Source organism: Podarcis raffonei, chromosome 14 (assembly GCF_027172205.1).
Source record: "Podarcis raffonei isolate rPodRaf1 chromosome 14, rPodRaf1.pri, whole genome shotgun sequence".
Taxonomy (NCBI): domain Eukaryota; kingdom Metazoa; phylum Chordata; class Lepidosauria; order Squamata; family Lacertidae; genus Podarcis; species Podarcis raffonei.
In genome coordinates this window covers 13,160,788-13,221,735 of record NC_070615.1, presented here as the reverse complement: position 1 = coordinate 13,221,735, position 60,948 = coordinate 13,160,788, and the positions used below count along the sequence as shown (strand labels likewise).

The 60,948-nt window shown below is 43.2% G+C and overlaps 2 protein-coding genes across 2 annotated transcripts; one reads left to right on the top strand and one right to left on the bottom strand.

Annotated features, from left to right (window-relative positions):
* Positions 1–594: 594 nt before the first annotated feature.
* On the top strand, positions 595–22,734 carry MYEF2 (myelin expression factor 2). The gene is made up of 18 exons (XM_053364110.1): positions 595–1,021; positions 6,093–6,322; positions 7,504–7,556; positions 8,779–8,786; positions 8,902–8,995; positions 9,921–10,112; positions 10,844–10,997; positions 12,270–12,319; positions 12,398–12,461; positions 12,598–12,702; positions 13,362–13,412; positions 13,490–13,561; positions 13,648–13,743; positions 15,668–15,766; positions 16,431–16,506; positions 19,121–19,331; positions 19,415–19,466; positions 21,901–22,734. The coding sequence occupies exons 1-18, from the start codon at positions 603–605 to the stop codon at positions 22,062–22,064; spliced, it is 2,190 nt and encodes a 729-aa protein (XP_053220085.1). The 5' UTR covers positions 595–602; the 3' UTR covers positions 22,065–22,734.
* An 18-nt stretch (positions 22,735–22,752) lies between these two features.
* Positions 22,753–34,160, bottom strand: SLC24A5 (solute carrier family 24 member 5). Its single transcript, XM_053364109.1, has 9 exons — positions 33,796–34,160; positions 31,035–31,214; positions 29,954–30,037; positions 29,756–29,859; positions 28,444–28,544; positions 26,519–26,799; positions 25,378–25,584; positions 23,496–23,597; positions 22,753–23,122 (listed from the first exon to the last, which is right to left on the bottom strand). Exons 1-9 carry the CDS (start codon positions 33,932–33,934, stop codon positions 22,800–22,802), a joined length of 1,521 nt encoding a protein of 506 aa, XP_053220084.1. The 5' UTR covers positions 33,935–34,160; the 3' UTR covers positions 22,753–22,799.
* Positions 34,161–60,948: the final 26,788 nt, after the last annotated feature.

Below are 60,948 nucleotides of genomic sequence, written 5' to 3'. Positions count from 1 at the left end.
ACGTCCCAGGGCAGGTTACAACAATTTAAACACAATGCGAAATACGGTTTTAAACAGGAGACAACCACAAAAATTAGGGGAGCCTTGAAAGTACACATCTCAGGCGTCAAAATCCAGGGCGAAGAGGTTTTGTTTTGCTGTATTTACAAAAAGTTTCACCGTTCGGGCTTCTTCACCCCACTGCTCATATTATGACTTCGTTTCGTTAATTCAGCTAACGAAATGAGTCGTCGCTTTCGCCAGTCCTTCATACCCCCAGTGCTTTTTTCTGTGGGGTGGGGACGCATACCCCTAAACATTTTGTGAATAATAATAATAATAAATTTTTATTTATACCCCGCCCTCCCCAGTCAAGACCGGGCTCAGGGCGGCTAACAACCAATAATAAAAACAAGTTGATTAAAATACAATTAAAAAAATTAAGATACAACATTAAAACATTAGGATGCAGCCTCATATAAGTTGGGCCTCAATGAGGGGCAGTATTTCAATATGAGCAGGAAAAGGAGCGTACCCCTAAACATTTTTTAAAGAAAAAAAAAACCACTGCCCACCCCGCCCCCACCTTCCAATATCGGCGATTAGCCGAAAAAAATGTAGGCATGCAGGCCGCCGGCAAAGGCCTAGGCCGCCGCCGCTGTCGCTATGGCAACCGGGAAGTTGCCGGTCGGCAGGCAGAAAGGCACGGCCGCGCTCTCGGAGTTCTCGCGAGAGCCTGGGGGAAGCCGGTTCGGAGACTGAGGAGAGAGAGAGAGAAAGAGAGCGGGATCCAGCAAGTGGAGGCCGAGGCGCGCGCTCGCCCGCTCGCTCGCTCGCTCGCTCGCGAGGAGGAGGAGGAGGCGGAGGCGGAGGGCCTTTTCAAACCCGGCGGGGAAATGGCGGAGAACGACAAGTTCGAGGGGTCGGCGCCGTTGGGAGAAGCCGAAGAGGCGGCCGCCAACGACCACGAGCGGCAGCAGGATGGAGAGGCGGGCGGAGCCGCCAGGCCGGAGAGCGGCGACGGCGCCAATGGCGTCAAAATGTGTGTGTCTGTGAGGGAGAAACGGGGCGGGGCGGCGGGCCAGGCCGGGAGGGGGGCGTGGGCAGCCCGCCTGGACCCGTTACCTGAGCGCGGGGATTCGGGGGGCCGCGCAGGCCTCGCGCCAGGCGGGTTTTTTTTTGGGGGGGGGGAGTGGTCCCTGCGCCATGGCGGGGTTGAGGCTTCGGGTTCCCCTCCTTAGTAAACATACCCGGCATTGTTTGGAGAGGGGCCGCTTGATGGGTGTGTTATGTGTGTGAGTGGGAGGGACAGAGGCTGGCTGGGCTGCCTGCGACTCTGGGATGGAAGAAAGGCAAGGGTAGGCCGTCGTTGTGTTTCTTAAGCAGGAACAGGGATGAAGATGATGATTATGATGGAGCAGTTATTATTAGATTGGCTCAGGGTATAAGCTGCCACATGATGCGATGGTGGCTGCACAAATGAAAGACCGTAAAAGGAAAACAAAAACAACACGGTTGTAGTGATAAAGAATAACTACGAGAAAGGTGAAGAAATGGATTGAGAAGATTCATGAAGGGCAGAACCTTGTGGGAATGGGGTGTAACCCTGTGCACACTTTACCTTGGACGAAGCCCAGTTTTCGCTTTATGGGGTTTAGTTGTGAGTCAATAGGTACAATGTGTCCTTTGCACTCTAGAGTTGGCTTACAGCAAGGAGTCCCTTTGCACCTTTGAGATGGGCAGCTTGTTTTGTGGCAGAGGCCTTTTGTGGACCAGGACCCACGTTTGTTATTCCAGGTTGTCAAGATACGCAACAAACAAGGCCAGTGTCCACCAAATGCAAGAGGATACAGTCTGTGACATTGCTATGCAAAGCCGCAACATGTATGCACAAGATAAGCACAGTAACCATTCACAACAAGAGCAATTGGTGATAACACCAGTCTATCAGTGTGTGTTCTTGTTACTAGTTGGTGAGTGTTAAAGGTCCTGCTTGAGAACTGCTAGGTCTGTCTGTTCCAAAGCAGGAGAAGTTTTGTTTTAAAAGAAACTTTAATCTCACATTTCCCAGTTTATAAAGTTTGAAACCTTTCTCTTCCAAGGTCCTAATATCCCTAGGGTTAAATTAAGAAACCTCTAGTTTGATGGATTATTATAAATAAATAGAATTTGTGGTTTTTGTGTGCATACTTTGTGACCTTTCCATTCTCCTCCTTTGGTGATTATGAAGAGCACGGAGAATGCGGCCCCACACTCACTGTAGTTGCTTATTGTAATAGATAGGCAATAAATTCCACACAGACAGAAGAGCCTTTTCACATACAGTCATACCTCATGTTACATTTGCTTCAGGTTGAGCGTTTTCAGGTTGTGTCCTGCGGCGACCCAGAAGTACCAGAAAGGGTTACTTTTGGGTTTCACCGCTTGCACATGCGCAGACGCACAAAATGATGTCACACACAGGCACAGAAGCGGCGACCCGCAAATGCGGGTTGAGTTCTGTTCATGTTGCGAACGGGCCTCCGGAACGGATCCCATTCGCAACCAGAGGTACCACTATATATAGTTACTGTATGGAATTCACTAAAACAAGATGCATTGGTGGTCCCTAGCTGCATTCATTGAGGATAAGGTCTACTTAAAGCTGTTGATCATGATAGCTGAATAGAACTTCCCAGTATGGCAAATACTAGATCAGGCATAGGCAAACTCGGCCCTCCAGATGTTTTGGGACTACAACTCCCATCACCCGTACCTAAAAGGACCAGTGGTCAGGGATGATGGGAATTGTAGTCCCAGAACATCAGGAGGGCCGAGTTTGCCTATGCCTGTACTAGATGGTGGGGAAAATTGCAATGAAGAGCCTTCATGTGCTGGCCATTTTTGGAAACACAATTCTAGACTAGATGCACCATTAGTGAGAAGCAGCAGGGGTCTTACTACATTTCTTCTTAGCCAGTCTGTAACTGGTTGCTGTAAAGGAATGCTTGGACTTCAGTCAAGTCACCTGTTCGGTTTCTCTGTTGAAAAATGAATCAAGTTAAGTTATTTCTTCAATGTTTATAGGTGTCATATTTGCTTTCTTAATAGCAGCAAACTTTGTCAACTTTTAACTTCTCCTGGAATGATGGCTTCACAGAATACAGTATACCTTTCCAGGTTTTAAAGAGCTGCTCATCTGGTCATATAATCTGGCAAGTAAGGGTACTGCAAGGCAGGGAACATTCAGGTCAAATATTTTTAGTTTTCATCAAATTGGGTTTTGTATATGTCTTTTTCATTTATAGTGTATGGAGTATGGTATTTGAAGATCACATAAGTGAATAGTAAAACTGTTTAAAATAGAAACTTTATGGCCAGTCTTTCAGTAGCTATGGTATATCTTCTTATTGTCTGAACTTGGCGTTTGACAACATTAAAAGTGGCAATATTGGGGGAAGCCTTTTTTAAAGAAAGATACGCATGTCTTTGTATCATTGCATTATCTCAATTCTTTGTTAATTTTATAATTGATTGATGTTTTTATGGAAGTAATGAGTATTAGGATCCCAGTGAAATATTTTTTCTATTCCCAGTTCATATTTATTGTTTGAGCTGTTCAGTTTTTTAATCCACCATGTTCAGCATTAGCCAACATTGCAGAAGTTTAATATAATGAGACCTTTTAGGTTAATATTTCTATTCCGTTAAGTAATAATGTGAAATCATTAAAAAAAACCCTAATTTTTGACAAGCCCTGGGCTCAATTAATTTGATGGCTGGTGCCATTCTTTTTTCATCTATCAATGATGGCGGTGGAGTTCTTATTGAAAAGAAGACTATCTTGAGGAATGGCTATATCTCCAGTTTCTGTGGGGAACCCCCTGTGTTTTATTCAGTTATTCAAATAATATCACATGTAATCCTCTGAATTCCCTGTGAAATCTGTGAATTGGTCCCTTTCTTGATAATTGATTGATTTGTGATTGATTGATTTGTGAAGCTTTTCCAATTGCACTTTGCTTAGGAATTGATTTTGGTAGGGAAGTTTGTTTAGTGTTTGTTTAGTTTGTTTGTTTAGTGTTCAGCTATCCCACAGTTCACCTTTGTTGGATCACCTAAGAACTTTCAAAGTTGGTCCTAATTGACCATTAGATAACAATTGGAGTTCTTTTAGTCCTAGTGCTTAAATTCCTCTGGATATTTCCTAGCTTGGTCAGGAACAGACCTGTCCAAATTGTGTGGTTCCCTTATCAATCCTTTGTTGTTATTTAGAAATATTCTCCTGTGAGCCATTGGCCTTTGCGTGGGTTAGAGTGTACAGACTTGTGATTGTGCACATTCAGGTAGAAAAAGTGTACAAATTGACAGCGTGGATATGGGGCTATGTGATCCCCCTGTCAATATGGATCATTTTCAAAAGATGTTGGAGAAAGTGATTTCCAGATGTCTTGTACACTGCTCAGGCTGTGTGTGCAATTCGGCCTTGTACATTAGCACCAGAAGTTACAAGCTCACAAACATTTTCACAAGCCTGGCTTTTCCTCCTTAGAGGGACTGGCAGATGGAGCACTCTGTCCCTCCTTTGCCAGTCCCCTCTACAACTGAAAAGCAGGCTATATATAAATGTGGTGGGTTGGCACAGGGAGCATAGAGCAGTCCCTGCCTCCACCCCTAAACTGCTTGGTTTCTTTGTTAGGCACACAGGAGGCACATATTCTGTACACCTAGCTTGGAAACTGAGCAGCATGGTGATGGAAAGAAGGAGCATTCCTTCACTCCATGCTCATGTCCTGCTTGTGGACTATGAACAGGATGCCACACTAAATGGTCCTTTGGTCTAATGATGTATCAGACATGGATGTATTATTTTGGTTTCTGTACTTGACAACATGAGGGTTTTTGCCCTCCTCCACAGCTAGCATGGAAACACAGGAAGCTGCCCAAGGTCTGATATCTTTCTCCATGGAGCCTGCTTCCTTTCTGTGGTGGGTGTCAAGGGCAGTGGGCTGCTGGAGGCAGCTTGAAGTTTTTGTCTCTTCTGGCAGTCTGCTCACTTTTCTAGATGAAATTCATTGCCACCCATGGCAGCCAGTTTAGTGGTCAGAAACATGACCAGCATAAGTCTTCATTACATTGCCTGGGCACATGCGTAGTCCCTAAGCAGAGAATTATCAAACTGGCAAATAAGTGTTGATGCTGACTGATGTTAATAGAAGACCATATATGTTGACAGGGCAATGTAAAAAATATGTTCTTCATGCATGTCAGTTTGGGCACCCACAACCTGTACACCAGCAGAGATTTCTGTTGCTGCATTGTATGCTAAAGAAAGTTCCTGCTTTGTAAACAAGTGTTGCTGTCTTCAGGCATTCTGATCCTCTTAAGCGTGGCAAAACTGAAATAGTTCCCTTCATAAGAAACCTGAGTAACTTTTGACTGAGTGTCGTGGTCTTATATTGTCTCAGTTGTGCATTCTAGCTTGTAGAAGGAACTGCTGGTTTACTCCTACTGGAAATGAAAGTAAAGATATGGTTGAGTGACCTGTGTGCAGTTCTAACATTGTCTCTTAGTGAGGGGAAAGTGTAACACTCTGAATGCATTAGGACCTAGATGAAAATTATTGCTTTCATTTAATCAGTCTCTCTAGTCATGGAAACTGGACAGAGATGCAAGCCAAAAAGGAGAGGATCATGGGCTTCATGTGATGCTACATGCATCTTTGCATTTGCACATGCAGGTTTATTTGGTTTTTAAATAGCAGCTGCAAGGATCCCCAGTCCAGATTGGGACCATAGCACAGCTGGATGAGGAGTCAACCCTTTCTTTCCTGTGCAGGATCTTGCCAAAATCATTCCTGGGAAGCTGTTTTTGGCATAAATATAATATTTTTTCATGGGGGCACTTAGTCCCTCCCCCTTCCCACTCATACTGCAGTTCCAATTCTGGATCCACTCCCATGCCTGCTGTTTTAAAACATATGCACACAGGTGTGAAAGTATTACCCTGAATATGTGTCATTTGTCCCTGTGATAGGTGCTACTTTGGGCTTTACATTTTGTCATAATGTCTTGATAGAATTATATACTTAAAAGCAAACTAATTTTCTTATTTTTTTCCTTCCTCACATGCAGGGAAAATGATGAAACGGGAAAGGATGAGAGACCACCTGTGAAATCAAAGTATATTTCAAAGCCTAAGGCAATCCCGTCTCTTGGACACAGGAATAGATTCCATCCTTACACAAAGGAGAAGGGTGCAGGCACTGGAGAAAAGAAGACCCTTAACCGTAACAGAGTATTCATTAGCAACATCCCATATGATATGAAATGGCAGTCTATTAAAGATCTTATGAGAGAGAAAGGTAACTTGCTCCTTGCAGCCGGCTTCTCACAGGAATGAGACAAACTCAGATATCTGGAATACTGTGAAACACACAGTTTTGGTTTGTCCTTTTCAACTTCTGCTTGTTATGTCTACTTTCCCCCTCTCTTTCGCTGGAGACATTTGCATTGCAGGATAGTATCAGTAAACAAATGAAGTATCCACAGTCTCCTTCCATTCTTGTATGATAGTAGGTAGCCTAGAGAATATGCATGCCCTCATGAACCTTTAAAGGGACTGCGTTATGTCTAGGTGTAGTTCTGAATATAAGCAAAATTTAGTGTGCTTTTAAAGTATGAATGAAAAGATGTCCTTCAAAAGATGTTTCTGTATTTTTCTTGGTGGAATCTGGCTGTAGAATTCTCTGTCTGCATTGTCACTTCTGCCATGACTTGTCTGTCTGGAGCTCTATATCACGTTTGTTACTACAGTTGTAGTTTTTTTGAATGCCCCAAACTTCTTGCCATGGGCATGTCTGGGGTGGAAGAAATCCCAATTCATGAACTGTCAAAAGTTGGTTTTGAATTAACTGGAAAAAATGATTGCTTCAAAATCATGCAAAGAACATTTGGTTTCTAGGCCTTAAAAATAAATAAATAAAACAAACCTTTAACTGTGCTAGGTGTATCTGTTGTAAGGTGACGTGACTTATATGATTTGGTTTATGCAATGAAACCTTAGAAAGTGTGTGGCTTGCTGTGAAATTTTTTGACTTTTGTAAATTGGTTATTCTATTGAAGGCAACCTCTTTACTATTTGAAGCTATTCAGGTAGAAAGTCACCTTAAAACAGCTGTTGTTAGCAGGATGACAAATGTCACTGAAAGTGTTATTGTTGATGTCCTTAATTGAGAGGTGAAGGGACTATTTGTATATCTGAACTTGTTCACCAACTATATCATACTGGCCAAAATATGATCTGTAGTATGAATTAGGTTAAATATAGTTGTTTTTCTTTAGCTTTTGAGAATGTGGCTGTTGCATATTCCTGAAAATTAGCTAAATTATATAGACCTTGACAGGAGGTATGTTGGTCTGGTTTTGATTGTTGGTGAATAATAGGTGCTTCTTCGTAGAGTTGTGCACAGGGACACAGCAAAGCAAGACATTGGTGTTTAAATGCATTGTCTCTTGGTATTTTCCCTTTGTATGTCTTATGTAGTTGGTGAGGTTACATACGTGGAGCTGTTTAAGGATGCAGAAGGAAAATCAAGGGTAAGTGCCGTGGGCAATCATCTGCTAGAGGTTTAATGTTCCTCAGCAGTTTTACTTTTGTTTAATACTTGTACCAGTAATTGGAAAGTAAGTTTCATTTTTTTTCATTGATGTTATTACAGACTGAGGTTTCTGTATCAGATACAGCTTTGTCAACTTTCATATAAACTGGTGTAGTTGGATGCAAGGGGAAAGCTCTTTTAATATGTGTCTAAATAAATGGCATTTACCTAATTCATTTAAAACAGCAGCTCTCGTTAGGATTTCTGGTGTGTTCAGATGTGTTTTAAGTTGAGCATTGGAAAAATATCACTGAAATGATAAATTAAGTGTAGCATTCTAATCTGAGGCTTGAGTATAAACATATGTTTTGATGAGCCTAAAAGATTGCAGGACTTCTTCTGGATTATTGAACTTGTCTAGGGCTTTTTAAAAATGGAATGGAAGGAGTTGGTTGTTAGGCAGTGGATTGCCAGCAATGAGGGAGGCAGTTCAGTGCAAAGAATGTTAAAAGCTGCTTTGTGTCTGTCTTCTTAAAAAGGTCAAACGTTCAAACTATAGTAAGTCTGAGCCTGCTGTGTGAACAAGAGAATGCAGGTTTGACTCGAATGTAAGCAATTAAACCTGTTGGGTGTCTGGTTTTTTCCCTTTGAAATTTTTATTTAAATGCTTTTTTTGTTCGGCCTGTGGGAATGTTTCAAAAAATAAAACAAAAATAGACCTAAACTGGTTGCTTTATTTTTATTGAATAGTAGCACTGAAAAAAAAAGCAATCAAACTGCTTCTCCTTAAAACTGAAATATGGAGAAGAGTTGTTAAGTAATTTTCTGGAAAACCTGAGTATTGCACTTTAAGATAATCATCCACTTTTGGTTATCCTGCTCAGTTTTTTTCCTTTAGTTGGTCATGGGAATTTGTATATCATTTTCACATTCTATTTCTGGTTTGGCTTAAAAAAAAAAAGTCAGAGTTTTAAAAAACTGACTATCTGTGTCTATATAACCAATGTTAAATAAATAAACTTTTTAATGTATATGCAAGGTGGTAGGAGAAATAACTAGCTTAATGTTGCTCTTCCCACTCCAAAAGTACATTCTTCATTCAGCTTGTCTATTTTTGTTAAGTTTGTCTGAAATGTTAAAATACTTCATTGCAACTGCATTTACTAAATCAACTTTATTTTTTCCTTCTTCCATGTTGGCAAATCTTCACATGGCTATAGGGTTGTGGGTAAGTGTTCCTTTGTGTTTTTTCCTTTGTTTTCCCCTAGTTTATTAATGTATTTTAATAACAATTTTAAAAGTTCATCACACAAACCAAAATATCATTATTTTGTTTCATCCAGTGTTGTTGAATTCAAAGATGAAGAATTTGTAAAGAAGGCACTGGAAACTATGAATAAATATGACCTAAATGGAAGACCATTGAACATAAAAGAGGTATGCTTGTAGTTTTTGCAGCTTTGATGCAGAGTATTGAAAGAGTTTTGGAATTCTTTTAAAATAGCAGAACAAACTGTATAGAGTTATTAAATGCCCTCACAGATACTTCCACACAGTAACAACAATCATACTTCATTTCCAAGCAGCCAATGATATCAAAAGTGCCAATTTTCTCTCAGAATGACAAATACATTCAATTCCTACTCCTTGTTTCCATTACCTGTAGCTTTTAAATGGATTAGATATGCTGCAGCCTCAGACTGCTTGTCTAGGGAACTGTTGAGGCACTTGTATAATTAAAACTTCAGATAAGACTGCTATACTGACATGAGTTGCTTAGGTTGGGGATCTACATCCTACTGATATTCTTGAGTCTTAAAATATGCCTTTCCCCCTACAAGATTAGATCTGTAGTTGGATGAACAATCACCTTTAAGTCTGGGGAATTTGCTGTGTGGCTCTGATGTGTATCATGTTCAGATTGCCTTGCTGTGGGAGCAATAAGGGAGGAATAAAATGTGTCAGCATTTTCATTTGCCTGTATGAGTGTTCCAGTCTGAACCATGATGTCAGAGAGTTATGTTTTCTACGTTTGATATTAACAGAGAGCACCAAGATAATTGAATTTGGTTTTTGAAAGAACATGTTAGGCTGACAGATTTCTACTTGTCCATAGGCTAGGTAACAGCATATGAAGTGGCAGTGCACACTTGTCTCAACCCTCATCTGAAAGGACCACCTCTAGAGGTGAGGGAGCCAGGTCTCCATGCACATGAAGTACTTATTCCTTCTGCCGCCGCTGATAAGGATGCTAACTGCTCTGTTGTGATACTGTGAAATTTCAGAAAGAAAGTACTGTTACCATTTTTCCCCTGTGATTTGGGATTAACAGATGTATATTCTATTACTAAATTTGTTGTAGGATCCGGATGGTGAGCACGCTCGCAGGGCGTTGCAGCGTGGGAGTGGACCCTACACGGGAGGACATGGCCCAGAAATATCACCTGGCTTGATGAATTTGCCACCTTCTATTATTAATAATCCAAACATTCCTCCCGAGATTATTAGCAATCTGCAGGCTGGCAGGCTTGGGTCCACCATCTTTGTTGCCAATGTAAGTATAAATACATACTGGCTGCGCATTGCTTCATTTTGAAGCAAAACATCAAGTTTACTTAGCACAGCACAAGTGATTTTTCTTAGCCGATAGTATTCATGCCTATTTTAACAGGGCTTTAAACACTGTTGCATCTCATCTGAGGGTGGTTTCGTGTATCTAAACTGCAGTATAAACATTTTCCCTGACTTGGTGCCCTCCAGGTATTTTGGATTACAGCTTCATCAAGTTGTTGGAGAAAGCTATTTTAGGACCTCCAACTTAAAATTTTATGCTGCTCTACAATTCTTGAAACCCTTTTTAATAAACCTGTTCTGTGAGCTGAGTATGCATATGAATAGTTTTCTCTCAAAGTAGCCAGTTTTAAAATCAGTACATGGTTTTTTGTTTACTCTTCCCCAACTAGATACTGTTGGATTATGTTCTCAGTGTACTACATTCCTTTTGATAGCTTTTAGCTGAGTTGTTACTTTTCATCAGAACTAAGTTGTTCATCAACATGTTGAAAAAATGAAAGGAAAGAACATGGATGTGACCAACGATTTATTTGCATCTCTGATAACTAATGCTTCAGTGTTAGCAATATTCCATGTATCTGTCACCACTACAGAATATATATTTTTGCTATACTTAAGCTATGTGTAGAGTTTGCCCCTGTGCTAAAACAAAAATCCTGTTTTGTAAGACAAAATTGTGTTGGTTTGTTTCATGGAAACTTTCTTTTTAAGCTTGACTTCAAAGTTGGCTGGAAGAAATTAAAGGAAGTGTTCAGCATTGCTGGGACTGTAAAACGTGCAGATATTAAAGAAGACAAAGATGGAAAGAGTCGAGGAATGGGAACAGTGACTTTTGAGCAGCCAATCGAAGCTGTTCAGGCTATATGTATCCTGACAAGAGTTGGGGAGTGACTGGGCCTGATTAAAGGAGTATGTTGTCAAGTGTGGGTTAAATAGGATTTATATTTGACTTGTATGTTTGTGTGAATATAGGTGAGCTCTTCAACAAAGCAATTGATAACTTTTCTGTTTGTAGTATATTTTATCATGTACATTTTCTCTTTATATACTATTACTGCTAGTATATTCAGGAGATTGACTGTAACACCATGGTTACATTGGAGTAGGGATAACATAGAATGGGGGAATGATAATGTTAAGGGGTGAACTTGAAGCCCAAAGTCATCTTCCTCTATTGGAACAAAGTGGCTCATGGCATTAGAGATTCTGAGAATGATGCTTATCACCAATAAAATACAAAATATACCCTATTTTATGGTGGCAGCTGATGCATCCTAGAACTTAAAACCTAACTGAAGAATTTGGCAAGCACAGTTAGACTATATGGAAAATCAGTGCGACTGACTTGTTCAGTCCCTAGACCATTGTTTATATGCAGAATTATTTCACACTTGTTGTTTTATTGAAAAATACTGGTCTGGCAATAGAGAACTACTTAAACCATTGTTAATTGTGACTTACAAGCAATGATGTGCTTTAAGGACAATATTTTCCCATTTTGCCATTACTTTCAGGTAACAAATTCCTTAGTAAGTGTTTGTTGTTTGAGTGCAACAGTGCTCATATTATTGGGGGAGAGATTGGAGGGCCATTAATGAAATTCACAAGTGCCCCCACCTCTTGATTCTCTATGATTTTAGCTATATAATCTCCCCTCCACCCCAAAACCTGATAGTCTTGGGAAAAAAGGGAGCTAAGAATTCTGCTCGCATCTCACTGCCCCCACTGTATTTGAATAGTGGGGTGCAAGTTGAATACTTTAGTACAATAGGAGGTAAGACAACTATTCAGAAGAGTACATGAATAGTATATAGTAGGATTGTACTGTTTAGTTGATTTTACAGATTTAAAAAGTGGTCCGGTCTAACTCATATAGCAGATTTTAAAGAAATTATCTATCAAAGCCACAGTCAGTAGTTATAATCTTGGAGGCATTCCAAAGCAGAATTCTTCGAAAATGGTGCTTGCTGTAATGAATTCAGACCACTATTTTACATGCATGCATATAAATTTAATTGACAAGACCCCTAAGATGAAGCTATTGGATGACAGTCTAGAGTGCAAGTATGTTTGTAAGATCACCTGTGTATCTTAACATATTATTGGCAGATGTAAGCTTCCTTGACTTTATGTTCAGCTATGTTCAATGGACAATTTCTGTTTGATAGACCCATGCATGTAAAAATGGTGAGTTGTTCATTTGTTTTGCCCATGGTAGCGGAGACAAACCGCTACAATGTTCTAAAAGTCTTTGTCTGTTGTTAGGATGACAAATCAATTCCTCACGATGATTTCCGTGTAGCAGACAGCAAAACACCACAGCTACCTCGTGAGTATTCACTCTTTTTTTTAATGCTGCCTGTTAATATAGACATAGGTACTATTTTGAAGCCTAGTAGAATTGCCCCTGCCTTCAACTGTTTAGAAATACTGAGAACCTTATGGAGTGATCTTTGCTTTCAAAGGTGGTCTTGGAGGAATTGGAATGGGACTTGGACCTGGCGGGCAGCCCATAAGTGCAACCCAACTGAGTATGGGTGGTGGTGGAATGGGGAGTGTGGCTCCTGGAGGTCAGTATTCTTTCCTCTTCTCAATGTTTTCTTGCCTTGGAGTGAGGGAGACATTTCCTGGAGTACCATAGAAGTCTTTAAATATATTGTGACTCATACTTAAATTTTAATCGTTTTTTCATAATATGTACCTTTAAAAGTGCCTGTTCAGCACCAAGCTTTTCTTGTTTGGTTCTTCCAGTGTGAGAGCCAGTGTGGTGTAGTGGTTAAGAGCAGTAGTCTTGTAATCTGGGGAACCGGGTTCGCGTCTCCGCTCCTCCACATGCAGCTGCTGGGTGACCTTGGGCCAGTCACACTTCTCTGAAGTCTCTCAGCCCCACTCACCTCACAGAGAGTGTGTTTTGGGGGAGGAAGGGAAAGGAGAATGTTAGCCGCTTTGAGACTCCTTAAAGGGAGTGAAAGGCGGGATATCAAATCCAAACTACTCCTACTCCTCCTCCTCTTCTTCTTCTTCTTCTTCTTCTTCTTCTTCCATTTTTTTTTTAAAGTTCTTACATCTTATCCTATTTTTAACTGCTGCTTTGATTCCTCACTAGGTTATGATATATTTTGTTGCCATATTGCATTGATTTTATTGTGAACCATGCTGGGAGCTGTTCAGCTGAAGGATAGAGTGGCATAAAGATATACTTCATAGCTGTAAATCTGTTTATTTGAAGGTATGGGAGTGGATGGTCCAGGCTTTGGAGGAATGAACAGAATGGGCGGAGGTAGGCACATTCTCCAGTTACTTTGTTGCTATACAAAATTTATGAATTTAGTAAAATGCTCTTTGCTTACGGTTCAGGTGTTGGCGGATTTGGTGGCATGAAAGGGATGGCAAATATGGGAGGATTTGGCGGAGTCAACCGAATGGGAGGTAGGTGACTATTTGCTCTTAAAATGTACAGCTGTTCCAGTGTATCTAGAAGTATTGTAAAACTAAAAAATAAAATCTGTTTCTAGGAATGGGCAGTGTGGATGATTTCCGAGGAAATATTGGCAGTGGAATGACTGGTGGCATCGGAACAGGCATGGGGGGCATGGCAACAGGTATGGGAGGTAAATTAAGCAGTTTTTAAAATTACTCTGTGTTTGCAGTTGTAGCCCAATCATTTTACAGCTACAATCTTTGATTTAAGAGCTTAAGATCAATGATGTGGAAACGGACATTTAGTTTTAAAAAGGCTTCTGTAAAACATAAACTTCAACTATCAGCTGTGAAGCACAGTGTGCTTTCCCACCCCCATTTGGAAACTAGAGTGTGGGAATATTCTCCTGGATGTGTTTATCAAATTTATTTTCATTGGCGTTAATGTATTACAAGCAAACCGGCAAGCAAACTTTCAGCAGGGATGCCTAATTGTTGAGTTTAACCAAAGGCTTCATTTTGCTTGCTTGCTTGCAGCATACCACCTTTCTAAAAGGTGATTTAAATCCTCTGAGCTTAATACAAATTAAACAAAAATTAAGAATTTGTTAACTTGATAAAATACCATATTTCATGTTCTAGACCAGAGCTTCTATCAAAAGCTCTAGTTAACTGTTGCATAAAAGCCGAAGGTTTTAATTGCTGGGGAGTGTGCAAGCCCAGGTGTATTTATGGTGGTAATGCCCCTTGATATCCTCATTCTGGGACAAAGTTATTAAGAAAATGATCATAATTAGTTACACAATATTGTCAACCCCCAAAGTTTCGTCACCTATTTTTGATGACATTATTTACGTTAATCTAAGGAATTGGTAACACTTTGGCTGGCTGCAGCCCAAAGGACCCTTTCTTAACAGTGGCATACAGTTGACCTAAACTCCAGCCTAAATAATAAAGGTTTATAGAGAAAAACCTAATTTAATCTACAAAGTTCATTTATGCAAGGGACAATCAAATCAAACTCACTTTTCTCAGTGTTGTGTAAATTGCTTTTTTACACAAATGAAGACTATTAAAAGAGTCCTCCGTCCCATATTTGACCATTCACACACATTTGGAATAATGAGTAATAAACAATGAATTTGACAAGAACTTATAATTGGAAATGGACTGAGGTATTCGTATCCAGTGATCTCTCATAATGTTGATGTAAATATTCTCTCTCTATTTTCTGTTACTCTTATTAGCTTTATGCTAGTATCCCCAGTTTTTCCATAAGGGACCCTGGTGGCCATGCACAAATTAGATTTATTTTGTTTTGTATTTGTTTGTTTTTGTTGAGTACTGTATTTTTTTAAAAAAACCCTGAAGGGCTTATCTGCTACATTTGTGTGCCTGTGCACAGAGACAGTCAAAGTAGATGCGATGTTAAAAACAGGACTTTGCATTTCACATGCAGTTTTTTAAAATTGGAGGAGGCTGCTTCTTAACGGGATTCAAGCAGGCAATTTAGCTTCTCCATAGCTTTGATATTGAGGAAGATCTCTCTTTTGAAGCTGAAATTTGGAGGTGGTGGGAAGTCTGTCATTGTTTCCAGTGCTTGATGCCATGCTCTTGCCTTCAAAACTACCTCAGCTCCTGGGATCCTTGAGGAGAACATTTGAGGCTGTATTATATTGGCATCCTCCACTGATCCTGTGAGAGGGATCTGCTACAAAAAAAATATAGCGACTCTTCTAGAGTTCTGAACCCCACATTTGTAGTAATAGGGGAATGGAAATGAGTCTTGCTTCGACTGTATACCCAACATGTACAGTCAAGCTATAATGGATGTTGCCTGGGAAAGACTGCCTGAACTATGGAGAACCTCTTCCATTCAGGGTTGACAATGCTAAGTTAGATGGATCAATGGTCCATGAAACACAGCTTCCCATGTTCCTATATATATATTTTTAAATGAATTTGTTTGAAATCAGTATCTTGAATAAGCATCTTTCCACTTAGCCGTTTATGGTACCATTCAAAGTGAATCCTTTGTACCCAAAGGTCTGTTTGTAAGCAAACATATGGTATCTGGAATCTAAAAGAAAATACTGTCTACTGTGTTTCCTGCAGAAATGTTCCGTGGAGGAATGGGAGGAAATATTGATAGAGACTTTGGTCGAACTGATATGGCAATGAACCGTGGCTTTGGAGACTCGTTTGGAAGGATGGGTATGGCCCTTGGCAAACTTGCATTTTTCATGGAATTGGGTATCAAGCATGTAGCAAGCAAATCATTTTCACAAGTGAACACTATGTTGCTTCTTACTCATAATCTCCCTTTTCCCTTCTGCCTGAGATAGAGGTCTATGAAAGGTACTGTTGTCTTCTTTCTGGAGATTGACAGGGTGAAGTGCTTTTCACATACTACTTTTTGAGATTGAATAGAAGTAGCTTAAAGCAGGAATCCAAATTAATAGCTTGCAGCTGTTAGATCTCAAATAACCATTCAATTTTAAGAGATACTTGCAGACTTCTTGCTGCATTGTAGCTCTACTGGCCTTACAAATTTACATTCTCTGAAAAAATTCAATGAGAACATTGTAGTGAAGATATTTTTCTCATAGTCTAGTAGCTACCCTTGTTCAGCTTTTGTATGTCCACTGAGCATTACTGCCATCAATAAATTATTTTGTTATGAAAAGGTAGTTTGGTAGAATGATAAATTATTTTGTTATGAAAAGGTAGTTTGGTAGAATGATAAATTATTTTGTTATGAAAAGGTAGTTTGGTAGAATGATAAATTATTTTGTTATGAAAAGGTAGTTTGGTAGAATTCCCTAGCTTTTAAGTAAAACGGAGATGTATAATGTGACTTTTTTCTGTCCTTGTTTAGGTGGTGCAATGGTTGGTGGTTTTGCAGGAGGAATGGGAGCTTCTAATATGGGCCCAGTAGGATCTGGAATGAGTAGGTTGATCTGCTTCAACCAAATATAAATTCTAACGTATAAAATAGAAAGGGTCTTTTGTTAGTGCTATGCCTAGACGGATCCAGAAAAATCTTATTGTCGGTAGTAAGAAAATTGCTCCATTGATTTAAAACTTCCAGTTTTATGTGACTGCAGTTATAACTGAAGTTCATTAAGATGTCTAGTGTTTTCTTAAGATTAAGTTTCTTGAGTGGGTCATTTGTATAAACCCTAGCAGCCTTGTGGGACGCGGGTGGCGCTGTGGGTAAAACCTCAGTGCCTAGGGCTTGCCGATCACATGGTTGGCGGTTCGAATCCCTGCAGCGGGGTGAGCTCCCATCGTTCGGTCCCAGATCCTGCCCACCTAGCAGTTCGAAAGCACCCCTAAGTGCAAGTAGATAAATAGGCACTGCTTTCCAGCGGGAAGGTAAACGGCGTTTCCGTGTGCTGCACTGGTGCTGGCTCGCCAGAGCAGCTTCGTCACACTAGCCACGTGACCCGGAAGTGTCTGCAGACAGCGCTGGCCCCCGGCCTCTTAAGTGAGATGGGCGCACAACCCTAGAGTCGGACACGACTGGCCCGTACGGGCAGGGGTACCTTTACCTTTACCTTAGCAGCCTTGTACCTGGTGTTGCCCAGGAATTCTACGAAATAAAAAAATCAGTGCAGTTTTGAAAGGTTCATTCTTCTGTTCTGACTCAAAATGGTGTCCAGCTGTATACAAACACAGACAAAAACTTGCTCCTTGATCTCAGAAACCATGCAGAATTTGGTTATGACATATTAAGAGGTGTCCAAATGCATAGCAGACAAGCAAATTTCCAAAAAAACAGCAGATAATAGCAAGTATTGGAATCTGATATTAAGTAAAACCTGTAGCAACAGCTACCAGTCGCAGAATTTCAGATAGCTGTTTTGACTTACAAGGTGGTTTAACATCTGTCTGTAAAAGGGAGATTCATAGAGTTGTCATGCATGGCTACAAAATAACTGAAAGGTGCATGTTAAGAATACTAACACCTCTGCATTCTAATTGTGAACATATATCCAGTATATGTGATGGAATATAAGTCTAACTCTCTTATCTGGTCACATTTAATAAGGGAATAATACACTGACATTTCCATGCTTGTGAGAGCCATTATGCTTATTTTGTGAAAAATCACAATTTGGATTAATAAATTTCTATAACAGGAGCATAGGAAACTGCTCTTAAACCAAGTCACATGTTAGGGATTGAAGCTGGGACTTTTTGCATGGAAATACGTAAGCTGCCATTGAGCTATGTTCCTTCTCTGTAGTCAGTGTCTATCAAACACACACAATAATTTTTAATATTATCCAAAACTTGGCATTTTAAAATTCACCTGGATCCTACTTGCTTATGTAAAAAGCATCTGATCTTAATGGGACTGGTAATCGTAAAGTGCCTGTTTAAACAATAAGTAAGTGACAGCCATGACCTGATAAGCCCACAGTCACTTTCGCAAACTAGCATGCACTGATCTACTTTAGGCATATCAGTGCAAACCACCCTTCAGGGTAGCCGTGGCATCCTAAAAGCTGGGAAGGGTAGAATTCAACTTTGTGACAGTGGCATCCATGATAAAATATCAAACATTAAAAACTTCCCTAAACAGGGCTGCCTTCAGATGTCTTCTAAAAGTCAGATAGTTGTTTATTTCCTTGACATTTGATGGGAGGGTGTTCCACAGGGCAGGTGCCACTACTGAGAAGGCCCTGTGCCTGGTTCCCTGCAACTTCACTTCTTGCAGTGAGGGAACTGCCAGAAGGCTGTTGGAGCTGGACCTCAGTGTCCGGGCTGAACAATGGGGGTGGAGACACTCCAGGTATACTGGGCCGAGGTTGTTTAGGGTTTTAAAGGTCAGCACCAAAACTTTGAATTGTGCTCGGAAACATACTGGGAGCCAATGTAGGTCTTTCAGGACCGGTGTTATATGGCCTCAACGGCCACTCCCAATCACCAATCTAGCTGCTGCATTCTGGATTAATTATAGTTTCTGGGTCACCTTCAAAGGTAGCTCCACGTAGAGCGCATTCCAGTGAATGCCCATGGGCTGATACTGCCATAAATCAGTAATGGCTAACTGAAACATGTAGCTGCCACATCATCATTCCTTTAAACAGACAAACATTAGTAGGGGTTTACATCTACTTTCATAACCCAAATACTGTATGCACCATTTAAAATCTGCAATTATTAAATTCAGTTAGGAAAATGTAGGTCAATGGCACAAAAACAAAAATAAATGTTCAGTCTCTTTATAGTTGGCTAGCTATTACCAGCATAATAAATCATTGTCCATTTGCTTCCTCAGATGCAGATCAAACAAATTTGGTTAAAACAGCCCTCGGCCCTTTAATTGCTATTTCCTCTGAATATTTTCATGGGATTCCATTGCATGTCAAAGTTAAGTTTAGTGGTTGCACCAGAAACCTAGTTGGCTTTCTTTATAGAAACTCATCTGCATTTTCCCTTGCATCAAACCAGCTTATTTATATATGAATTTGAAACTTATCAAGCTATTGTTTACTGTTGTGCTATAAACATTACTATTGGATTCCTAAATCTCTCTCTCTCTGTGTTTGCAGGTAGTGGAATCAGTGGTATGAACAGTATGACCGGAGGAATGGGCATGGGCATGGGAATGGATCGGATGAACTCCACTTTTGATCGAATGGGGCCAACCATGGGAACTGGCCTGGAGAGAAATATCGATATGGATCGAGGATTTGTGCCTGGCCCAATGGGCAGTGGTGTGAGAGACAGAGTAGGCTCCAAGGGCAACCAGATATTTGTCAGAAATGTAAGCACATAAATTGAACCAATTAGCAGCGTTATTCTCTGGCTTTTTCTCCTTGCGTTACTATATGCTTATCTTCATTTCAGCTTCCTTTTGACTTGACCTGGCAGAAGCTTAAGGAAAAGTTCAGCCAGTGCGGTAAGTATTAGGCACAAATGTTGCTGCCTCTAAGGCAAAGATGATTAGCCGCAACAAAGATGGTAGGGCGAGGTTACCACCTGTGCCAGAGTTGTTGGATATCACCTGCTTCTCAGCGTGAATGGAGTGGGTACCTTAAAACAGTGTATATTTCAGGGGAAAAGTTGCCCTTTCATGGAAGCTTGAGCTTCATTACCAATCTTCATTGAGGAACCCCAAGGGTCCCCAGAATGTGGCAACTTGGACGGCTTGCTGTGTGCCATCTAATGAGACTCTAAGCCATGACTTGTGTTTCAGATGCAGAGGCAGTGTCCGAAAATCCCATTGTTCTAGGCGTGTTTTGCGACAGGGAATTTCATTAATGCAAGCAGTTTCTGAGCTCTGGAAGCAATACTGCGCCCAAGATTTCAAATTAAAACTGCCACTGTTGGAACAAAAGGAGGACCTTTTGCTGCCTCCCCACATTGAGCCACTCTCTGAGGAGTGGAGAAGGGACACTCATAAGAATATTAGGGGGGTGGGCAGGGGGAGTATGGCTTTGTTTTTTGCAGTATTCAGATGAGGAAAAATGAACATAAGATTTTAGCTGCAGTTCATTTTCAGCTTGTATTGTTATAAAGAAGTGTGCCTAGACATTCCGCTGCGGCACCCATAACCTAGATTTAAGGTGCCATTTAGCTCCTAGCTTTCATATCTCAGTTTCTTGCACTGTGCAGAGACAAACAATTATTGGTTTGTTTCTTCTCTCTTCCTGGGAATCCCTAGATGTTGTCCCAACCAGTAGCCTCGATGCAATGCCCCAAACCATGGCTGTTTCAAATCTGATGAGAAATCAGTTTGCCTAAAGTAGTTCGCAAACCTCAAGCTGTAGTAACAGATTCTACTTGGTTGATACTCACAATTTGGGATTTGTTTAGTTCCTTTATTTAAATCGCAACAAACCATGGTTTGGGTTTACATATGAATTTGCCTTAGTTTGAAACTGCTGGAATATATTAAGACTAAGGCTGCAAGAAGGTTGCAGTAATGTTAGTTCTCGGCATTGCTATATAGATCTGGGTGGTAAGGCTGTTTTTATTTATTTATTTGGTTTTTTTGTGTTTGCAGCAAATAATGATTTTTAATTGAGGTCCAAGTCATCTAAGTCTCATTGAATTCTGAAGGGAATGTAATCTCCATCTTTATTACCTTTCTGTGAAAACTCATCCTTGCTTTGCTCATGACATGGACAATCTGTACAAAGAGAAGGGAGCTTTTGTGGCTCCTGGTAGAACTCTCAAGCTATAATTACCTTCTTTGACCGCACACTTCTGCAATGTTACATATTTGTCATAATCCACAAATCGTGCTTTTGAATTTTCAAAAATGTATAGTTTTTAAAATGTGCACTTAATCTTATTCTCAGCATTACATGTTAGCTTAATGCACCAGCAAAAGTATTTTTCTTGCCCTCCTTTTGATACACGGGTGGAGAACCTGCAGATATGAAGTTCTCTGTCAACCATCTCGGTCATTTATGGTGGCTGGAGCTGATGAGAGCTGAAACCCCTCAGTATCTGGAGGGCCAGAGTGTTCCCTTCCATGCCTTAAAACATCAAAAAGCAAGATTTCCCCCTTCTGCTCTCTGTTGTATTTGTGGCTTAAGAAATTGAGGCTTTTCTATACTTTTTTTTAATTAAAAAATGGAACCACAGACTAGTTCTGTCCCATAACAAGTAGTGACTGCTAGACCACCTGAAAATGCTGCAAGAAGTGTTGAAATTACTAAATTTTATTTAAGGGATTCATCATCATCACCATAATAATAATTTTATTATTTATACCCCACCCATCTGGCTGGGTTTCCTTAGCCACTATAAACTATATAAACAGAGTCTGAATGTAGAATTGCACAGTTTAGGGTCAATTTAAAAACCTGTCCAGTGTTTTAGATCAGCTGCCTGTTGCCCCCAATTGCCTGGGTTCATCTAGATGTTTAAAATGTTAAAATACTGAAAATCAACAATCAACCTTTCGTTACCGATAAAGTTCTTAGAAATGTGCCCTCTTCCTTACCAATTCAGTTTTCATTGAGGGGGCGGGTGGCGGGGGGAAGAGAAGTATGGAATACAGGAAATTTGGGAGGAGAACTGATGTTGCCAAACCTGTTGGAAGAAAATATAACTAATGTAGAGGAGGAAGGATAGGTTGGCAGATAATTGGAATGCAGTGGCATTTGAGGGGGTGTCGAGTTTATAAGCTCAGTGTGGCAAAACGGAGGCTGCTAGATGGCTTCTTTTATTTGCATGGGTAGCATTACGAAAGGAGACCTGTGACATAAGCTGGCTTTTATTACATTGCAATTCAGAATTTTTTAAGTTGCCTGTGGCGACTGATTTCTAACACCAGCAGTGCATCATAGACTAAATTGAACTTTTTAACTTTGTTTATCCAGGTCATGTAATGTTTGCAGAAATAAAAATGGAGAATGGGAAATCAAAAGGCTGTGGAACTGTCAGATTTGATTCACCAGAATCGGCGGAAAAGGCCTGTAGGATAATGAACGGCATAAAAATCAGTGGCAGAGAAATTGACGTACGTTTGGATCGCGTTGCATAATTTATAATTAAATGTTGGGGAACATTCCTTTTTGTCAGTTTAGCTTTTCTCTCCTTGTCTCCTCCTAGTGAGTCGTTTTTAGTAACATTGTATGCTTTACTTAAGTTGGAAAAACAAAACTTTTAAAACCCACCAGCCTTTAACAGTATAGTGTTTAATATACTGTGAGTTCATTAACTGACTCTTACTACATTTTGGTTTTTGAAAGAGAACTTTCCTGACTTGTTCAGTGGTATGAACACCCACACCTTCTCTTGAAGTCTGGGAGCTGTGGCTGTTTTAATACCTCTCCAAAATCATGCTAAGTGTCTCTAGTCATTCAGTTTAAATGAATGGTTCTACTGTTTTTAATAAAACAAGCCATTTCCTCTGTTTAACAAAGACTGTATAGTGGAACTTGTTTTGTGTCATATTTCCCTATGTTACAATTGTAATGTAAAGAATGTGTCTTCCCCTTTTTTTACTCCCCCTTTTCCCTGTTTGTTTTACATGCATTTATAGTCACTGCTACTCCTTTCTCTGAAATGACATGCTCTCATTAATTCTTGATAGCCTTGAGCTTTTAAGTGGTTCTTATGTCATGATGTGGAATTTCTGTAAATAAGTTTTAGAGCTCAAAGGGAATGCTGGAGTTTTTTATTTGACTAAATGAAGAAACTAGTGCTTTCAATATTTTATGTATGTTTATTTCTTATCCTCGATTACATTGTAAAAAAACCCCCAACCCTAGCCAAACTAGTCTCCACAGGTACTGATAGGATTGTTTCCTATGGCTCCAAGTTCATACAGGATTGATAATATTACAAATGCTAAGTACATCACTAGACAGACTGCCCCCAATTTTTTGTCTAGCTTCCAGCCATTCAAGTGAACAGCCAGAAAAATAAAAGCAATGGAACAAACAAGAGAAATGGCAGTGTAAGTCAAACCACTGCTGTTCACTTCTGCAGGAGCTGACGTGTCTACAAAGGCTGTTCTTATAAACCACGGCAATCCCAAACACAACAAATCAAATACATTGGATCCTACAATGTTCGACATCGCCATATCGCCTCTTCCTGCAAGATAAAACACATTTCTGTGTATCAATCTTAGGGAAGCTCTTTGCTGCATTATACCATATTTTATACTGTACCATGATTGCAGAAATTGCTAGCTTTAATATGCCTGAACTATTTCAGGTTGGCTGCTAAGAATTTGTTTTGCTGGAGCCATCCAAGCTCCCCGTAATTCTCCTTTGACCCTAGACACCCTGGTACTACTTATAAAAGTAACAATTCATTCCCATTTTGTGTGCTAAAAGTTTGCCAGTTCTTCATGCCAGTATAGTGTTAGTGCATTCTGTCGGCATATTATAAACAAAGGGAACTGCCCCCCTTTCCACTTGCTGCAAATTGCTTCATAATGCTATGGGTATGAAAAACCACTCACCTTTCCTAGCCACCAGTACACTTGCAACTGTATCTGGTATGCTTGTTCCTGCTGCTAGTAATGTAAGACCCATTACAGTATCTGGAATGTGCAAAGTTTCGCCTGTAGCAAGAAAATTCAAAAGGAAGGAACACTTTAGTTTTCTGTTAATGGACAAAGAATGGACTTGTGTGTGGGGGTCTTACTAGTGTTTCAGCTACCACGCTTCTCAATCAGTATGAACAGATTTAACATACTACAGTTTGGTGGTATACACTGAAAGAAGCTATGCTATTCTGTCATTTAAAAGTCACCATTAAGAGATTTCTAGTTCTGAAAATATTGCTACTAATCAACATGCCTGCGTCAAGTTTCCCTTCAAATATGGAACAGCTTACTATTCTAATTGCAGGTCTCTTGGAGTTGTTGCAACTGGTATAATCCCTTCTTTTCCTTTGGCATCTTTATCACATGAGCTCTTGAAGTCATATGAACCACTAACCCTTCTTAATCATCTGCTCTTGAAAGAAACACATGAATTCCAGGCTGGGGGCGGGGGAGGAAATTAAGTCTGCTGATAATCTTGACTCAAAAACTTCCAAATGGCATTGCTGTGAAAGTTCAGCTGGGAAAGTAACTTCAAGCCTTTAGTTCCTGAAATGGATGAAAGGGCACTGTAATAGTTTGGAATCCAAATTTCTAAGCTGCTATTGTTGGCTCTAGTTTAACGTCATTGCCAATGCCTGAAAATAAATTGCAACTTTGTAATTTTGCTGTACAGTTAAGAGGATGAATCTAGGTGTATTGCCCAACACATGACTCCCATGTGTCCCCCCCCCCCCATTTATATCAATGGAACAGTGGCAGACAGAATATAGGAAACGTTTAGCATAATGCTGCTGGTGGAGTTTTTTTTAGCTCATTCCTGGGAAGACTCCATTTCGGTATATTAAAGCAGGTTAATCTAAAGCAGGGACGCGGGTGGCGCTGTGGGTAAAAGCCTCAGCGCCTAGGGCTTGCCGATCGAAAGGTCGGCGGTTCGAATCCCCGCGGCGGGGTGTGCTCCCGTTGCTCGGTCCCAGCGCCTGCCAACCTAGCAGTTCGAAAGCACCCCCAGGTGCAAGTAGATAAATAGGGACCGCTTACTGGCGGGAAGGTAAACGACGTTTCCGTGTGCTGCGCTGGCTCGCCAGATGCAGCTTTGTCACGCTGGCCACGTGAGCCGGAAGTGTCTGCGGACAGCGCTGGCCCCTGGCCTCCTAAGTGAGATGGGCGCACAACCCCAGAGTCTGGCAAGACTGGCCCGTACGGGCAGGGGTACCTTTACCTTTACCTTTTTTAATCTGATCATCTGGGAGGCTGACTATAGTTTCAGTGGAAGACCCAGATGCTTTCTATCCAGCAGTTCTCAGATTCAATCCCTGGCATATCTTCAGTTTAAGGGACTGGGTAGCAGGTGATGTGGAAGCTCCTTAAGAGCTGCTGCCAGAGGAGACAGTACTGGGCTAGAAGGATGGATAGTGTCCTAAGGTTAACTGCCAGAAATATTCTATTTTTTGTGCAGCTTAGCTACATTAGTTGGCTGTGCACTCTTGATTTTTTTTTAGGTAGTTGGACTTATAATCTATGTTTTTAATAATAAAAAGAATGCTAGGCTTAGCTTTTGTTTTCTAAAACACTGCTGATTCAAGCTGGCTAAGCCTGTGGGTTAACTCTAGTAAATTCATACTTGTACATCAACCTAATGTAGGCATTAACTGTTAAAGAGGTCCAGTCTGAAATCCTATGCATAGCAACTTTTATCTTAAGCACCACCAAAATCGGGATTCTTGTTTTAAGACACTGCTGCCAAATTGACTTATTATGCAAGGGGAGGGCTTGTACTGCTGGATTCAATACATACCCACTATTGTTACCATCCATACAAGAACGTATGTAAATGCCGAAATCCACACTGCTGACATGAAGAATGTAAGCATGAACCAGTTCTTCCAAAACTGTCTTCTGCAGTCAGGTGTCGTCAAATAGAGCAGAGCAATAACTGGAAGGGACAGCACCCACAGAACTCTTTTCAGATCTGCTTCAGGCATGGTGAACACACTTGGAGAATCTGTCAAGGTGGCATACCATTTAAGAAATGAGATCTTGGTCTTTATAAACTTAAGCTTTTGAGAGCTCCATAATTTTCCTGATAGGAACTTCTGTCTTATTTAGCCATTTGGATAGACTTACATTACATATTACTCGCTGTCTTCCAAAAAACTTTCTCCCGTAATCATTACATGGTAAAGTACCATGAATAACTACACAAATCCCCAGTCATTTTCTGACAATGTACAGAATCACAGAATTGTAGAGTTGGAAGGGACCTTAAGGGTCATCTAGTCCAACCCCTGCAATGTAGGACTCTCAACTAGGTTTATGCTGTACAGTCATACCTTGGGTTAAATGTGCTTCAGGTTGAGTGTTTTCAGGTTATGCTCTGTGGCAACACGGAAGTAACGGAGTGCGATCCTTCCGGGTTTCGCCGCTCGCGCATGCGCAGATGCTCAAAATGACGCCACACGCATGCACGGAAGCGGCGAATCGTGACACACGCAGACGCGCAGTCGTGGGTTGCATTCGCTTCAGGATGCGAATGGGGCTCCGGAACGGATCCCGTTCGCATCCAGAGGTACCACTGTACAGGTTTCGGCCTCTTAAAGTTTAATTAAAACTAACAAGACTGAGTATAACAGGAAGCAAAATTTAGATAGCAGGCAACCAAGGATCATTGATTGCTGTGTACGTGTGTTGCCAGAGGAATATAACCCTGTTCAGGATAGTCTTGTTTAAGCAGCTGAGCCATTATATAATTTAAAGCATTTCAGCTGCCAGACTTGTAAGTTACATTCACATGGCAAAGCCTTACTTTCGGTATTTTCAGGAAAACTTGAGAGTGACCAGAGTGGCTAATAATTTATTTTCTCACTAGAATTTCTGAAGCCATTTGTACTAGCAGCAGCCCTTTCTAAAATAGCTGTTGGCAAAGATTGCAGGAATACCTTCAGAAATAGTATCAGGCCCATGTAAACTTGATGAAAGTTGAGCGTAATCTGACTCATCATGGAAAATTCCGCTGTCTGCTCTTGACTGCCGACGAAGAAGAGGCCCTGACTCTTCCTTCCAGCCCATCAGTGGTTGCTGTTCAGTCTCTTCTGCAGTCACTGTGAAACAGGTACAGCAACGACTAAACTTCTTCATGATGTACTGATTGATTTTAATGTCAAAGCAGAGCACCAAAATGTAGACTCCGTATATTAAGAGGAGCGAAGCAGATTCATACCTAGAACGAAGTAAGTATTAATAAATAAAATTGCAAGTTTCATAGTGTGTTTTTGTATTTGATATGCTTCATGTTTGGTTACAGAACAACCTTAATTAAAAATAATTCATGTTTGAGTATGCATGGTTATTTCAAAGTGATGAATTAACAGTTTCGGTGTTGTTTTCCCCCAAGAGGGGAAGATTGGATTTGCAAAGCAAGAGAGTACATAAGAATCTGCTCTTTAATGTGTCAGATGGTTGGTCCATCTAGTTCAGCATTGTCTACTTTGACTGGCAGCAGCTCTCCAGGGGACTTCAGACAGGGGACTTCCTCAGCTTTTCCTGCAGATGCCAGTTGTCAAACCTAGAACCACTTTTGTGCAAAAGTATGTGCCACTCAAATGTTTGTGCCACTCAACTGTGGCTCCTCTATAGATCTTCCTAGGGGCCCTCAGCATTTCCCCAGAACTATTATTTCTCTTTAAGGGTCAATTTACTAGAACCTAAGAACTAGCTACATTTCACATTGAGAAATATAATCAGGTTTCTGTATAGTGTAAGGTAAAGGTAAAGGGACTCCTGACCATTAGGTTCACTCGTGGCCGACTAGGGTTGCGGCACTCATCTTGCTTTATTGGCCGAGGGAGCCGGCGTGCAGCTTCTGGGTCACGTGGCCAGCATAACTAAGCCGCTTCTGGAGAACCAGAGCAGCGCACGGAAACGCCGTTTACCTTCCCGCCAGAGCGGTACCTATTTATCTACTTGCACTTTGACATGCTTTCAAACTGCTAGGTTGGCAGGAGCAGGGACTGAGCGACGGGAGCTCACCCCGTCGCGGGGATTCGAACCGCCGACCTTCTGATCGGCAAGTCCTAGGCTCTGTGGTTTAACCCACAGCATCACCCGCTTCCCTCTGTATAGTGCATCTGAGGCTTATTCAAATTGTCACTGTAATAAGCAGCCTAAAGCTTCATGAATTAACCAGCTCTTACAGCTTGAGATGCATGCAACCATTGTCACATGAACAAGTCCCCATATCTCATGGAACGAGGCCTGTCTTTCTACCAATACTTTAACACTGGTTCTTATCATTTCCTGCTGGTAGGAAAATTGAAGTACTTGAGGCCATTTACAGTGTTATTTCTTGTACTTGTTAAACTAAAGGCGGTGCTGATTAAACACGGTTACCATGCCAAGAATGGAATCCCAAACCTTGTGCATACAGATAAAATATCCGTGTGTGAACTAGGACTGCCCACCCCACATGGCTTATGAGAACAAAACCTTAATAAAACATTTTTATATTACTGTACCAGAGCCGTCTCTCTAAAAGGTGCATCCTTGACTCTTGCTCCAACTGATTGATCAACAGATCAACCCCAAATAGCAGCGCTGTTGCTAACACCCTCCAGAAGCAAAAGTACACTGTCTAAATGGCTTGCAAGGCATTTAATAGCCAGTTTTTGGCACCTGTGCCTGCTGTCCAACTAACTACAATTTCACATAGGCTAACTACATGTAATTTTTTGAGGCAACAGAGAATTACAAGTTTCAAAGGGAACTCAAAAGGTCCCATCCTCCTGCTGATGCAGGGATTCTACTAAAAAAAGAGAACTGAAACTCTGTTTGTGTAGCTGATTACTGTCCGTTCGTGGGCACTTACCAGTAAACTTTGTTGTCTATTATCATTGCAAGAACTGCTGCTGCGCTAACTGTATAGGCCACACAGTCTCTGAACAAGGGCCAGCAAGACAGCCTTGAAACCTGTAGATAGAATTGAGACATATTTTTACGATGTTTGTGTTCTGCAAGCATAAGATGTACCTGGTTGCAACTGTTTCAGCCCAAGTGCATGAAGATGCAATTGAAGGCTCAGCCTTAACGTTCTATCCCACACATAGGAGCCAACTCCTGCGGGCCGAGGTCACTTCACCATCCCACCCCCCAAGTTGGCTGGTTGACAGGCATTACCACTCAAATGGTGCGTTTGTGTGCCACACCTTGTGGTCCATTTTGCAGGGCAGGGCTAATGTGCCCCCTCCAATATTTTATTGGCACCCTCGATGCTGCTTGCTTGCCTTCAAAATGCTGGCCTCTATTATGAGTTAAGTATCTCAGGAAAAATCTGGGGCATGAGATTCAGAAATATTCTAGTAATCAGTGCAGCAAACTGCATGTTTCAGGTTTCTGAGTGACCTGGATGAACTGCTTAACCTTTCGGGGGAGCATACCAAGACCTCTGCTCTGAGAGAGAAGTGGACCATTTTCAGATGCCTGTACCAGTTTTGGAAGCTGTAGCTCATCTGGAAATGCCCTAAAAATTCAATACCCCATAAGTAAATCAGTGATGCCCAAACATCTTTATTTGTTCCATTTTATCCCCATTTTGTGCACAACTTTCTCATTTGGTAAAAAGGTAAAGGTACCCCTGACCATTAGGTCCAGTCGTGGATGACTCTGGGGTTGCGGCGCTCATCTCGCTTTATTGGCCGAGGAAGCCAGCGTACAGCTTCCGGGTCACGTGGCCAGCATGACTAAGCCGCTTCTGGTGAACCAGAGCAGCGCACGGAAACACCGTTTACCTTCCCGCCAGAGCGGTACCTATTTATCTACTTGCACTTTGACGTGCTTTGGAACTGCTAGGTTGGCAGGAGCAGGGACTGAACAATGGGAGCTCACACCGTCGCGGGGATTCGAACCACCGGCCTTCTGATTGGCAAGTCCTAGGCTCTGTGGTTTAACCCACAGCACCACCCGCGTCCCTTCTCATTTGGACCTATACATTAAAACTTTCAGCATTCTGAAAGTTGCTGAAGAATAGTAAGTAGGGTTGCGTACCAAAGGTTTTTACTCTCTTCCAATTGATTACATGCTGCTTTGCAAGCCTGTTAAATTTAAGTAACCTCAAATTAAGCCAGCTTTGGCATTGGACCATGCGGAAACATCTTCAGAGTGTCATAAAAGCTAGGACATACCATGCCAGATAACAGTCCGCAAGCTGCACAGATACCAAGGAGGTTGTAGATTGCCGAACCAAGAATAGTGCTGACTCCAATGTCCCCCTTTGTGACAAATACCCCTAGAAGCAAAGCATCATTTTGACAGAATTAATTTCTGCTTCCACAAGTGGGGTGGAGGGAATTGTGTGCTGTTTAAAGCTGGCTTCACTTTACCAAGAAAGGCTGTGACCAATTCAGGTGCAGAGCTACCCGCTGCCATGAAAGTTGCTCCTGCAACATCCTGAGAGAGGCCAAGGGCTACAGAGACAAGGGACAGAGAGGAGAGAAACAAATATATCTATGAATGGGGGCTGTGCATAATTCAGAACATTACAGTAGCAGATTCATGTTGCAGAACATAGGCTATGCTGAAATACTGAAGGCGGAATGCATTTGGAACAGGCATTGCAGACAGGCCTCTTAGTATAATGATTGGCCACAGTAGTAGTAGTAAGATTAATAATAATAATAATAATAACCCCACCCATCTGGCTGGGTTTCCCCAGCCACTCTGGGCGGCTCCCAACATATTAAAAACAATAAATCATCAAACATTAAAAACTTCCCTAAACAGGGCTGTCATCAGATGTCTTCTAAAAGTCAGATAGTTGTTTATTTCCTTGACATCTGATGGGAGGGTGTTCCACAGGGCGGGTGCCACTACTGAGAAGGCCCTATCTGCTGGACTAGATTTGCCTTTGGCCTGATCCAGCAGGCTTTTCCTACGTTCTTAATGGTAGCTTGTCTTCTGTGTGTGATCTGGGTTCGATTCCCACCTGGGGTGGGGAATTCATATTCTGTCGAGAAGTGAACTTAGCTCAGTGATAAAGCACACACTTTTTCACTGCAGATGTCAGGGACTGAACCTGGGACCTTCTGCATGAAAAACATCAGCTGCTGCAAAGGATCTCCACCTATGAACCCAGAGAGGTGCTGCCAGTCAGAGCTGGTAATATTGCACTAGACAGACAAATAGCTTGACTTGCTAAGTAGCATTCTATATTCCTAAATTCCTATACTAATAGGATGCTGAACCCTTCCTCTTTTCTTTTTCCATAAGCCTTTTGTCCACCCAGGCTCCGACTCCTTTAAAAAAACAAAATGGCAGGGGAAAAAGCCTAGCAATTTTCCAGCTCACTTCTTACCTACAAAAGAGACGGTAACCTCCAGTTTGATTTAGTGCCTTTTATTTTTGTAGAAAATATATATGTCCTTTTTAAGATGACAACACCACGAGAAAAGGGGAAAAACTTACCGTCGCTGATGATCTCTAGAGAAGGGAGGAAGTAATAATCACACACAATGGACACAGCCAGGAACATATAAAGAATGATTAAGAAATAGATAATGATGCCTCCATCTTCTCGCTCCTGCTGCGTAAAGAATCCTTCTGGGAATTCCGATGACGGGGAGACAATACACTGCGTTTTATTTTCTGAAAACAATGGTTATGTGGTTTTAATTTGACACACAGCACACTTTTGCTGTCTTGCTGCTGAAAACCAGCTGCTAAGAAAGCAAGGCAGTCATTTCAGTTTCTTACAAAAGCTACTAAAAACCAAGAAATAGTGCAAGCTTGGTTTCTGGTTTTAGACACATAAGCCAATGCTTTTTTTAAACAACAACAACACAACAACAACAACAACAGGTAGCCTTCTGGGGATGCCCCTTCTGCTCAGATTCTGTACTGTGAGGTTTTGCTTGCACACTCATAGTCTTGCTCCTCCTGTGATTTTCCCCAAGTGGTTCACCCCGAATGCCTATCATTTGATGAATGCAACCTCAAACGATAACTTGCATGCGTGAATAGCCCATGGCAGAGCTCACAGCACCAACCATATATTCACTTCCCCTTCCTTAAAGGACTCGTTTCACACGTTCAGTAATCCAAATAGCTGTTCCCACCCAAAGCAGGCTGAAATGAAGAAAGCTAACTAGGTGTGGTCTTAAAGGACAGTGAGCTCAGCTTAGAACAGAAAACTGTTCCTCAGGCTCAGAACATGCTCAGAGGTTACACTCTTCTACAATTCTAACTGTGGCCTCATCTGCACCATTCCTTCAGAGCCATGGTGTATCACTTTAAATAGCCAAGGTTTTCCCCAAAGAATCCCAGGAACTGTACTTAAAGGGTGCAGAGAGTTAGAAGACTCCTATCCCCCATCAGGGGACACGGGTGGCGCTGTGGGTTAAACCACAGAGTCTAGGGCTTGCCGATCAGAAGGTTGGCGGTTCGAATTCCCGCGACGGGGTGAGCTCCTGTTGCTCGGTCCCTGCTCCTGCCAACCTAGCAGTTCGGAAGCACGTCAAAGTGCAAGTAGGTACCGCTCCGGCGGGAAGGTAAACGACGTTTCCGTGCGTTGCTCTGGTTCGCCAGAAGCAGCTTAGTCATGCTGGCCACATGACCTGGAAGCTGTACGCCGGCTCCCTCAGCCAATAAAGCGAGATGAGCGCCGCAACCCCAGAGTCGTCCGCGACTGGACCTAATGGTCAGGGGTCCCTTTACCTATTTATCCCCCATCACAGAGCTAAAATTCCCAGGAGATGTTTGATGAAGTTACAATGGGGAGGAAAACCTGAAAACAACTGAGAATACAAGGCAGCATCTTATTTTATTTTATTCTATTTCTGCCTGCATTTGAATTGGTCACATCACTTTTACTGCATTTTGTATGTATTTATATTTATCTATCTAATCAAAATCTATACACAAGTAGTTTGACAATCACAGGTAACTGGGAATTGCAGTTCAGCGTGGGCAATACAGGTTTCGTAACAAGTCTTAGAACCCTGAACGAACCACAGTTCTCAGGAGACTTTGGGGGGAAGCTGTAACTTAATTTAAGTTGTACAATGCTCCTTTAACTGATACTGCGTGTGTCTTTTTGCAACTGGTTCTGGCTGGCAGCTGTTGGGCTGCTGTTTTTTTTACTTCAGAGTAAATCCAACCGGCTTGGATTTGCAGCACACAGCTTCTTAAGCAGAATCAGTAATACGTAGTAGTCTCTATTTGGCAGCAAGCCGGCCTCATATTTGATGAACTGAACAGCTTTAAATATGGACAGAATCAACAGTGAGGATGAAACGGGCTCTTTAAAAAGTGCTCGTTTCATGAGTCAAGCTTACAAGGGAAGGCTGAAGAAATCAGTACAGCTGGAAAGAGACTCTGCTCACCAAAAAATTAATGGACATGGCCCCCCCCCCGCCCCAATCCTGGGAACTAGTTTGTTTAAAAGAGTGCTGGGAATTGTAGCTGTTTGTGAGGGGCAAACTACACTTCCCAATATTATTTAGGAAGATCCATGCGCTTTAGAAGTCTTAAATGTGATTGCTGTTTCTCTGCTAGCAGCGGCTGCTTTTTGCATCCAGCACAGCGCGGAGAAAGTTTCCTTTTGCAACCGCTCCGCCTCCCAAACCCCATCGCTTTTGCACCAGCAATTTCGTTTGGGAGCCTCCAAGCTAGGAACGCCACCCCACTTCCTGCAAATCGCTGTTAGTCCTGGCAGATCGCCTCAATGCACTTTCTTTCCCTTAGCTGCGATAATAGCATAGATTATAGCATAGCAAAAATCCTGCATCGCAACTCCGAGCTCAGCTGAACCCTGCAGTCCCAAAGCGCCCTGATCCTTTGCTTTTCTGCCAATTTCAAGGCTTTCCTCCGCTAGGTGTCGGGGGTAGCAGCAGGATCGCAGCTTGCTCAGAACTTTTTTCAAGTCCCAAGCTGAGCTCTAGAGGAGACCTGTTGCATAATAGCATAGATCATGATGCATGCAAAAATCCTACATCGAAACTCCAAGTTCAGCTGAACCCTACAGCCCCAAAGCGCCCTGAACCTTTAATTTTCTGCCGATTTCAAGGTGTTGGGGGGTAGCAACTTGCTCAGAACATTTTTTTAAAGTCCTAAGCTGAGCTCTAGAGGAGACCTGTTGCTGATCCCTAGGAAAACGTGCGTGGGAATCGGGACTTTAAAGGAGAGTCAAGAAAACAGCCAGCTTTGCAAACAGCACCTGATCCCTTACCTGAATCCCCGGGGATCTGCTGAGCCGACGCAACAGGTAGCTTTCCCAGAGGAACCACCGTTGCGAAAAACAGCAGAAGCGCTGCCACCACCACGCGGATCTCTCGGCTCCTCCTCCGCTGGCTCCCGCCTCTGTGCATCCTGCTCCGAGTCGCGCACTAGGCGCGGAGCGAGACAGGATTAGGGGATCGAGTGGGATCATGTGAGTCGACCGGGAGGGCCTCCCCAGACCCCGGGGCTGGCAGGCGGGGAGAGAGGCAGACACGGGACGGAACTGCGGAGAACAGCAGCAGCAGCACAAAAAAACTAAAAATAAATAAATTCAGATCATCATATTTCGTAGTGGAATTGAAAGAAAGGGAGAGATTTCGGGAGGGTTTCGGTCGCGTGCCAGAAAATCCGGGTGGGGGAAATAGAAGTTGATGGGAAGATCTTGCGCAACAAACTGGCTCTCACGTGCCCCCACCGTACTTTTTTGGGGAGAAGGGAAATGACAGGGAAATATTGAATGTCACTAGCATTGAACTCCACCCCACATACTAAAGTCATTAACATGGAAGAAAATAAAAAGGAAATAAAATGTGGATCCTCTGGAATTCACTTCACTTTGAATTCACTTCGGGGGATGGCTACCAAACTACAGGTAAGACTGAAGCACCGTAAGAAAGGTGGATCTGGTGCTTAATGGCATTGGCCTGACCCAAAAGTATTGGTAAGGTTGACTGTGTTTGTTACCCACTCTTTGCCAGAAAGTCACAGGACTGGTTACAGTATAAAAAAACCCAGAATCAGTACAGTAAAAACCACCCCACCCACAACCCCAAAATAAATAATTTGCATAGCACATTACAGGAAGGACACCAAAGCCCGTTATTCAGTTTTCAAAGGCTAGAGTTCAAGAAGTGCATCTTCCACAACCCGTGGAAATGTCAGGCTCACCTCTGTGTGAAGGGAGTTCCGCATACTTGGGGCCAAAATGGAGAAGGCCCTGTCATGAGCCTCTGTCCCATGAATCTTTGAGAGCTTCAGAACCACTGGGAGTTTCTCTTCTGCTGATCTGCATCTTGGGCCTGGTCTTGGAGGCACTTTTTTCAGATATTCCATACAATTCAAATTACGATGCAATAAAATACAACATAAGAAATAAAAGAAGCAATTGAAATACAATTAGATATCAGGATTTAGTGTGAAGGTCACTTGAATGAAGCTCGTGGACCACAGTTTGCAAACCCCCGCCATAGAGAGCTTGTGCCCGTCATGGTGATAGGTTTGCTTATCTGGAAACATGAAGCTGATCTTAGCTTTATTGATTTGACAGGGCTCCCACCCGATGTTCTGCTTTTGCTAACCTTGGCTTTTTGGGCAGAGGGGCTTCTTAATCTGTTCTTGGGGGTCATGGCGAGGATTTGGCAAGAGCAGTATTGAACTAAACATAAGCCTCAGGCTACTTTCTGTGTGGCTTGCTCAGCTCAACTCGCTTTAAATGAAGAAGTACACATGTAATTGATAATTAAATGCTAATGTTCTTGGCTGTTTCAGAACACAAGCTTTATTTGTCTATGGGAAAAAAGGACTGGCTATCTGGGGAGCAGCAGCGGAATGCAGAGTTGTTGTTCCATCAAATCAGTAATAGTGGTAGTTTTCATAAATATTTGCAAGCCAATTATGCACAATCCTATGCTAGTGTTGTAACTAATGATTTATAAACATGTTCGTTTTTTGGTATGCCTCTGTGTCTCCCATCTCTATAAGCAGAGCTTATTGTATTTAGTCGTAGCTCTGTAAAAGCTTTTCGAAGTTGTGCAAAGGTCAATTCATTAAAATAAGATATGTCTTCATTGGCCTCTCTAAGTTTAAAATACAATGGGGTGCATGTAGATGTGCACATAGAGTTTAGATTATTTTTAGTTGCTACTGCCCTCATGGTTCGTTTAAAAATATTTTTCTGGGAATATAAGGGAAGTTCTTTAATCTCAGTCACTGAGAGGTCATCTTTGCCCATCAGTTGGGGAGCATGATGTACCCAGTTTTTAAGGGGTAATCCATTCGAGAGCTCAATCAGGCATTTTCTTGGTAGCCTAGTGTTGTCCATCTGTTGAACTCTAAACCAGTAACAGAGAATTCTTTTATCTATTTGGCTCTCTATGCTCAACATGCGAGTTTCCAACCTGACCATGGCAGATTGCACGTCTTTGGGTAAACCTAAAAGAACTCTTAAAAAATAATTCTGTGGGGGTTCCAAACCCGAGACCTTTGAGGTACTAATGATTTATAAGCCATTGACCCATTGCTCACTTGGAAGTACAGAGGTACCTTGAGTTACAGACACTTCAGGTTACATACGCTTCAGGTTACAGACTCCGCTAACCCAGAAATAGTACTTCGGGTTAAGAACTTTGCTTCAGGATGAGAACAGAAATTATGCAGCAGTGGCACAGCGGCAGTGGGAAGCCCCATTAGCTAAAGTGGTACCTCAGGTTAAGAACAGTTTCAGGTTAAGAACGGACCTCCAGAATGAATTAAGTTCTTAACTCGAGATACCACTGTATATGGGCATATTATAGTCACATACTAAATAGGAAGGGGGAAAAAAGAGAGGTGAAGTTGTTTTGCTTCAATTCATTGTAGTTCACCTATTGGTGTGTTTATAAAACAAATTCTCTGGATTTTTCGGATTCATGGTTAACATAATGTAGATTTAGGGTCCAAATGGCGAGTAGCTCAGGGGTTGTGTTTGCAAAAAGTATATCCATTTGAAGGTTTCTGAGTGTTTTATTTCTTTTAAAGGAACTGAAATGTAGTCCCAAAAGTATTTGGACTACATCAAGGTATTCTGTGACATCCTTAATGATACCAGGACTGCTTTATGCAAGAAGGTACCACTCTGGTTTCACTAAGCAGTCGGGATGGTTGAGGAACCTGTTATTAGCGAGTTCGGGTATGAAAGAGGCACATCACACCTAAGGAGCACAGTTATCCTTCAGATTTCATGCTTCTCGGAATTTTGCAACGTAGATCTCTGCTGAGAAGACCTATGGATGTGTGCTTATTAAGGAAGGGGTTTGCTTGCATGGAATACTGCCAAACTGAGCAGGATTTAACCCCACCGCTCATCAGCATCCTTCTGCTTTGGCTGTGCATCTCTGTTCCCTCCTGGGAACAGGCATACATAGCCAACACAAGATTTGACCCTGCTCTTCTGCCCATCATACGATTTCATGAGTGACACCAGCTGATGGGCATGTGCGTCTGGCTTGGGGAAAAGGGCCTGAAGCCAAGATTGGCCTGTGGGCTTCAGGTTGCCCCATAGAATCGCGTACAAACCCACAGGCATGGAGGGGGCCCAGAGCTACAGTTCCCAGAGTGGTGTAACAGACAATCCCTCTTCCCAGAGATCTTTGGGAACTGTAGCTCTGTGAGGAGACTAGGGGTCTCCTAATGAAGTGGTACGATGCTGTGTTAAATGTATACTGCAGGTGGGACCTGTGAGTTCTTTTTGCACCTCCCTATCATTGCAATGGGATACGGGTGGCACTGTGGGTTAAACCACAGAGCCTAGGACTTGCCGATCAGAAGGTTGGTGGTTCGAATCCCTGCGACGGGGTGAGCTCCCATTGCTCGGTCCCTGCTCCTGCCAACCTAGCAGTTTGAAAGCACGTCAAAGTGAAAGTAGATAAATAGGTACCGCTCTGGTGGGAAGGTAAACGGCGTTTCCGTGTGCTGCTCTGGTTTGCCAGAAGCGGCTTAGTCATGCTGGCCACCAGTGGCGTAGTGTGGGGGGTGCAGGGGGGGCCGGCCACACCGGGCGCAACATCTGGGGGTTAGGGTTAGGGGGCGCAAATCCACGGGTTAGGGGGCGCAAATCCACGGGTTAGGGGGCGCAAATTACTTGCCTTGTCCCGGGTGCTGACAACCCACGCTACGCCACTGCTGGCCGCATGACCCGGAAGCTGTACGCCGGCTCCCTCAGCCAATAAAGCGACATGAGCGCCACAACCCCAGAGTCGGTCATGACTGGACCTAATGGTCAGGGGTCCCTTTACCTTTACCTTTATCATTGTAATAATAATAATAATAATAATAATAATAATAATAATAAAAAACAAAGTGGGTACGGCAAGCCTGAAGTCTGCCAACTCCTGATGTACAGCTCAGAGCTGCTCAGATTCTTTCCTGAGTCTCTATATGAGTTTTAGGAGGAACATCTGAATGCAGCCGCTCTCTATTTCTTCTTCATTGCATTCTAAGTGTAACTGGAAAAGTTTCGGACGCTTGCAGCTGGAAAAGTTTCAGTCAATAGCAATGAAAAAGAGATTTCTGCCAGTTGGGAGAGTGAAAAAGATGGGGGGTTGTTTGATTTTAGAGGGCATTGAGGGATAACAAGAGGCAGAAAGCATTTCCACTGTAAGAAAAATGAATGACACATGAAAGAAGAATTACAAGGTATTTTTTCCTTTCCAGCCCTTAAGAGTGATGTAAAGCACCAAAGTCTCCGATGGCAGCAATATTTTTGCTTCTGGTTCACTGCTCAAACTATCGGGTTAGCTACTTTCTAGTGGCAATTACATGTTAGTTCAGTTTAGTTATACTTGAAAGTTGGCCGGTTCCCGGGGAGCCCAGCGCTCAAGAAACAGTCTGATTGCTCTGTGGCTTGCGAGTTTTGTCTGATTTATCTAGGACGTTTGTCGACCAGCCAGTCAACAAGGTCCTTTGGGTGGTTCACACAGAGTTCAATCAATGAAAGATACCATAGCAAAAATAAATAAAACATTAAAATCAATACGGTGTCTCGCATAAAGATAACCACAGCGGCATAGATTATGTTAAAACATTTTTAACCTAGCAGAACGATCAGTTGCAAGGGCAAAAGGTATAGTCACAAAAAAAGACCCAGGAGATTAAAAGGACACTGAAAAGATATTAATGTGGGTGCAAGATGAGCCTTGTTGGGGATGGCCTTTTCTAATTGGGGTGCCACCACCAAGAAGGTCATCTCACCTCTGATGAGGATATCGATGTCACAGCTGTCTCCAAAGGACCCTCAGGTGGGACAAGGGCCAGGATTGAAGCTGACGGGGAGACATACCAAAAGGAATGAGGACTTTATTTATGTATGCCACTACAGCAGCAAGAATGTTAATTGCACAAAACTGGAAGACTAGAGAAATACCAACTAAAGAACAATGGCAAGAGAAGTTGATGAACTATGCAGAACTGGCAAAAATGACAGAAAGACTAAGAGAAAAAGACAACAGAGACTTTGAAAAAGATTGGGAACCATTCATATTATATTTGCAGAAACAAAGAAAGGCAATAGACTTGATGGCAGGATTTAAATAAGCATCTACATTATTAGCATCAGAAAATGTTTGGAAGATAGTGAAATAAGATGATGTATTTAATTTAATTTTAATGTTTTTAAGGTTTGATGTTATGTTATTAATAACTTTTTCTGTTGAGAGATAGCAAAGCGGTTGAAAATAGAAACAAACCAGAAATGCAAGTTGGAGGAAGTCTTGAAGGGGAGGGAGGAATATATAGTAAACGATAAGAATTTGAGATGTATGTAATGAACGAAAATGAAAAATGAATAATTTTTTTTAAAAGAAGCTGATGGGAAGAAGAAGAAGAGTTTGGATTTGATATCCCGCTTTATCACTACCTGAAGGAGTCTCAAAGTGGCTAACATTCTCCTTTCCCTTCCTCCCCCACAACAAACACTCTGTGAGGTGAGTGGGGCTGAGAGACTTCAGAGAAGTGTGACTGGCCCAAGGTCACCCAGCAGCTGCATGTGGAGGAGTGGGGAATCGAACCTGGTTCACCAGATTACGAGTCTACCGCTCTTAACCACTACACCACACTGGCTCTTGAGGGAACATATCAATGATGCTTTTGGAAGCTGGGCAAACACATCCAACGAAGAAAGGCATTGCATGGCTTTTACCAGGAGCTTCTTTGAACGATAGGCAAAAATATACCCCTAATTCCTCTCCAGGGGTGTCAATAAATAAACAATGCCCTTTGGCTGAACAGAACACCTTTATAGTGGATAGGGCAAATGGGGCACCACCACACCAAACTCAATCTGTCCTCATGCCTTTTTCCCTACAACTGGAGTAGGGTTGTCTATCAGCTTCCTCATCCTTAGTCTCAGTTGTGTGCTTCTAGAACTCAGCAGGGTCATAGTGCTAGTGTTTTCCTAGGAAAAGAGGTGCAAGAACTCGCCATGAACACCTCCCTCATTCTCTTAGAATGCCTGAGAGGTGCCGGAACTGATTCCTGGCATATTCCAGCTGGAAAAAAAATCCCTGGTTGCTGATGTGGTTGGCATCTGTCTGTCTCTAAAGAGGCAGTGGAGTGTGCTTCTGGGGGCAAAGTCAAACTGCTGCATTAGCAGCACTGAGGTGACCTCTTGGGGTACAAGCCTGGGCAGTGTGTATGGAGGTCCTGGGCTGTCCAGGATGAATGGGGTCTTTAGGTTACCATATTTTTTTTCAAAGAATCCGGGGACACTTATTATTTTTTTTTGAAAAGAGAAAAAAAAGTTTTTAAAAAAGTTAAAGAAGTAATATCTTCTCTGGAAGACTGAAGAAACCCCAACTAAAGAATCATGGCAAGAAAAATTGATGGACTATGCAGAACTGGCAAAACTGACATACAAGCTACAGGACAAGGATAACTGTGACTTTAAAGATGAAAGGGAACCTTTCACAAAGTATCTGAAGATGCAACAAAGCGAACTGGACTCCTTGGCAGGTTTTGAATAAACATTCACAATTTTTTTACTGATAATAATCAGCTAAACAGTTTGAGGATCTATACAACTTTGTAACATGCAGAAAATAGCAATATTAGAGAAACCAAAGACTGGAACTGAGGGAAGTCGGGGGGTGGGGTGGGGGTGGGTTCTGGGGGAGAGGGGGGGAGGGAGGAAAAATGGGGGGGAATAAGGATATGTTTTTAGATAATATGTTTTGTTATACCTTTGAATAAAAAAGAAGAAGAAGAAGTAATATATTCTCTTCTGTGGTCTCCTTCTGTCCTCCTGCCTGCTCTCTTGGAACACTAGCTGTCATGGAGTAGGCTTGGGTCGGGCCTGGGCTCGGCCATGTGTTTTTGCCCTCCCAGTGCTTTCCTACCTCTCTTCCTCAGTGGTGGCAGCGGTGCGGTAAAGTCGGAGCTCCCCTCTTTTTTCTCCTTCCTCTTTCTCTCTCTTCCTTCTCCTTCTCCTCTCCTCCCTGAGTCGGCTCCGGGGTTTTCCTGGTCTTGGAGCATGGCTGGGCAGTTGGCCGGCTGGCTGGGTGCTCTCGCTCCCGGCTTGATTTGGGTCGGGGGGGGGGGTTTCACTGGTTCCTCCAGTTGACGCACTGGGCATCCCTGGTTCCGCCTCAGCAGTCGTGGCAGCAGTGGCAGTCTCAGCAGCCCGGGGACAGCCTGGTAGCGCAGTTGGCTCTGTCTGGCTTCAGGAGCTGCTCACTGCCATGGTGCCTGCCATTTTGCCTTGCCAGAAGTCCCCATATGACGTGTCTTGTGCCGTTGAACCAATCATGCAACATTCATTCCCTACTAATAAATCTGCAACACTTAAAATATAAATCCGGGGACATTAAATGAAATCCAGGGACTTTCCGGGGACAGACTTTGTCCAGAGACAGATTTCTAAATACGGGGACTGTCTCCAGGAAACAGGGACGTTTGGTAACCATACCTTAGGGGAGGAGGAGTACTTCTGGTGGGGGACATGTTGTGCTCCTTATGGGGTAGTTTATCCACCTTTGGCCCCCACCCTGCACTCAGCTCTCACATGTGTCTCCTAGAAGCTGCCAGCATGTGACACTGGACCTGGGAATGGCTTTGACTGGGTGGCTAAACCAGGTGAGGGTAGCCGATGGGTCTCAAAACCTCAGTCAGTTAGGGACTTCTCCTGCATGAGAAGATAGGCTCTGGTGCATTGAGCAGATGAGACCAATAGTGGGTTCAACTCAGCAGGAGGAGGATGGATAAAGCTACAATTAGTCAGCTCCTCCTATCACTGGCTCTGACTCCACCTATTGCTGGACTCCCTACCTTACACCCCACCGGTCCCAATGGGCACCAGTTCCCTCCATACCTTTATGTCCTCCTCAGGGCTTTTTTTGGTTGGAACTCGCCTGAACTCAGTTCTGGCACCTTTCAGGTTGGTGGCGATGTGGTCTAAACCATGGAACTTCTTGGGCTTGCCTATTGGAAGGTCAGCGGTTTGAATACGCATGACAGGGTGAGCTCCCGTAGCTCTGTCCCATATTCTGCCAACCTAGCAGTTCGAAAGCACGCCAAAAAGTGCAAGTAGATAAATAGGTACCACTGTGGAGGGAAGGTAAACAGTGTTTCTGTGCGCTGTGGTTTCCGAAACGGTGTCTCGTTGCTCCAGAACCAGTTTAGTCATGCTGGCCACAGGACCTGGAAACCTGTCTGAGAACAAACGCTGGCTCCCTTGGCCTAAAAAGCGAGATGAGTGCCACACTCCATAGTTGCCTTGGCTGGACTCAACTGTCCAGGAGTCCTTTACCTTTATGTTTTACCTTATAAGAGAACAAGGGAGACACTGATGGTGAGTTCCAGCACCTTTCCCCCCTAGAAAAATAGAACTGGTTATCCTACAGTTCTATAGTTGTGGACGGGTAGTTAGCTTGATAAAGTCTCTCGCCCCCCTCCCCATCTCAGCCTCTAATTGAGAAGAGGCAGAAAGTTTCATACCACACTTAGGTGGAATTAACATTTGTGTGTGAGAGAGAAGAATTATGGGCATATCCCCTGACTCTGCCTAAGCCACCTGAATTTGGCACACCTAGACCAGCCTAATGTTGGGAAAGATGGAGGGCACAAGGAGAAGGGGACAACAAAGGACGAGGTGGTTGGACAGTGTTCTCGAAGCTACCAGCATGAGTTTGACCAAACTGTGGGAGGCAGTGGAAGACAGATGTGCCTGGCGTGCTCTGGTCCATGGGGTCACGAAGAGTCGGACACGACTAAACGACTAAACAACAACAACAACAGACCAGCCTAATGATCCTGTAAGTGGAAAGTAAACACTCTGTCACTACTATGGTGTTTTCCTGCAACAGAGAACTAATGGACAATTAGGAGGGCACATGGACTGGAATTAAGATGTAAATTTGGCCAATGTTCATGTGCTTAAGCTGTTCCTGGGTATACAGTTGGATTCGAACCATTTCACATTACATATTGAAGTCTAAAAGCAGACAGCCTTTTGTAAAATGACTATAATTGATGCACCCTTGCATGGGAGAGAAATCTGATTTGCCTTTAAACCAAATTCACGCTTCTCGAAACATCAGATGAATTGAAACGGAGCCATCCTTCAAAATTCACGCTTCCCCTAATTTTGCAATGCAGCTCTCTTGCCAAGTAATCTACGCAAAAGTGCATATGCTAGAGTAAACAATTATATTAAAATGCACATGTTAGTGAAAACATCATACACAACTGCATAATATTAAGGGAAGGTCGAAATGAATTAAAAAAATTGTCCAGTAGCACCTTAGAGACCAACTAAGTTTGTTCTGGGTATAAGCTTTCGTCTTCATGCACACTTCTTCAGATACACAGTGTGCATGCACACAAAAGCTTATACCCAGAACAAACTTAGTTGGTCTCTAAGGTGCTACTGGACGATTTTTATTTATTTATTTCGACTGCGTCAGGCGAACACGGCTACCTACCTGAATCTAGAATTAAGGGAAGGTGTTTGCAAAAAAATAAATGTGTGTGTTAGGGAGAATTCGCTGACCGGGGGAAATAATTCAAACTGATGCAGAAATGGGGAGAACTGGACTTAAGAGTGGAAAAAACGAGAAGCCAAGAGAAACTGAAATACACACATTTTCCTACCATGCAGGATGAGTTTAGGTGAGTGATACTGGATGCAGTTCCCTGCTGAAGAGTACTGGTATATTTGGTGATGAACTCAGGCTGCATAATGTAGGGAAATCACTGGATTGTGCCCTCTGTTTCAGCGGTGAGCCTCAGCAATTGAACAACTGTTCCAGTGGTCATTTTGCAGGTGTTTTGGGTCTTGTTTATAATTAGGCTTATCCCGGGCACTTCCAGTACAGGGGTTTCTGCCACCTGCTGCCACCCCTATTCTCCTCTTTCCTCCCCACTTCCAATCCTCTTCCTGACCCTACACTTTTTAAAAACTGAAATGAACTTTAAATTTGCAACAACCTTTCTCCCTATGGTGGCAAGCCACAGCAACTCAGGCACTCTCCTGACCACCTTGTTTGAAGGCTTCACTCTGAATAGCTGGATAGCTCAGTTGATTAGAGCCTGGTGCTGGTAACGCCAAGGTTGCAGGTTCGATCCCTGTATGGGACAGCTGTATATTACTGCACTGCAGGGGGTTGGACTAGATGATCCTCAGGATCCCTTCCAATTCTATGATTCTATGAAGGACCTTCTTGACCCTTTCTCTGAGTGAAGTGAGGCAGGGAGGAGGAGGTGAAGGGGTGCCTTGCCTCGCTGAGTGACTGGTGGGTAAGGTAAAGGTAAAGGTACCCCTGCCCGTACGGGCCAGTCTTGCCAGACTCTAGGGTTGTGCGCTCATCTCACTCTAGAGGCCGGGAGCCAGCGCTGTCCGCAGACACTTTTGGGTCACGTGGCTAGCGTGACAAGCTGCATCTGGCGAGCCAGCGCAGCACACGGAACGCCGTTTACCTTCCCGCTATAAAGCGGTCCCTATTTATCTACTTGCACCCGGGGTGCTTTCGAACTGCTAGGTTGGCAGGCGCTGGGACCGAACGATGGGAGCGCACCCCGCCGCGGGGATTCGAACCGCCGACCATGCGATCGGCAAGTCCTAGGCACTGAGGTTTTACCCACAGCGCCACCCGCGTCCCTGACTGGTGGGTAGCCACATGCTAATAATAAAATCAGCTAATAATAAAATCAGCAGGAGGCCTGGGGATGTCACAAATTTGCTGCCTCCTGTGCCCACTGCCTGAGACAGTGGTCTCATTCCTCATCATTACTGGGCTGGTTCTGGGTTGATGATCTGTCTGATTTATTTCCCTGTTCAAGAGGCCGACATGAGACTGGAGAGAGATTAAAAGAGCCTGCAGTTAAAATGAAGGACTTTGCCTACCATGGAGCCACATCCCCCTGCCTCCGTTTTAAGCCCTTTTATGACCACGTAAGCACCAGAAGGGCAGAAGAAACGTTTTTACATTAATAAATAGTACAGACGTACCTTGGAAGTTGAACGCAATCCATTCCTGAAGTCCGTTCGACTTCCCAAATGTTTGAAAACCAAATTGCAGCTTCTGATTGGCTGCAGGAAGCTCCTGCAGCCAATCGGAAGCAGCGGAAGCCCCATTGGATGTTTGGGTTCCAAAAGAATGTTCACAAACCAGGTCAATCACTTCCGGGTTTGCGGCGTTCAGAAGCCAAAACGTCTGAGTTCCAGGGCATTTGGGATCCAAGATACGACTGTATTCTGATTGGCAAGATGGGAAGAAGTAGAGTGAATGTCGCACTGTTCCACCAGTCTGTCCTTTGCCAGCCTCTAGCTGTCTGGGCTTCTGTCCATGGGTGCCAGCTCCTAGGAGCTAAGCCCCTTTGTCCCTCCTATATTTTGGGGGGTGGGGGCCAAGCTCCACCATGCCCCCAAAGCATGGAGCCGAAGTGGCGTGCCTCCAATGACTGGCTCCTCCTCCTGCCGCATTGACTCAAGTGTTGTCCTTGAAGAACTCAGCAGTGAGGATTGGGACAGAGCTATAAATTAGTTGGCTTCACCTGCCCTTGACTCTGGCTCCACCTGCTGTTGACCTCCCTGCATTCCATCCTATCAGCTCCAAGGGGTGCCACCTGCCAATACAGTGGTGCCTTGGTTCCTGAACAGCTTGGCTCCCAAACAAATCGGTTCCCGAACATCCAAACCTGGAAGTAAGTGTTCCGGTTTGCGAATGTTTTTCGGAAGCCGAACGTCCAACGTGGCTTCTGCAGCTTCCGACTGAGTTCAGGAAGCTCCTGCAGCCAATTGGAAGCCACACCTTGGTTTTCGAACAGTTTCGGGAGTCGAATGGACTCCCAGAATGGATTAAGTTTGAGAACCAAGGTACATCAAGCTAAAGTGTCCAAAAAAGTGTCCTCTGTGGGTCCCAAACATTTATAGGGACTGCAGCCCCTGGGAGGGGAAGTTTAAACCTTCCCTCTCCAACCACAATCCCAACGAAAATTGCTGTTGCGCAGCAATTGGCATTAGCTAAACGACTCTCAGTGGTGTTAATTTCCTAATGCTAATTGTGGTGTTTGGAACAATTTGGCTCTGTATTGCTGCTGGGGAGGGAAGAGTTAAACTTCCCTCCTTGTACATGGCAGTCCTCATGAAAGCCTCGCCCCCACCCCTCAAATTGGATATTAAACTTTTGACATGCAGTTTCTGCCCATGAAATTAAAGCAGGTTTGGGGGAACCTGTTGCCCTCCAAATGTTGCAAGACTATAGCTCCCATCATCTCTAACCATTGGACATGCTGGCTAGAGCTGATGAATGGTGTAGTTCAAAAGCACCTGGGTCTCTCTTGATTTTAAATAGTCATTTTTGGTCCTTTGAGTGTCGTGAGATAAGACAGATGGTCTGCAACTTCCTGGAATTCAATGGGATAACAGCCCTGAGATTACACTATAATGGCTTTGGAGGTTGTGAACTAACAATGATTGCAAAGTGTGTCCAAGGGACTGCCCCTTTCCAAAATACACGGTGATAAGATTTCTGGAAGGTACAATGCTGAGGATCTCGGGCTCTGACTTTGCAAATCCTCTTTTTTCTTTCTGCAAAATGATTTTACGAGCCTCACTGAGGGTCAGCCAAGAAGTGAAATAAGACCTCCTCCTTCTCCTCCTTGCAAAACACATCTCAGGATGTGAAACTCGGGTTCATTTAACAGCTGCCTTTTTCTTTTTTTGGCATGTGTCTTAAAATGGTGGAACAGCTTTTATTTCCTTCTCTGCTGGTGAGGAAAGGGGGACTCCGATTTCTGCCGGAATCTGTTCTCTGAAATTATTGTCATCTGCTCGAGTCGTGAGCCCATTTCTATGCAAATGAGATCACGGCTATCAGTTTGTGCCAGCTCCTTATCAAGTCACAAAGGACTTCTTAAAAAAAGAGGGGGGGAAGGAGGCAGAGGAAAAGCTGACTTTTTCCTTTCTAGCCTGGCCTCCCCAAACTCTATTAGGAGCCAGTCATGGAGCTAAGCAATCGTTCTCCTCCGGCTGCATTCCTCTGACAGGTGCAAAGCAGTCGGAGAGGAAAGAGTCATCAACTCAAACCAAACAGGAATTGCTTTCCTTATTTTCTTTATCTTTATCCTTTCTTTTAAAAAGCAGGACTTTAAAACAATGGAATACCTGTTCTCTGTCTGTCTGTCTCTCTCATAATGAGGTTTTTATTCATTTTCATCTTTAAGGTCTTTAACATGGTTGCATTGAGATATATCTTTGTAAATATTAGAGCACATGGCATGCAACAATGACATAAGAATAAAACAACGGATAAATGTTTCTGAATGTATTAACAAAAGTGGTGTCAAAGTGTATGTACCAAAATTATTACAGTCATTACAGATCTGAAATGATGTATTGAAATAATGTCCATTGCTTAGATTGGTGACTAAGTAAAATTTGCAGATGACACCAAACTGGGAGGGGTGGCTAACACCCCAGAGGACAGGATCACACTTCAAAATGACCTTGACAGATTAGAGAACTGGGCCAAAACAAACAAGATGAATTTTAACAGGGAGAAATGTAAAGTATTGCACTTGGGGGGAAAAATGAGAGGGACAAATACAAGATGGGTGACACCTGGCTTGAGAGCAGTACATGTGAAAAGGATCTAGGAGTCTTGGTTGACCACAAACTTGACATGAGCCAACAGTGTGACGTGGCAGCTAAAAAAGCCAATGCAATTCTGGGCTGCATCAATAGGAGTATAGCATCTAGATCAAGGGAAGTAATAGTGCCACTGTATTCTGCTCTGGTCAGACCTCACCTGGAGTACTGTTCCAGTTCTGGGCACCACAGTTCAAGAAGGACACTGACAAACTGGAACGTGTCCAGATGAGGGCAACCAAAATAGTCAAAGGCCTGGAAACGATGCCTTATGAGGAATGGCTAAGGGAGCTGGGCATGTTTAGCCTGGAGAAGAGGAGGTTAAGGGGTGATATGATAGCCATGTTCAAATATATAAAAGGATGTCACATAGAGGAGGGAGAAAGGTTGTTTTCTGCTGCTCCAGAGAAGTGGACACAGAGCAATGGATCCAAACTACAAGAAAGAAGATTCCACCTAAACATTAGGAAGAACTTCCTGACAGTAAGAGCTGTTCGACAGTGGAATTTGCTGCCACGGAGTGTGGTGGAGTCTCCTTCTTTGGAGGTCTTTAAGCAGAGGCTTGACAACCATATGTCAGGAGTGCTCTGATGGTGTTTCCTGCTTGGCAGGGGGTTGGACTCGATGGCCCTTGTGGTCTCTTCCAACTCTATGATTCTATGATTCTATAAAAGGTATTTTGTATCAATAACTATTAGAATCTATAGGAAGGGGGAGGGGAAAAAAATCTACTTCATGTATGCCAGACTGTGCTGTAAACCATGGGTACTGTTCTACCCAGTGCTTTTTTCCTTGGGGGATGCAGAGGTACGCATACCCGTAAACATTTTGTGAATCTTCGTATTTTTGTCCATTTACTGGTTTTATTTTTCTCAATTTGAACTATAAAATGGTGATTCTCTTGAGTCAGAATGAGAGTACCCCTAAACATTTTTAAAGAAAAAAAAGCGCTGGTTCTACCATATGGTTCATTATTTGCGTAACCAATAAAGTCCCCCCAGACTGCATAAAAATTCTCATGTATCTACTTTTATTTTGTGTGTGTCAGTTTTTCCAATAATGCTGCTTGCCAAATTCCATCATACCACTGGTCCATAGTTAATAACTAATGATTTCCATGTCCTGGCAATAATTGTTCTTGCAGCGGTTAACATCGTGAAAGAAAGTCTTTCTTCGTGCAGTGCATAGTTAAAGTATGGAACTTACTCTCATAGGAGCCAGTGATGGTCACTGACTTGGATGGATTTAAAAGAGGACTGGGCAAATCCATGGAGGTCCAGGCAACCAAGTCCTACTAGTCATGATGGCTACTCTCTGCCTGCATGGTTGGAGGCAGTAATGTTCTGAGTATCAGTTGCTGGAAGCCACCAGAAAGGAGAGAGCTCTTGTGCTCAGGTCCTGCTTCCCAGAGGTATCACTGTGAGAATAATATTCTTGTGTAGATGGGCCATTTAGCATGATCCAGGATGCTCTTCTAGGATGCTGAGAAATTCAGAGATTTCCATGCATTGAGCTGTTGTAACCAAAAATTGCCCTTTTCCCTTATGGGGTATCCAAGTGCCCATATAGAGTCCTTGCATAGGTTCTCTATCGGTAGGAGAAAATAACAGAGGCCAACCAGAGAATATTGAGAAGCAAAGCAGCTAGTAAGCTTGATCTTTATTGATCTGTTGCAACAGGGGCTCCCCTCACCCGCAGGAGAGGAGGAGGAACCCAGAACAATGGCACGCAAGGCCTTATAAAGACTTTTGAAATCGCCACCCTGTAGATCAAGACCACCCCCATACATACATCACAGAAGGGGTGTAACCTAAGACCACCCCTCAGATACATCATACCTACATCACAGAAAAGGCGGTCTAAAACAGAAATTTGAACGTTGTTTTTCTCCTGTCATTGTTTATCTCCTGTCTGGCAGGTTACTTGATTGGATTGCCTGGGGAGCCTGGCCAGTCTTTTGTAATGATAAATACTTAGTTCCTGGGCCAGGTCACAGGCTCACACCCTATTCATATATTAAATGTGCCCTTAAGACAGGATTTGTGAGGAAAGAGACAATGGGGAGGTTTCCCACTTTGACCTTGCAGAGAAAACATTTGCTCAGTTTAGGAATCAAAATGGTTCCAGGTCGGTCTTCCTGTGCTGATCTATGTACGTGCTTGGTTGGTACACTTATGAACATTACCATATATCTAAGACCTCAAAATTCCTATCACAGAGCATTTGCAACGAAAGCAAGGCATGTGCTGTATTTTGTTCTTGGGTATATGCACTGGCGTCCCATGAGAAGCAGCACTACAAGATTACCGGTAGATCATTTTTATTAGAACTTGTTGATCAAAGACACGGCCGCTAGGGGGAGCGGAAGGGCAGTAGATCCCCTCACCTTCAATGTTCATTGTTGTCACAAGAAACAGTTAGAACATCATAGGCCATGGAAGGCAATGAGACTGGCACTTTTTTGAACAGAGGCATAGAAGAATGAGTTTCAACAGGGACAGCTTCCCTTGACCCTCTGTGACAAACTGTGTCTGACCAAAGCCTACCTTCTGCTCAGCTATTAAAATACATTCTTGTCTGCTTCACTGTATGGGTACGGGTGGCGCTGTTGTCTAAACCACTGAGCCTCTTGGGCTTGCTGATCAGAAGGTCGGCAGTTTGAATCCCTGCAGCGGAGGGAGCTCCCATTGCTCTGTCTCAGCTTCTGCCAACCTAGAAGTTCAAAAGCACGCCAGTGCAAGTAGATAAATAGGTACCACTGCGGAGGGAAGGTAAAGGGCATTTCCATGCGCCTGATGCACTCCTCCCTGCCCCCTGCTACACCACTGGTAAGGTAAAGGTAAAGGGACCCCTGACCATTCGGTCCAGTCGTGGCCGACTCTGGGGTTGTGGCGCTCATCTCGCTTTATTGGCTGAGGGAGCCGGCGTACAGCTTCTGGGTAATGTGGCCAGCATGACTAAGCCGCTTCTGGCAAACCAGAGCAGCACACGGAAAGGCTGTATACCTTCCCGCCGGAGCGGTACCTATTTATCTACTTGCACTTTGAAGTGCTTTCGAACTGCTAGGTTGGCAGGAGCAGGGACCGAGCAATGGGAGCTCACCCCGTCGCGGGGATTCGAACCACCGACCTTCTGATCGGCAAGTCCTAGGCTCCGTGGTTTAACTCACAGTGCCACTGGTATAAATGTATTAAATAAATAGAGGTGAGGTTCCTTCCCTCTTTCTTTTCAGAAGCTGCAAAAGCATGTGGGGAATGTTCGGTGTGTGGGCTGAATTTTGAGGGAGTGGGCATGAAATTAAACAGCGCTTTCTCAGCTGTTTATTCCGCCATTCACCATCTTTAACATTCCCCCGGGTACCATCATTTAGGGGTGTGTGTGAGGGTGTGGGTGTGATAGCAATTGAAAACCACCATCTCCCCTCCCCACCAATGCCCCTTTGGACAATGCAACATGATGATACAGCACTATTCAGGGGGGGGGGTTAAAATATGGTGGCTGGCAGTGCCAGGAGCCAAAGGAGAGCTCATTAATATATATCCTGCCCACAGAATTCACCCTCCAGATGCAAAAGAGGGAGGACACAACAGATGTTGTCTACGCGGCAATCAAAGGCCACACTTGTATGCCACACCCCTGTTTTGTGACTTCCTCAAAATTTCTAATGCCCCCGCTGGTCAAAAAACAAAAAGTTGGCAATCCCTGTTTTACAATACATGTGCTGTAAGGTGCTGAAAAGCTCCCCAACCTCAGAGGAGGTGGTTTGTTCTGGAGAATGTATCCCCCCTTCCCATATTCCCAATACATGCAGGATCCGGCCATTCCTAATCTAGAGGACCCTGTTCAAATGGCCCAGTTTGCATAATGCAATGTGACAGGAGTCAATCCACTGTTCATTTGTTCCGCCTCTGATCAGTTTCCTCACTTTGTTAACCCCCTCTCCCCTCCTGAATTAGAGCTGTAATGCATTTGCTTTGATTGCATGCTTGCTGTCGTTGGCTGTGTGATTCTGTTACGGCGAGTGGCGTTGATACCGTGATCTGAGGCAATTATGACACCAACGTGACGGTGCAGAAACCTGGAGCCATGGCTAATTTTAGTGACAGATGGAAGACTCCACCGAACCTGTTTTCCCCTTTCTTTCTGTGTGGTTTTGTTTTTTTTTTTACTGGCAACGTGCCATTTGTTTGAGCTTTCGGCAACAACCAGATTTGCTGCTGCTAATATATAATGATTTTAAATGGGAAGAGGGGGGGAAAAAAGAGCAGCTGCGCTTTGATTTGGTTCAAGCTTGTGCTCTGGTTTTCCCAACAGCCTTCAAACACACAGGGCCGGTTTTGGATGTCAATCTGTCTCTTTGATGCAGGTGGTTTCATATCCACAGTGTTTAGATCATGAGTTCTGTGATAATAATAGTAGCAAAAGAGACATGTGGCTTGGCAGCTGAAATGGGCAACTTGTATCAGGGAGGCTGCCGTGCTCTCTACCTAATGGTAGGGCCAGGCCTGATTTAGGAACATAGGAAGCGAGCGAGGTCCCAACGAAAGAAGAATGGCAACTTAAACTGATAGAATATGCGCAGCTTGCGGACCTAACATATAGAACAAGAGAACAAGAAGAACATACGTTTAAAGAAGATTGGGAAAAAATTATTGATTATATGGAGGGAAATTGTGTACACTTGAAAACATTGGCAGCATTAAGATAAATTCAACAGTGTTGACAAGTTTTGATGGGTGTAATAATGGAATACTGAATGGTTTAGTTTATGCAAAACATTCAGGGATTTATGATATGCAAAATGAACCATGGAAAGAGAAGAAGGGAAGTCACTGACATTTTAAGGTTGTTTAAATGAATATTCTACATTGTAAAACTAAATGTGCAACATAGGAAGCTGCCGTTTACCAAGTCAAACTAATGATCCATTTAGCTCAGAATTGCCTAACTCAGGGGTCAGCAAACTTTTTCAGCAAACTGTCCCTCAGACCTTGTGGAGGGCCGGACTATATTTTGGAAGAAACAAAATGAACAAATTCCTATGCCCCACAAATAACCCAGAGATGCTTTTAAAATAAAAGCACACATTCTACTTACGTAAAAATACACTGATTCCCGGACCGTCCGTGGGCCAGATTTAGAAGGCGATTGGGCCAGATCCGGCCTCTGGGCCTTTAGGTTGTCTACCCATGGCCTAACCTGACTGGCAGTGGATCTCCAGGGTTTGACAGACAGGAAATATTCGCAGTCCTCCCTGGAGATGCTGGGGACTGAATCCAGGATCTTCTGCATGCAGAGCTACAGTCGAGGGGAGAGCTACCCTGGTTTTGGTTTCTTTTGGGAGAGACTTATGGCGTTTTTGTAGTATTTCCTTTTGTACATTATGTTATGTAAACTTCTTAAGAGGTTTTTCTTTTTTAAAGCAGTCTATAAATCTTTTAAATAAAGAAAAGAACTATCTATTATTACAGAAATAAAATATAGATTGTTAGCCCTCCAAATGTTGTCGGACTCCAACTCCCATGAGCCCAAGCTGGCATGGCCAATTGTCAGGGATGATGGGAGTTGTGTTGCACTGACAGCTGGAGGACCACAGGTTCCCCAGCCCTGAATAGAGAGCATCAGTGGAGACAATATGCAGTCCAGAAGGTAGCAGAACCACAGAACCACTACTGCACATCACTCCTGAGAGAGAGAGACGGAGAGAGAGAGAGAGAGAGAGAGAGAGAGAGAGAGAGAGAGAGAACGACCAGGCAACAGAGGGTTGTTCACACGTTACATTCAGTGGTCCTGTTGTGTAGATGCCTGATTATCGTCTTCCAAAGCAACTACTCTATTCCAAACTTAAAATAGAAAGTGTAACACTGGTGATCAACAAAAGAGGTTCAAAGACTCTCTCAAGGCAAATCTTAAAAAATGTAGTACAAACACCGACAACTGGGAAACAATGGCCTGCAAGCGCTCCAGTTGGATAACAGCCTTTACCAAAGGTGCCATGGGCTTTGGAGACACTCAAACTCAGGACGAAAGGGAGAAATGTGCTAAGAGGAAGGCACGCTTGGCAAACCCTCACTGTGATCAACTCCTACCCAGAAACCTATGTCCCCACTGTGGAAGGTCGTGTGGATCCAGAATTGGCTTCCACAGTCACTTACGGACTCATTGTTAAAACCGTGTGTATGGAAGACAATCTTACTAGGCTATGATTGATCGCCAAAGAAGAAGAAGACATTCAATGAGTGCAGAATCTTTGCAGCTGGGGTACAGAAAGAGTTGAGCTGTATGCTCATATAGTGATTCACATGCAATATTCAACAAGTGCAGTGTCTGTGTACCTGTGTATACAGGTGTTGAGCTGTTATTAGGGTTGTTCACAGGTTATCTTGTACATGTGCTCAGATGCTCGTGAAAAAGAAGCTAAGGCTGTTGTCATCCAACTCTTAGCTTTTTCCTTTATGTTTCTTTCCTGTATCTCTTGTCTGTTCCAAATGGCATTCCAAAACTCTGACGCTTTGTAGTTTCAAATGCTTAAGAGAGTTTTTGGTAGCAAAAAACCCCATCTCCTTAGAATTAGCTCCCATAAAGAGATATATCCTGGCCATTTAGGGCGGGCTGTTCATCAGCAATCTGTTTGATGAAAAAGGAACCCAACCCCCAAGCAAAATAGCTATGTTGGTTCAAAATCCTTGGTAGGGCAATACTTTTATTAGGACCAAGCAGATTGTCACAAAATGGTGAGCAAGAGCTATTGAACAGATTAAATATTATGCAAAGCTATGAATTGGCAGGAGGTAGTTTCAAGACAGAAATCGTATTGGGGGTGTTTCCTGCTGCCTTAAAGGAGGTGGTAGGGCAGTCATTCCTTTAACAAGTCTTCTCTGGACCCAAGTCTTCTCTGGACCCAAGATATGTGATAACTTGTTGGCATCCATCTGTCCAGAGAGACAATGGAGTGCACCTTTGGAGGGTGAGATCAAACTGCTGCATTAGCAACCCCAAAGTGACCTCCCCAGGGTGCAAACCTGGGCAATATGTATGGCGGTCCTGGGCTGCCCAGATAATAATAAAAAATAATAATTTATTATTTATACCCCGCCCATCTGGCTGGGTTTCCTCAACCACTCTGGGCAGCTTCCAACAAAATATAGGTAAAGGTAAAGGGACCATTAGGTCCAGCCGTGACCGACTCTAGGGTTGCGGCGCTCATCTCGCTTTATTGGCCGAGGGAGCCGGCGTCCAGCTTCCGGGTCATGTGGCCAGCATGACTAAGCCGCTTCTGGCGAACCAGAGCACCACACAGAAACACCGTTTACCTTCCTGCCAGAGCGGTACCTATTTATCTACTTGGACTTTGACGTGCCTTCGAACTGCTAGGTTGGCAGGAGCAGGGACCGAGCAACGGGAGCTCACCCCGTCACGGGGATTTGAACCGCCGACCTTCTGATCAGCAAGTCCTAGGCTCTGTGGTTTAACCCATAGCGCCACCCGCATCCCTCCAACAAAATATAAAAAATACAAGAAAACATTGGACATAGAAAACTTCCCTAAACAGGAAGATTCCCCTCTCAGCCTCGCTGATGTGTTCCAAAGGAAAGCAGAGCAATGTGTTTGGCAAAAGCTTGGCTGCAAGAGTTGCTGGAAGGCACTGCTTAAAGTGGGATGCGGGTGGCGCTGTGGGTTAAACCACAGAGCCTAGGGCTTGCTGATCAGAAGGTCGGCGGTTCAAATCCCCGCGACGGGGTGAGCTCCCGTTGCTCGGTCCCTGCTCCTGCCAACCTAGCAGTTCGAAAGCACGTCAAAGTGCAAGTAGATAAATAGGTACTGCTCCGGCGGGAAGGTAAACATTGTTTCCGTGCGCAGCCCTGGTTCACCAGAAGCGGCTTTGTCATGCTGGCCACATGACCTGGAAGCTGTACGCCGGCTCCCTCGGCCAGTAAAGTGAGATGAGCGCCGCAACCCCAGAGTCATCCGCGACTGGACCTACTGGTCAGGGGTCCCTTTACCTTTACCTTTACTGCTTAAAGTTACAAGGCACTACCCAACCATCTTAGGGACTCCATTCTGGATTTGTGTAGGGTTTACTCCTTAGCCTTGTGGATCACTACTGACCAGTCAAAAACATCCCTTTTCTGCCAGTTCTAAAATACAACCTTTAAGCAGGGAGTGGGCAGGGAGAGTGGTGTGGGAAGCTGGCAGACTTCTGAACTGAAGCGAGAACATATTCTCCCCTCTTGTTAGCTTTACCCTTGTTATGACATTTTAAGCTGCAAGAAACGGTTTCAAAAAATACACCTTACGCGCAGAAATCTGTCATTTTTATTATAAAAAGTTGGTCTGTTCATTTATAGCCTTGCATGATACTCCGTGTGTGTGCTGAGCAGTTAATTCTTGATGTGGCTATCTTTCAAATAGGATTTGAAAGACTCATGTCCTGCTGTTCAAAGGTAGGCGGATCCTGGGTTATATTTTAAACTTCTGTAGTGATTTGACATTTTAAGTGAAAGTACGGCACAGCCCAGATCAGCTTCTCTGCATTCTCTCCACTCCTCGCTTTGTCTCATCTACCCCAGGTGCTGCCTTCAGATAAGGAACGCCCATGTGCATATGCAGGATGACTCCCCCGGGTCTCTTTATTTATTTGTTTATGTGTTTTTTAAGATAGCCTAGCCTACCCAAAGTTCGTAGACTAGGTTACACAACTACTGCTCATCATTTCATATCTTTCAAACTACGAACTCGTTCTATATAGCACAGAGAAAGACAGAGTGTTTGTTATGTGGGTGTCCGGACTTAGATGTACCAGATCACTGCTCAGCAGTCGCTTTTCCCAGAAGATGGGAAAAGATTGTGGTTTGGGTTGGCCTGAGGCATTGAAACAGTGGCCTAATTCCAAACCCCTTTTGCTTTGGATGCTGCTCACTTGCACCCCACATTTGCCTTTGGGTTTGACAAATGTGGGACAGCAAATTTAGAGGCAGGGAACAGTAGCTGCTGTGGTTTTAGGAATTTAGGAAGCTGCCCTGCCTTATGTCATCCCGGCCAGAGACATCCTGGTCAGAGGCAGAGCTAGCTGCTCCGGCACCCGGAATGGCGCACGTGCTGTGCATCTGGGGGAGGGGCTAACCTCCCATGGGGGTGGGACCAGTGTTCGGGGGGCGCCACCCACAGCGAGTGTCCTAGGGGGGTGGCACAGTGATGTCACCTCCCTCAGGGATGACACCCGGGGAGGACCGCACCGACCGCACCCCTCTTCCTCTACCAGTGATCCTGGTTGGTCCATCCTACAATCACTGACAGTTGCTTTTCAGGGTTTGAAGCAGGGAATCTTTTATGTACATGACAACAGCTGCACGGATGTTATTCGCCCCAAGATGGAAAGAAGACAAAGTCCCTACCAGAGAGGAATGGCAAATTAAACTGTTGGAGTATGTCGAAATGGTAAAACTGACCGGAAAGTTCAGGAACCAAGAAGGCAAAAACTTTAAGAAAGAATGGGGAAAATGTACAATTTATTTAGGAGACCACTGTAAGCAGGTAAAAACATTAGCAGGGTTTTAACAACACCTGTAATGTAACAAATACTATGGACAAATATGGAGAGATCCAATACAGTGGTACCTTGGGTTACAGACGCTTCAGGTTACAAACTCCACTAACCCAGAAATAGTACCTCGGGTTGAGAACTTTACTTCAGGATGAGAACAGAAATCGGGCGGCGGCAGCGGGAGGCCCCATTAGCTAAAGTGGTGCTTCAGGTTAAGAACAGTTTCAGGTTAAGAATGGACCTCTGGAACGAATTAAGTTCTTAACCTGAGGTACCACTGTACATGGATTGTGAGACAATATGTAGTTGAAGATGTTGACAATTGGACCCACGGAGGGGAGGGTGGGAAGTTGGGAGATTCAGAGAAAACTCAATATATGTTTATATATCTGGTATTATTATAACTTTTTGATTATAAAATAAAATAAAAATTATTTTAAAAAAAAGCAAAGAAGAAGAAGCAGGGAATCTTTCCTAGCTGTACCTGGTGATGCTGAGGATTGAATTTGGGACCTTCTGCATGCAAAGCAGTGACTCTAAGACTGAGCTACAGCTCTTCCCAAATTGTCAAATCATCACAGTTTCTAATTGATGAAAATTCTCCTTTAATTTCTGGAGTAAAGAGCACTCTCCACTCCTGTTGCTTCCAGCAACTGGTACAGTGGTACCTCAGGTTAAGTACTTAATTTGTTCCGGAGGTCCGTTCTTAACCTGAAACTGTTCTTATCCTGAAGCACCACTTTAGCTAATGGGGCCTCCTGCTGCTGCTGCGCTGCCGGAGCACAATTTCTGTTCTCATCCTGAAGCAAAGTTCTTAACCTGAAGCACTATTTCTGGGTTAGCGGAGTCTGTAACCTGAAGCGTATGTAACCTGAAGCGTATGTAACCCGAGGTACCACTGTATTCAGAAGCATTACGGCCTATGACCATAGAGGCAGACCATTGCCAACATTGCCTAATAGTCATCGCTAGCCTTCTCCTCCATGAATTTGTCTAATTCTCTTTTAAAGCCACCCAAGTTGGTGGCTATTACTGCCTCCTGTAGGAGTGAGTTCCATACTTTATATGCTGCACGAAGAAGTATTCCTGAAGGAGCGTCTTCACCCCCATTGTTCCGCCTGGACACTGTGGTCCAGCTCCTTCTGGTGGTTCCCTCACTGTGAGAAGTGAGGTTACAGGGAACCAGGCAGAGGGCCTTCTCGGTAGTGGCGCCCGTTCTGTGGAACCCCCTCCCATTAGATATCAAGGAAATAAACAACTACAGTGGTACCTCGAGTTACAAACGCCTCAGGTTACAAACGCTTCAGGTTACAAACTCGGCTAACCTGGAAGAGTTACCTCGAGTTGAGAACTTTGCCCCAGGATGAGAATGGAAATTGTGTGCCCGTGGCACAGCGGCAGCAAGAGGCCCCATTAGTGAAAGCACGCCTCTAATTAAGAACAGTTTCAGGTTAAGAATGGACCTCCGGAATGAATTAAGTTCGTAACTAGAGGTACCACTGTATCTGACTTTTAGAAGACATCTGAAGGCAGCCCTGTTTAAGGAAGTTTTTAGTGTTTGTTTTTTGTGTGTGTGTTTAATATTCTGTTGGGAGCCGCCCAGAGTGGCTGGGGAAACCCAGCTAGATGGGTGGGGTATAAATAATAAAAAATAATTATTATTATAGTAATTAATTGTCCATTAATTCCCCCATATATGATCTCCCCTACTAAACATTTAGCACACATTTCTCTGTCTTTCCATAATTAACCCCCTAGCTGTTTGGATGTCCTTATTATATCCTTTTGCAATCTTGCTTATTTGAAAAAAGCCACTCCTGAACTATTCATACCACGTTGACCCCTCCCCTTTAGAATAGCTCCACCCACAAAGGAAGAGGATGCGCTGCAAGGACTGCCAGCTGTCCACCATTTATACCTTGCCCATAATTCATTCTCGGGGCCAAGAAATTAGGCCCGCTGAATTGCTAGCTACCCAAGCGGCAGGCGCTGTCGCTATTTAAAAATCCGTCAAACAGCTACAGCTTGTTTTTGTTTAATATGGTTTCTCTTGTAATCTTGACAGCTGGCTGAATGCTCTAGTAGCTTTTAGCCAAATTATTGCAAGGTTTCAATTTCCACCTTAAACCCTGCGGATAGATTTATAATCGTATTATTTTAATAAACATCCAGGGGTTTCCAGGGGTCAACAGAATAGTGTAAAGGGACCCAGGAGCTGTAGAAGACACAAATACAAAACCGTAAGCACATGATGATAAACTGCAGTTTATTTTCTACAGATATCTAGTAGTATACAAGAGTAATAGCGCTTTTCTTCACAGTTGCTCCATCGAATCAAGCAACGCTACCTGGGAAACAAGTGATTTAGGGGTTACTTTCCTGCCCCTCTTTCTCACCGGCATTCAGAGTGTGCTGGTTTCAGATGATGGTTGAGTGTTTGACTTCTCCGTTCAGCAGTAGGGATAGGGGGAAAATTGATTTAATTTGCATTTTAACGAGAAGCTACTTAGCTGGCACTTCTCAAACCAATGCACAAACTGAATCTCAGCTTCACAATTCGCACGTCTCTGAATTTTGTGATGCAGCTCTTTACCCAACCAAAGTGCACAAAAACCGTAACAGGGGGAAGTGTGCGTTAAAAAACCCCATATGTTAATGAAAATTACATACAAAAAAGCATTATGTTAGGTTAAAATTATTTGCGGGAAATGTGGGGTATTAGACAAAACTGCATACAAAAATGTGTTAATTGGGAAAATTGCATTAAAATGCTGGCCATTTTCTATGAGGATCTTGTAAAAACAATTTCGCAAATTGCTGCAAAAATGCGGAGAACTGCATTTGAAATTGGGGACACAAGGAACTGAGATAAATTATCAGTTAGGTTATTATCTGATGGCCAGACTGAAGCATCCCTCCTCCCTTGAAGTCCTGTGCTGAATAGAAGGTGGATCTGATACTGACAAGAAGTAGGAAGGAATTTTGCCAAGCAATGTCCATTTCTTGCACAAATAGTTTGCAATTCTTCCTTGAAAGCATCGCTTTTCAAGAAATGTGGCGTTTAAGTAGTTTTTCTTCTCCTTGCCATCCATCTGTCCATTGGTGACACTTCTGCTAAATGAATGCTTCCCAGATTCTTATATCCTCAGCCAATTTTGCTGCCTCACAGAGTTTCATCCTTCTCTTTTCACAATTCCTTTTTACGACATCAATTCATCTCCTTCTTGGCCTCCACTGTTGCCTTTTCCGTTCCATCTGCCCATTTGTTGTGGTGTTCAGGCTATTTTTGCTGTCCTGGTCCTATCTCATAACCAAACTATTATAACCTTTTTGTGATTCGTCAGTGTCAGCTGGAAGGCCAAGCCCATTCCAATTCCCTTGTTTCATAGTTTACAGGTAAGTAAAAACACCAACTTTTCAGAGAATTTAATGTGGCACTGTACAGTTAAATGCAAATTTCCATCCCTCTTCTGCATACTCTCTGGTCAAACCAGGTATTTATTATTATTATTTTGCTTAATTGTTAAAGCTATTGACATGCCATTTGATCTTAAGCATTTCTAAGTGGTGTATACAAAAATTAAACACACAGATAGGACTGGGCAATATATCGATATATTGTCCAAAACTGGTTTGAAGTTCTAATTGTGATAGCGGTTTCATAATTTTTGACCTGGCAATATATTGCAAATCATGATGCGTGTGCATGTATGTGCACTATG

Excerpts from the sequence above, each read along its gene's own strand:
- MYEF2 (XM_053364110.1), top strand. The coding sequence starts at position 603 with ATGCAGGCCGCCGGCAAAGGCCTAGGCCGCCGCCGCTGTCGCTATGGC. Across the intron at positions 16,507-19,120 it reads GTAGGATCTGGAATGAGTAG|TGGAATCAGTGGTATGAACA; the intron begins GTTGATCTGCTT and ends GTTTGCAGGTAG. Across the intron at positions 19,332-19,414 it reads ACCAGATATTTGTCAGAAAT|CTTCCTTTTGACTTGACCTG; the intron begins GTAAGCACATAA and ends TCTTCATTTCAG.
- SLC24A5 (XM_053364109.1), bottom strand. The coding sequence starts at position 33,934 with ATGCACAGAGGCGGGAGCCAGCGGAGGAGGAGCCGAGAGATCCGCGTG. Across the intron at positions 30,038-31,034 it reads TCTAGAGATCATCAGCGACG|CCCTTGGCCTCTCTCAGGAT; the intron begins GTAAGTTTTTCC and ends TTGTCTCTGTAG. Across the intron at positions 29,860-29,953 it reads ATTGGTCACAGCCTTTCTTG|GGGTATTTGTCACAAAGGGG; the intron begins GTAAAGTGAAGC and ends CTTTGCTTCTAG.